Here is a 72,089-nt window from a genome sequence, read left to right as displayed (position 1 = left end):
AAGACTGCAGGGTCTCTTTTTGGTAGATTCAATCAGTTTGATGTTTTTCAGAGTCACTAATCAAATGGCCTCCTCAATGTCATTTAGCCTGTTTTCATGGTTTAATCTTTTAAAATGTATTACTATATTGTTGGTTTGTATAATAATTTGGTTATTATAGTGGGCACTGTAGGCATTCAGTCAAACGAACAGACTAGGGTACATTATTGCATATCAAGAGCCATGGTCTGAGCTAGCTTCTTGGATTGAAATGAAGTTTCATTGCTAGTCTATACCTGTGGGAAGATGTTTGGGAAGCCTAGGAATTTGCCCATTGAGGCTGATACGCATAATCTGACCAATACTTGATGCAGAGATTCAAAGGTTGTTTTGGTCTTGTGAATTTAAAGACAACCTTATGTTGTAGAAAATCATGTTTTTATCTTTTAATCATTTTAAATGAACTTATGATTCTATGGCTTTCTTTCCTTAACGTCAACAACAATCATATCTTAAATTGTTGATAGCTAAGTTAGATTATCAGCAGTGTACCTTGCTTTTCATTGTTTTTCTGTTGACATGTTTTGCTCAATCCCTTTTCCCCCTTACAAATGTTGAAACATTATCTGAAGTTGAGTGTGTTTATCTTGAAAAATTTTAACAGAAAATCATAACGAAGGACCTGTTATTAAAATTTCTTGAAAAAGGATATCCTCAATTGAGTTGTTTTGAAGTTTAGGTACCTTCTCTTAAGAAAGGTGAAAATTCGATACCCTTAAGTGAAGTTCTCCCTGTTGCTGAAGATGCTCCAAAATCCAGATGGAGAAAAAAAAAAAAAAAAAAAATCCTCTCAGACAACCCAAACAAATGTTTGATGATAGATTGATGAAGAGAACACATACCATATAAGTAATGTTTTGCTACACAATGTTTGTACACACTTTGGACAACAAAGTTGATGTAGAAATTGCTGCACAACATTACACACTTTGTAAAAAAATTGAAAATAATTTCTAAGTCGGCTTTGTTGTACAAAGCATGTACAAATGTTGTGCAGTAAACATTACTCCATACCATATACCCATCTCTCTCTGCATTCCATAGCCATTAAAGCACCGTTTGGTGTGAAAAGTGATTTTATTGATGAAGAAAATGAGATTTTGATAACATTTGTGAGTGGGTTCTGTTCACATGGGTCCTACATATGTGAATGTGTTGTGTAAATATCACATCTCATATATATGAGATCTTAATTTGAGGGGATCTTAATTCCATATATATATATATATTGGGATGTGTTTGTTGTACAACTTAAATGCACAACTCTTACACAACCCAAGGCACATTGGTGGGATCCATGCATGGGTCTCGCCCATGTGCCTTGGGTTATGTAAAAGCTGTGTATTTGGGTTGTGCAAAAATTATTTTCTAGAGAGATTAATGAGAAAAGAGCCTATAATTATGACAAGTGTCTTTTTAAAATGCAGCCAAGTGAAGTGAAGTGAAGTGAAGTGAACTGTGCGTTTAAGTGTCCTTTTAAAGTTGAACTGTGCGTTTAATTTTGTGAACCAAAAGGCACGTTTAAGTGAAGTGAAGTGAAATAATAGTTGCAAAAAAAACAAAAAAAAATCAAGTGAAACAATGCGTTTGTCAAGCAAACGACAGGTTCGTTTTTAATTAATGTTTGTAGTGAAAACCGTACGTCGATCACATCTCCAGAAACTAAAGGAAAACAGAAGTGCTGATTTCTTACAACAATTGATCTTAATTCAATCTTTTCTCCAGAGGTGAAGGACTAAAGATCACAGCAAATATGTGATTGGTCAGCATCTCACATGAACATGATGGGGGAAATGATACTTGGGGGACGTTTTACCGTCCCCCAGCAACTGTTTTTATTAAAAAAATTATTTTTTTATTATAAAAGTCTGCTTGGGGAACGGTAAAACGTCCACCAGAGTATCATTTCCATGATTATGTAGGTTTCTTTGTTATTTCTTATGGTTTCTTTTGTTTTTTCTCCCTTTTTCCAAGGACCTTTGGGCTTCTTCTTCTGCAAAGTTGATCAGCATCTCACATTTCCTATTTATGCCTCTCTAATTATGCATTCAAATTTTTTATTTTTGAATTTGATGTTGTAATTAGAAATACACATTGCTGTGATCCAAGCTTGATTTTAGGATAGATTTTGTTTTCATTATTATTATTTTTTTTTTTCAAATCGTTGATTTTCAATCTGATGTTAATTTCCTTTCAAGCTTTGATCACAATGCAATTTATGCATATCCAGATTAAAAGACTGTTTTCTTTTGTATTCATAAAAAAAATTATTTTTTTATTTTTTTCTTGAACGTTCATAAATATTTGGGTTTTAATTGTGTTAAAATATAATAGGTATAACACTAACAATATCATAGATTCATGTTAATTTTCTATCAATGTTTTAATAATCATAATCTAGGTTTTCTGCTTTCCATTTTTTTCTTTATACTTCTTTTCAATTTAAATACTCTTATGGGAACCAAGATTTTTTAATGTTTTAATTTATAGGACTAAACTAAAATCAGGGGTCTTATGTTTTAATTCATTTAAATTTTTTTTTTTTTTTTTCCTCGTTTGTGTGATTTTACTCGGATTTTCAAAATTGATGTGAGATGTTTTATTTGATTCCACTAAATGTTTAGTGACAGAGTTTGTTCTATTTTATAGTCATAAAAAAAAAAATTATATTGTTCTATATTTTTCCAGAGTGTTCACAATTATATGGATTTTATTTGTATTACAATATAATTTTTTTTATTATTGCTTTGAGAATCAGAATCCCTTTTTTTTTTTTTTTTTCTTTATACTTTTCATTTTAAACTACAACCATGAGAACAAAATTTTTAACATGTTTTAATTTATATGGATTAAATTAAGGGTCTTATGTTAAAATTCATTTGAATGTTTTGTGAGAATTTTCTTTTTCGTTTGGATGATTTACTTGGACTTTCAGACATTTTTTGGAAGTATTTTTTTAGCTTTTGAAAGCAAAAGGAGACAAAAATTTATTTGATTGTTGTGCAGAAAATAAACAAAAACTCTTTCAAAACAAGAAAGAGATAATTAAGAATTGAACCTCATGTGAGATGATTTATTTAATTGTGTTAAATGTTGAGTGAAAGATTTAATATTATTTCAAATATGTAAAAAATATTTTGCTTATTTTGCTTTGTATTTTTCCTGAATGTCCAAAATTATATGGTTTTATTTTTATTGAAATATAATAGATATCACATCAACAACATCAAATATTTCTACTAATTTTCTATTAATGATTTGATAAAATCAAGTTTTTCTTTTTTCCTTTAAACTTCTCTTCATGTTTTAAATTTTGTAGATTCAAGGTGAATAAGAGAGCTTACTACATTGTTTTTGGCACGGAATATTAACCATATTTTTATTATTATTATTAATTTTCGATAGAACAAAGTATTTTGTAGTGGAGAGGAAGTGATATTATGGTTGGGATATGATGGATTGTTTAGTGGACAAAAATTTCTTACTATTATAGGAAATTTCATGCAACCCACATATAAGATTGGTATGTGTCTCTTGGCATGTAAAAATCACATGTTGTTTTAATAGAATATGCTTCTCACATGCTATTTTAATAGCATTAATAGAAAAACATGTGATTCTCACATGTTTAAAGGACACATATCACTCTTATATGGGGTTGTACTAAATTTCCTACATTGTAAGAAATTTCTTTCCATAAATAAGAGACAGAAATTTCCTACAAACCGGTTTGTAGAAAATTTCATACAACCCACATATAAGAGTGGCATGTGTCTTTTAAACATGTGAGAAACACATGTTTTTTTATTAATGCTATTAAAATAGCATATACTTCTCACATGACAATGAACACATGTCAATCTTATATGTGGGTTGTATGCAATTTTCTATAAACCGGTTTGTAGAAAATTTCTGTCTGTTATTTATTAAATAGCTTTTTTTTCTTTTTCTTTTCTTCTTCTTCTTCTTCTTTTTTTTTTTTTCTTTTTTTTTTTTTTTTTGTGTGTGTGTGTGTGTGTGTGTGTGTGTGTGTGTGTGTAATGTATACTTAATTGATGGATAACATTGGTTTTTAAGGTTTTTTAAATGGATTATGATTTTTTTTTCCTTATAATTTTTCTTGAGATTTTGGTAGCTAACTAGTTAATTGAGTGAGAGGAAGGAAATTTGTTACTCATAATCTCTATGAGACCTTTTAAGTAAATTACAATGTCCCTTCACAAAAAAAAAAAAAAAAAAAAAAGGTAAATTACAACGAATAAAAATACCACGTATAGCGCAGGTTATAAGCTAGTGTAAATAACGTGAGATTATCATTTAGAGGTCGATAATAAGATTTGAATCTACAGTGTCGGTTTCATTATAATTATATTTATATATATATATTTAAAAAAAGAAAAAAGATAATGCGTGTGCAGAAGTGACGCATGTCATTGTGTGGGAAAAAAAATGACAAGTAAGAGAGAAATTGCGGTTTTTAAATAAAAAGTGAAAGTTTAAACCAACGTTTTGTTAAAAATAAAACGATGCGTTTTTATCAAAAGAAAAAATATGTCGTCTTCAACCTCATCTTCTTCAACCTGTGGTTGGTGACTAGTTTTAGGTTAAGAAACCAGTGAAATAATGGCAAAACGTGGTGTGACTCATGAAGCTCGATCCTCTTGAAAAATATTTGCTCATTAATGAGTTTTTTAGGGTGGGCAACTAGGACTTTCGAGAAAAAAAATTCCAAGAGTATGAAAAATTTTTGGCAGGTGAGGGGGGACCCCTCTTGACCCCCCCGCCCCCCTAATGGGTAAGAAACATTTTTGAAGGTTAAGGGGGAGCAAACTCTGGGCCCCTGGCTCCACTCCTGATTATAGAAGAGATTGACTAATGACATTTTTATGACAATTAAAAAAAAGAAAAAAATGAAAAAGGAATTAGTGTTGTTTTTTGCCCAAAAAACAACACTATTCAATTAATGTAGTTTGAATAGTGCCATTTTGTAAATGACACTAGACATAGAAACGGGACTCTAAAATTGCGTCGTTTACTGTTAAAACGAAATTAATTAACGTGTTTACTATTCAAATGACATTACCTAAGATGAATTAAATGACATCATTTATGGAAAACACCGCTAAGATGAATTAAAAAAGGGCCGGTATAAGAATAAACCTGCAAAGTTTAACTACAAACGCAGCTAATAAATAAAAACTAGCCATTTTTTTTTTTTTTTTTTTTTTTTTTAAAAAAAAAATAGCAATGGGTAAAAATGACATTTACCAATTATTTTTGTCGACCGCCGCTATTAAAAACGCTACCATTTCAATCATTGTTTGTAGCGTATCCTCGAAAGCTGTTGGACCAAAGAAATCATTATGGATTGAGGACGTTCCTGATCTCATGCTCATGTTAAAGTGACACACAAGAGACAAGATATTATCTTAAACTTTTTTTCAATTTAGAGAATAAAATTATTTTTTACTTCCTTATTTAAATGCACTTCACAATAACTTCTCGCATCATTTTTTTATATCATTTAAATATTATTTAAATTAAATGCTAAAAGAAATAGAGATAAAAGATAAATTATTTAAATATTGTTTCAAATAAATGCTAGAGATGAAATATAAAATTCTTTATATTAAAATAATGCTAATTAAGAGAGGAACCAATTTTGTTTTCTTACATGTAAGGTACAACTTTTAGTTCTTTTGATGTTTCCTAATTAGTTTATAGAACAACAATAAAATTTGATTTAAATGGTTTTTTAAAAGTTTTCCCCGCATGTGCTCTTAGCTAATTACCAAATCACTCATACTCAACCAAACGTAAACCAATATTTCTGAAACTTAATCAATTTACAAACCCATATTAAGAAAATGGCATTCTAGAAATTGAAGTACCGTTTCTAATAAAGAGAAAAAAAAAAATTAAAAAAAAATCACGAAACTCTTAAACTACTAGTAATTAATTAATCAACCTAATTGAAAATGCTGAGAAATTAATGACTGATTAAAGCTTGAGCGACAAGTCAAGAACTCCAGGCGTTTCGCACTGCAGATTCTGGGAAGAAGTAGTGCTACCCTGACGATAAATGCCATTGGTAATCGTATTAGGAAAAGGTCCCATAATTAGAGACACACCTCCAGACATGCCGCCGCCGTTTGAATTCGAATTCCTACTGGTGAAGCCAGTCACATCCAAAGGTCGACGGCGCTCACCGCTTGCCGCCAGGCATTGTGGTTGAAAAATATTAGCCTGCGTTTGCCACCCTTGATAGCCATGCCCGAGTCCACCACGCGCCCAACCGTCGTTATAGGTTGGCTTATGAATCATTGAATGCGGCTGAACCCCTAGGGTTTTTCCCATTACCGAATACGGGAAAGACATAGGATCCACGTGTTCAAAGCCAGGAGAAATATACATTACTTTCTCCTTCTTCTTGGCCGCTCGCTCGTGTTTGTGGGCGTTTTGATGGCCGCCGAGCGCTTGTGAATTGGAAAACTTTTTACTGCAATACTTGCAAGAGAAAGAACGCTTCTCCGGCTGCTTTTCGAGTGCCACGGTAGAAGATTCCGGCGGCTGCGTGGGAATGGTCACTGCGCCCTCCTCCTTCAAACAATCAAACAGATTGAGTGCGAGATTGGGTCCATGAACCGGCGCCTCAACGAAGTTCGAAATCGTCAGGCAAGATTTCGGCTCAGTAGGGGGAGTTTCTTGTACAACTCCTTTCATCTCTTCTGGAGTACTGGACGACGTAGTCATTGTACTTGCAGCCACGTACAAAAAAGTTCTAGGGTTTGAGAAAGAGAGAGGGGGGGGATACATGGGTTTTAATTAGGAGAGAAGCCAGCCGATCTCGATCATATGATATGATCTTCCATGCATGGAATGATATATCTTCTGAAGATACCGGCTGTTCTCAAGCAGGAAATATTATTATGGAACAAGCTAAGCACTACACGTCTATGACTTTAGAATACTACGTACGTACTATCATATCGTACGTTTAATGTAACAATTATATGTAGATCCGGATCCCGTGTTATTTCGTATTCCCAAGAGGAGAGAGCATGGATAATAATCTCAAATTAATTATTTGCTCGAATTTGAGATTATTTGAGCAGGTGATTGTGAGAGATCATTTATGGGACTCACTTGACCGGATGAATGGTTGACCAGTCTAATTTTTATTTGGTCAGGTGAGTTCTATAAGTGGTTTCTCACGATTACCTGCCCGAATTCTCTTAAATTCGGATAAATAATTTGAAAGGATCATAATCCAATAATAACGAGACTAATGCTATTGAGACATGTTGCATGTACATCTTTTGTACATCATTCGTATATCTTTTTTTTAAATCAACCATTGGATCTGTATGACCCATATGTGAGTCATTGTAGGTCCTATAGATTTAGTGGTTAATTTAGAAAAGAGATATATGGAAAATGTACAAGAGACGTAAAAAAATCATTTCTCAATGTTATTTAGATATTTGTTATAGAATTGTTATGTAATTAAAATGATGTGGCAGTAAAAATAAGCTAGAGTCCGTTTGGGATTGCGATTTCAAATGTGCGATTTGAAAAAAGTGATTTTTTTTTTTTTTTAAAAAAAAAACATAGTTAAACGTTTAGCAAAATCGCAGTTTGGCATTTAAAATGGCAGGTTAGCATTTAAAATTCTGCGTTTTCAAAAAAGCACTCACTTACCTGCGATTTGAAAAAGCAGATTTTCTACATTTTGAAATCATAATTTTTTAAAAACGCAATTGCAAACGATTCATTTTCTGCGATTTGATTTAAAATCACATTTTTTTGTTTACGGATCGGAATCGCAATCTCAAACGCACTATCAGTCTTTAGATCAACAAGTGCGTGTAAAAATGAAAAATGAAAGGTTGATATTCACTTTCATGTCATCTTAGTTGTATGACAGTCGAGCAGCAAAGCCCCTTCCGCGCAAATGTCCATAGGCAGCCCCTTGCTTAGGCAAAAGAGCACATTTCACATACCCTCACCCAAAAAAGAGTGGGTAGAGATCCTAAGAGAAAGAATCTGACCCAACAAATAAGATAAAATTAGAGTTAGAGAGTATGAGATCATAGGTTGATTCTTTCTGTTACGATGATGAAATTATTAATTGTATCGTACAATAAATCTAATTTTTCATATAAGAAAGTATCATTTAATATCCTACTATGCTTCTATGAAAATCAATTGGTAGCGACTCATTTACCCTTTTAATGGAAAGTATGTTCAATAATAAATGTCAGAAGATGCATGGCATTAATTGTTACATGTACATTTAAATTAATCAATTGCTTTAATGTTGGGCTTGTTTGGCAAAGAATAGAACATAATAGAGTAGTGGGTCTCTAAAATCTAAATTTTATTTTTTTCTATTGAAATTTGAATCGATAATATATATTATTACATTATATGACTTTAATTAGATTTGTTAAAGCCGTAGTTTCATGCTCTTTCACACACATTACACGTGATTTAACGCTGGTCATAATAGTTTTTTTAAATCATAATTAATCATATTTTCCACTTCCTGGCTGCCGGCGGTTTGACTAAGATTAGTATCTATTAGTCTTCGAGTCACTCAATGGGATGGCAAAAGAATGGAATAGGAACCTACAAAAAATTGGTATTTAGTGTAGCGTCGCTTTGAAAACGGCGCTAAATATAAGGACAAGATTTCAAATTAGCACCGTTTACTATTTAAATGCGCTAATTAATGTCATTTTTGTTCAAACGACGCTAAGCTATTAGTATCGTTTCACTATTCAAATGACATTAAACTGTTAGTGTCGTTTGAACAGTGAAATGACGCCAATAATTTAGAGTTGTTTACTGTTCAAACGGCGCTAAATTGTTAGTGTCGTTTAAACCTATGAACAAAGCTAATGTAAACAAATTTTTAAAACAAAAAAAAACTAGGATCCTCCACCTCCTTTTTCTTCTTCTTCTCTTCCTGCAAAAGCTCTTTGGAGCTTCCTTTTTCTTCTTCTTCTTCAAATCTCCTCCCTCCCTCCCTCCCTCTCTCGATTAAAATTCTCACCACTAACGAAGCTATGTGTCGTCTGAACAATAAACGTCGCAAAAAAAAAAAAAAATGAATTTAGTGTCGTTTGAACAATAAACGGCTCTAAAAAATTTGATTTTTTTTGTCGTTTACTATTCAAATGAGCATCGTTTCAAAAGTAAATGACACTAGTAATTTAGATCTGTTTACTGTTCAAACGACATTAATTTAAATTTAGTGTCGTTTGAGTAGTAAATGACACTAATAGTTTAGAGTTGTTTACTGTTCAAATTGTGCTAAATTAAAATTACTGCTGCTTGAAAAGTAAACGACGCTAAATTTAGTGTCATTTACTGTTCAAGTGGCGCTAAATTAATTGACTCTAAATAGTTTTTTTTTTTTGGGTAGTGAGGCATTGGGTTACAATTGGAGATGTACTATACATCATCTCCTGGTCCTTCTTCTATCTTCCAACTTTTCAAAATTATTATTAGATTTATGGGGTTCATGTGTGGGATCTACATGAACCCCATAGATCATTGATAATTTTAAAAAGTGAAAAGATGGGGGAAGAGATGAATCATTTCTCTTACAACTATAGGCAGACATAGAATCCCATGCATCGATATTTTGGATTACAAGTTGTTGCCTAAGCTCCTTAAGAAATAAAGGTCCTCCAAAATTAACAATTTTTAATTAATGATCACACACACACACACACGCATATAGTAAAAAATAATAAATTACTTTATGAAGAAGAAGATAAGGTTCTAATTTGACTTCGAGAATTTACTTTCTTTAGAATGATGATTTAACTTAATTGATATGGTACAATTATAAACACACACACATATATAGTAAAAAATAATAAATTACTTTATGAAGAAGAAGATAAGGTTCTAACTTGACTTCGAGAATTTACTTTATTTAGAATGATGATTTAACTTAATTGATATGGTACAATTATAAAAATGAGTAATTTCATTCAGTAGATTGTTGTACTATTGTTATACAATTTGATGATGTGGCAGTGAAAATCAGTCATTCGATCAACAATTCTAAAAAAAATGAGGGTTGATTTTCACTATTATATCATCATAGTTGTATAATAGTCGTATAAATATCATTATTCTATTCCCTTTTAAATTATTTTTCCTCCTTTTCTTTTGGTCATTACTTCTAGTCTCTAATTCTATCAACCCAATATCTTTTGGATAGACAAGAATGGGCTAGCAACGCGAGACCAGTTTCAAGGATGTGTCCAAGTTTTCTTTCGGCTAATCCATTCCGTTGAGAAGTGTGGGGACAAGTTTTTCTGTGAAGGATGCCATTCTGAGTGAGAAATGATTGAAATCTCAAGGAGTTGAATTCTCCACCCTCATTATAATGGAGTTGACGAATTTTGCAAGAGAATTGATTTTCTGTTACGATTATAAACTGGACAAAATTGTTATATGCCTAAGATTTATAATGCAATGGGTAAAACCAAGTGTATCGAGAGAAACCATCGATAAAAATGATGTAGTACTTGCAACCACTCATTGAGGGTATGGGAGACGTCCAGCGGTTAGTATGTATTATTTCCAAAGGTCCAGAAGACACATGAGAGGAAGGAGAGAAGGGAATTTGTTTGCTTTTTCCTAACTGGCAAGAATCACATAATTGATTTTTATTGAATTTATCAAATGAAATAGGAAACTTATGAGCCTTTATTACACTATCGACAACCATAAAGGAAGAATGGCCTAGCCTAGAGTGCCATATAGCAGCAATGGTTTTTAAACCTAGTAGGACAATAAAGGCAGGGAAGGCCTTATTGTTTTTTAATGGAAAGCTTCGAAACCGTAAATGATACAAGCCATTTTCACTTCTTCCTTCCAGTAGAATTGCATGTGTCCAGGATGTCCTTCACAAAATAATGAGAGGCAGTAAGTATAAAATAGCATAAATTATCTTGACAAAATTTTTGGATTGAAAGAAGGCCTAGCCTAGAGTGCCATACAGCAGTAGTGGTTTTTAAACCTAGTAGGGCAGTGAAGGCAAGGAAGGCCTTATTGTTTTTGAATAGAAAGCTTCAAAGCAGATGATACAAGCCATTTTCACTTCTTCCTTCCAGTAGAATTACATGTGTTCAGGATGTCCTTCACAAAATAATGAAAGGCGGTAAGTATAAAATAATAAGAATTATCTTGACAAAATTTTTGGATTGAAAGAAGGTTAGTAGGGCATGAGGATAATGTAAAATATCGTTAAGATGAAATCGATAGTTTGCAAAGTTTAGTATGGTGGAACCAATGTTCTTTGCAGGCTAGCTCTATTGCCAACAGCTACCGACTCCTTGCCTGGGAAGGGCTGCTAAACCAAGATATTTTCTCGTTCAAGCTGGGATGGAGGATACCTTCCTTGAAACTAGTAATCCATCCTATGAAAGCAATCAAGTGCTTGATGGTTGGTTTTGCCATAGATTTGGCAAGGTATTCGATTGGAGTTGTTGAAGGAGAAACCATTCTGATGATGGATTGCTACAGCTGAGTGGTTTGTTGTCCACCAGAATGATTGAAACTCTTGGGAGGATCAGATCGTGGTAAGAATCTACTGAAAGGGGCATTCTTCATCTTCTTATTGTAGGATGAAGTTCCTAGTTTGAAAGCTCTGCTTTGTTTCTGCAAAATTAGAGCAAAGTTAGTGGCATCTAAGGTGATGTCCTGCTGGTTGAGAAACATATCATGAGATAGTAACTCATCTTGAAAGTCTGAGAAGGATGAATCTTTGTCCTTAGAGGTCATTGAGAAGACAGTGACAAAGGCAATGAAGGAGGGATTAACCCCACTAATGATGTAGGAGATGAGATCCTCATCATCAATAGGTTTTCCAATGGCAGAAGTTGATTTGCCCAAGATTTGGCATTCTTCAAATATTCGGAACAAGACTTGGAGCCTTGTCAGAGAGTTTGAAGCTGGCGCTTCAAGTGGGAAACATGAGATCGAGTAGAAGAGGCAAACTTTGTTGCCAAATAAGTCCATACTAGTTGAGAAGTATGGAGCCCATAAATTGTAGAAAGGATCGATTCACTGAGATGAAAATTAATCCAACTTAGGACATATTGATCATTTTTCTACCAAATGGAGTAGGCATGATTAAGTACTTCATTGCCTTGATCATCAGGCAAGAACTAAGGATGGAAAGGTTCAGAACCATCCACAATGCCTATTAATTCATGAGTCTTCAAAATATGAGCCAACTGAGTAGTCCATGAAAGGTAGTTAGGACCCTCAAGTTTGATGAAAACAAACTGAGTAAGGTTTGGAAGAGTGAATACAGGGGTTGAGGAGGATGATGAAGAATCCATGAGAAGTTTGGGAAATTAAAAATATTGAAGCAAAGAGGCATTGGCCTATAGAGGCTCTGATACCATGAAAGACTTTGAAATATAGAAGAAGTTTAATGCTTTTTACTTTTTTTTTAATGGTAGCAGTGATACCTTAAGTTTATATATAGAGAGGAGACTACCTGGGCCTATGAATAATACAGCTAGTACAGCTAATCAATGTGATTACATGATTACAGGGTTTACAGAATTTATAAACAAGATATCTTCCTTCTATGTCGTATGTAGACTTGAGATCATAGCAACAATACCTTCCTTATGCTATTGTGATTCTTTCCTTTCTTGCTTGATGGTAGCAGCTGGACTTTCCTTGCGCTGCTATGATTCTTTCATTTCTTTTATAAGAATAGTAGTTGTGCTAAGATTACTTGAGAATGCTTTGCTAGAGCTATGATTTATGCTAGACAGCTTTGTTGTGTTGGAGTAATTCTCTACTTCATGGTTGGGACTTGCCTAATTATTAAGATATGATGTATTCACACTAACAAGACCAACCCACTATGAGTATACTAGGTCCAATTACTCCGTCTCCTACTTACACATGGTGAGCTTGGGCTAACCATACATCTATCATATCAATACATCTCTCTAATCAATCTCTGACATCATTCATATTAGCAAATAGGTTGTGCGACCATTGAGCACACTTGTAGAAAGAAGGAGAACACTACACTAAATCTTGTTAAAGACTAGCATAACAACATCACTAAAAACAAATAAGGTCTCGTTATTCCATAGACTTATCGGTCACATCGAATGAAACATCTCGGATCCCTCCATAACTTAATCTCTCATAACTATGTTAAACCCCCACTATGTATTCACGATTATGTCGCAGCATTCAAGAAGCAACATAACTTGTCGACTGTAAATTCAAAATTGGAATGTATTACCGAATGAGACCTGATATACATACATCATTTATACATCTCGTGTACATCTATTTTTTAAATTAAACATTTGATCTGTATGACGCACATGTAGGTTCTACAAATTTAATGGTTGATTTAAAAATGAGATGTACAAAAAATATATAAGAGATGTAAAAATTTCATTTCTCATTACCGAATAGTCTTTCCTCATGTTACTTAGCTTAGGTACAATCGCTTCCCAATCATTCACGGCCATAGACACCATGCTAAAGTACCAAACAATAAATCATTTATCTTGTAGCATAGTCAAAAGTCACATGGAAGCATAATTGGGGTCTCAATTATGAGTGAGCAAATTCCCGTAGAACCCGCACCGCCCCGCAATCCCCACCCCGCAAAGCCTAAAACCCGCACCCATGGTGCGGGCCACGGATCCTTATTTGGGCCCCCCGCACGGTGCGGTGCAGATTGCAGGGGGGGGGGGGGGGGGCTTAAAAATTCTCGGGTCCCCGCCCCGCAATTTTAAAAAAAAAAAAAAGAAAGAAAAAGAAGACAGAAAAAACGGTAAAAGTGTAAAACTTAGTTATTTTCATTTTTCTAGTTTTCTTACTTTCATTCTAACCTAACCCTAACTCCCTAACTTCTCTAACTCGGTAACTCCCTAAGCACTAAGCAGCACAGCACTGCAGTAGAGCGTCGCACGACCTACACGGCTGCACCCCACTCCGCCACTCGCCTCATCGACCCTCACGGCTGCACCCCACTCTGCCACTCGCCTCACCAGTGGTTCTTGATGGCCTTGAATTGTGTTTTGGCGAAAAACAGAGAGAAAGAGAGGAGACAGGGGATTTGTTTGGTTCTGTCTTTATTGGAGAGAACAGGAGAGGTAGATGGAAAATATCATGCTGTAAGAGAGTCTGGTCAGATTGTCGATGATGATGTCGATGCGTTGGACTTGGTTTTAATTCAATTGGAAGCTCTTGTACATGAGTTGGTCTGAAGCAACAGGTAGGCTTCTCTTTCATTATATTTGTGTGCATGTATCTATCATTTTGTTTTTGTTTTTCTGTATTCTTCTTCTCTAGTCAGATTTTGGAAGTTTAAAAGTTGTAATGAACTTTATAGAGAGATCTCAAGCTGTACGTTGTTAATGGCAGGGTCTTGGTTTTCTGATAATTTTGGTTTCTTTTAGTATTGACTATTGAGTGTACATATTTATATTTCTTTTAGTTACTATGTTTTTGGTTTCAATTACAGAGAGGTCAGACTGAGCTTCATTCGCTGTTTAATAGCTAAAGTTTTATTCTTGGGTCGTTTCAATTGAAAAAGCTGGTCCCTTTTGTTTGTGGGCAATATTGTGATCCTTTCCCTGGAAGGTGAACTGCGTTTCTTTGGAAGAATATATAGTTTAGCTAGTTTTCTAATAAAAAAAAACCGCAGGGATCCCCGCCCCGTTCATCCCCGCCCTGCACGGGTGCATGGGGTTTTTTACAGGGTGCGGGATTCCTTTGGGGAACCCGCACCCCTGCGGGTAGGGTAAAAAAATTCCCATCCTCGCCCCCCTCCCTGCCTCATGCTTAGCCCTAGTCTCAATAATGACTAATAGGACTCACACAAAGAGAAAACAAGAATCTATTCACTCACCTCTTGAAATGGTGGAAAAAGCACATGTAGTATGAATCACATGCTATGATACTAATTGTTGTACCTAAGTCGTGTAAGGTGGTCAATTTCCCAATAAAGTGGGATGTAATTATGGTCATTGCCTCACTCCGCCGTGGTAACTCGTAAGTTGAAAGATAGGTCTTCTTTCGGAATGTGTTAGCAAAATTGTGAATTTTCTAGCAGTGTGGTTCAGCGTTAATGCAACTTCTTTAGTGAATTTCGTTGGTTCAGCATCGGCTACATTTGTTATTAGCCTTGAGGTGGTCCCTGCCCCCTTGCTTTCCTTCTTCTCAAAGATCTAGGGACACCATAACAAGGTAATGGCATTACTTCAGTCTTGTTTGGTTTACGAAATGAGTATTCCATTAGAAAATAGAATAGTTATTACTTGGAATGGAAGAGAGTGAAATAGAATAGTTCAAGGTTGGTACGACCACCCCCGACTCCATCTGTGGTTGGCCGACTACCCCAGTCGGCCAGCCACAATTTTTCTTCTTCTTTAATTGTTTTTTTTTTATTTAAAAAAAAAAAATTGAGAGAAAATAAAATATAAAATTGGTGGTTTGTTTTTTGAAAAATGTAGTCTAATCCTTTAGGAATAGCTATTCTTCTCATTTTTTAAAGAAATATGTATTCCTTTTCGTAGTTATTCAAATGGGAATAAATATTTCAATTAATAGACCCATACCAAAAAAAAAAGAAAAAAAAAATAGTCATTCCATTCCTAGGATCTAATACACGAAAAAAGCGAGGCCTTCGAGTTCTAGCCTGCCCGTTTCTTTGCTTGGTGTGGGCCATGGTTCTTTGGCCCGAAAAAGTAACAAGAACAATTTTATTTTAATATTATTATGATATTGTTTTCATTATTAGTATAATATTATGTTCTTATTCTTATTGCTTTCGTAATATTTCCTCATCATAAAAACTGTACGTTATCTCATCCGAGCATATAGATGTCATATGACCAATTTGTAGAAAAGAAATATTTATCCAAGGCATTTGGAAGTTTCTCCCATCGACGAGAGCAATTTAGAGGCCGCAATTGGTTGCCATTATCTTTTGCTTTGTTTTTGTGTTTATTTTCTGATTTTTACACTCTAACATTCACCAAGACGTGCTGCTAAGGTGTTGCTTAATTAGATGGAAAAATAAGGTTGAGGTGTGAGATTTATTGATGGCGATGACTCACGCCAAATTTTCACGTCTTCAGATGCATTGCTTCCGTATACTTACGTTCTTAGTATTTATTTTAGAGTGCCTAGCCCTGTGTTGTAATTTCTTTTTCAAGTATCTATAATAAAAATAAATAAAAGAGAGAGAGAGAGAACCTTGATACGAGCAAAAATAGTAGTGTAGAAAATTCGGTGTATATGTCCGTTTGGTGAGCTCGGGTGGTGATTCTGTGTAGGTGAGCTTGGGTCTTTGGTCAGGGCTAAGCTTGCTTTGGGCCTGTGTGTCTTTGAGTTGGGCCTGTTAGGCCTAAGAATAATTTAAGTCCTTCCAAGATTGATATTTGATAATGGAAGAATCTTAGAAAAATGGGAAAGAACATGAATGATCACAAAATTAGCGGGACATCTTTTTGTGTGGTTTCCGTCTGAATGAGATAATCAAGGCCTAGAATGGAAGTTTGGGCACATGTATATTTGTTGCGTTTGTTTTATCCCTTGTCTGGCAAGTTATGTGGTCGGCCAGTGGTGGTGGAAGTGAAGCCGATGAAATATAAATATGGCAAGTCTAGGACTAAATTGTTCATACTCAAAATGCAAGGACCAAAGGTGATATTTGTGCTAAAAAAAACCTATTTATGATCAACTATTTCACAAAAAACGATTAAATAGGTTAATCATATAACTAACAAAAATTAAATATAAAATTCCAAAGTAATTTAGGGAAAATATTATTGAACTTCCTTGTCATTTACCTGATTTTCACTTTTCAGACCCCAATTTCTAATTTTGTAAATTTACGACTTAAGTTTACGATCACACAAAAATACAATTATTTCTCTCTTATAAAATAACAAAAAGGTTGCGTCATGCCCAACCATAGGTGGCTAGGTCACCGCCGTAGCTGGGCATGGCCCAAACAGTGGCTTGGGCAATGACAAGGTGGTGCCCACCGCAATGTGATTATATTTTCATATGGGTTTTGTTATTTATTTGAGAAAATAATATAGAAAAATCTCATATTTAAAAGGATTGTAAACTCAAATCTTAAATTTGCAAATTGAAAATTGGGATGTAAAATTTGAAATCAAGTAAAGCATAGGGGCTCCATAATATTTTCCCCAATAATTTTGCATCTTACAAAATGAGAATAAAGGTTTGTAGATAAATTTTTTATTTATTTTTTTATTATATTTAATGCTAAAATTTTATTAGATTACTACATTATAATTAAAAAGATCTCAATCACACATTTCGCCTTATATATATATATATATATATATATATTTTGTCACCCTTACACATGTCACATTATAATACGATGGCAGACCTACCTGTGCAGTCAACCGCGAAGGGCAAAGCGGCCACGTGTCAGCAGCCAAGTGATGAGAATGGATTGACTTTGGAATTGAAACTAGCTTCCTTCACACTAATAGATCCTCTCTGCAGTAGATACCGGACGCAGGAAGACAACAATTACTGTGATGTTATCTTTGCTGCCTCGCTCTGCAGCCTCTGTTGCCAGTCTTTTGGCGCACATTCCAGGCTCTTTTACGGTGTCCCTAATTATGTTTATAACATCTGCGTTGCTCACAACATCCCAGAGTCCATCGCTGCCCATTATCTGCTAAGCAATCACATATTACTTCCACTACTTCCAAGGACACTTGGTTCAATCTTTCACAACCATCTCTACTGAATAATAAACCATACTTCACTGCCCATCATACACTACTCTATATTTCTATCATACAAATTTTCTCAAGAAGTTTAGCATCTAAAAAGAAGTCACAAAATAGAATAAAAATAAATAAAAAAAGAGTTTTCCCAAGAATAGAAACTTCATGCAACCTTTTCATTTCTAATATGGTTCTGTTACTACCCTTCCCAAACTAGGAATAATATCTCTGATTTACTTCTGCCACATTAAGTATTATAAGTCAACTCTAGTTAGATTAGGTATTTATTTTCATAGTTGCTTGATTGGTGACTCAGCCCTAATTTTCCTTAGGGGCGTTGTAATAGCTCCCCTATTTAAAGGTTATGTTATGAATAAAGGCAGAAAAGAATTAATTTAAATCAACCTTGTGTTGTGAGGTGAAGGTTTCCTCTGAGAACCTAATTTATCCCGTTACGGACTTAGGTTCATAGCACGTTCTGTGCGTCTTTAGATTCTATTTACCAAAAGAATGCAGTCAGGCAAAAGATGGTAGTGTGATTGATATATAGTAAAACATACAGGGTCATACTCCAGTGTTTGTCCCACCTAAGAGGGTTGGCTTGGATACAACGCTAATCTTCAACAATTCTTGCATGGAGTGGCTAGTGTCAAGGCTCTAGCGCACTTACCAAAATATGGCCCCTAGAGTAAAACATGTTTCTCTCTCTAAGCAAAAATTAATGGTATTGATATATTGCTAAGCGTAAAACTACTTACAGTTTTAGCACGACTGCAAAATAGTACATAGCATCAATATTTTTTTCCAAATAAAATAATACTAAGATGTGCTCCCTTACCTTCAACCGCTTTTAAGAACTATAACAGATGTATAATACATAATATCCCTTTTCCGTCCAGATGCATGCCACATTTTCTCAAGGCCCATGAAGCTTAACAAAACCATTATAACCTGACAATTCTGGACCTTCCACGACAATAAAATCAAAAGTAGAAAACCCCATAGTTGACAATTCTGGACCTTCCGCTTTTTCACTGTTCTACATTTCACCTCCTTAAGGACCTCACTCTCCTCAAATTCTCTTTAACCAAGAGGCCACCTCCTCATTGAGGCCACCTCCTCATCAATGAAATCGAAAGCAAGGCCATCTTGGGCTGCCAATTAAATTGTCCAGTAAATAGTATATCATAAAATTGCACAATGTGATCCCTGATTACAGTTTGATCGGAAGAAACTGACCCATTAACCAATAGCGACTCAATGGAGTTGTTTCTCCTAGTTGATTTGGCCACTCAATAGAAAAACTGCGTGCATCTGTCACCCTTTTTTAACCATAAAGCCCTCAATTTATGCCTACCTTCTCAATAATACCATCCCAAATAGATTTCGCCTTAAAAGAGGCTCCCAACATAAAACCAAGATACTTTAAAGGCAAAGAAGAAACCCTGCAACCCAAAATACCAACGAAACCATCAACAATATTGACATTGGACAAGAACTAATTCCGACTTAGCTGGATTAATTTTCAAACCGGATACAGTTTCAAAGCATAAAAATAAGGTACACAGATAGTGAAGGTGGTTAGGAATAACCCCACAAAATATCAATGTGTCTTCCGCAAACAAAATGTGGGATATGTTAAGCACACCAAGAGTCCCTAAGCCCCACAGAAAAGCCTGGAATAAGCCCACCACTAACAGTTGCAGATCACATTTTACTAAAAGCCTCCATAATTATAAAAGAGCAAAGGTGACAAAGGATCTCCTTTTCTTTGACCACAGGAACACTGAAGAATCCGGATGGATTGCCATGCACCACAACAGAAACCGCACCAAAGAAATACAATGCGCGATCCAAGAGCACCAGCTCTGCCCGAATCTGCACCTCCTCAACAAATATAATAAGAACTCTCGATTGACATGATCATAAGCCTTCTTAACATCCAATTTGCAAAGCCTCCCTGGCTCACTAGATCTTATGCTATCCATAAATTCATTTGCAATAAGCATTGAGTCAAGGATTTGTCTACCTCTAACAAATGCATTTTGGGGCTTCGAGATAATCTTCTCCACAACCCTACTCAACCTAACGGCTAGGACTTATGCAATAATCTTGTAAACTTTTTTTTTTTTGATAAGTAATTGCAATAATATAAAAAAGCGCAAAGGGGCGCAACCCTTATATACGGGAAGTATACAAGAGAACCCCTAACAGGGACGAACAGAGAATAAATTTAAAAATTCAACATAAGTAAAAGAGCTCAAACTATGATGGAGCGCTATCCAAAAATATAAAGTATTGAGCAACCGCTTCCGTAGCTCCACCATGGATGTCTCTACATCTTCAAACAGCCTAGCATTCCGCTCCCTCCAAATACACCACAACAAGCATAAAGGAGCTAACCGCTAAGCCTCTATAGCATGACCACCCCCAAGCGCCGCCCCCCAACTATTCAGCAACTCCAACACCGTACGTGGCATAACCCACTCAACCCCAAATAAAGTAAGGACATAGCTCCAAAGAGTCTGGGCGACCTCGCAGTAAAGCAACAAGTGATCAATAGACTCCCCACTCTTCTTACATAAACAACACCACTCAATTACTATCACTTTCCTCTTACGTAAGTTATCATGCGTCAATATTTTACCCAAAGCAGCTGACCAAACGAAGAAGGCCACCCTAGTTGGAGCCTTAACACGCCAAATATTCTTCCAAGGGAAACACGGGACAAAAGGGCCATCTTTCCTAATAAACTCTTTGTAGAAGAATCTCACCTCAAATAAACCTTTTTTAGAGGATTCCACTGATATGGGCCTGGTTTAGGGACTGTGTTTGTGATCGAGTGAGGGGTTTGGAAAGGGGCAGAGCCGCCGGGTTGGTTTTCCTAGGGTTGCCTATGATGAAAATTGGGAATGGGATATGGGGTATTCGAGGTACCCCTGCCTCCTACAACTGAGAAGTTGTTTGTTGGTTAATTTCTGCATGTCTTATTCCTCCTCAATAATCCCTATAAATAGGATACAAATGATTATAGAAAGAATACAGAATTAGCCTATTCTAGGGAAAGTATAATTCCCTTATTTGCTCTCCTACAATTCTGCTGCCAATCGGCTACTAAATGGGAAATATAATCCCTTATTCTTAGGCTTACTCTTAGGCTGCTAATGGGCATCTCATCCCTTATTCCTAGTCACTTCCAAACTTGAAACCGTGCTCCCCAAGTACACGATCTCCTCCCTTACATTCCATACATATCTCAGCCGCCACCCTGATTTACTGCTAGGGTTTTGTTCCGTCTAGTATAGGTGCGTAACACTCCTCCGCGCTTAAAATGACCCTTGTCCTCAAGGGCAAAAGTGGGAAAGCGCAGCTTGAAGTCTGAGAGAAGTTCCCACGTGGCATCTGTGGGGGAAAGCTCCTTCCAATGTACCAATATCTCTGAATTTCCCTGCTGGAGTCGCTGATCCAGGATGGCTTGTGGAGTTAACTGTCGGTCTTCGGAAATAAGGGGAAGATCATCTTGGATTGGAACCGCAACACCTACCCACTTCTTGAGAACGGAAACATGGAAGACATCATGGATTTTGGCCTTGGGAGGAAGTGCAAGGCGATAGGCGACAGGGCTAATTTTCTTGACAATTCTGTAAGGCCCGTAGAACTTAGGAGCAAGCTTCGGGTGCTGGCGCTTTTGTACTGAGTTTTGCCGGTACCCATGGAGCTTCAAATAGACCCACTCCCCTTCGGAAAATTCCCGCTCCGTATGGTCCTTATCATACTACACCTGTTTCATCCGGTTTTGTGCTTCCAACAGCTGCTGCCGTACCTCCTTGAGAATGACATCTCGGGCCTTTAAGGTCTCTTCAACAGCGGCAGACCTGGTGGTACTAGGGGTGTAAGGCAGCAAGGGAGGAGGAAGACGTCCGTAAACAAGCTCAAACGGGGTTTTCTTGGTGGCCGAATGAAATCCCGTGTTGTAACAATACTCGACCCAGGGAAGCCACTTAGCCCACTGTTTTGGTGAAGAACTTGTGAAGCATCGTAAGTACATTTCAATGGTATGGTTTACGACCTCTGTTTGCCCATCTGTTTGGGGATGATAGGCGGAACTAAAATTGAACTTAGTTCCGTGGAGACGGAAGAGTTCACGCCAGAAAGTCCCCGTGAAGACTGGATCCCGATCACAAACAATGGAGGAAGGAATACCATGAAGACGGAAGATGGTCTCAAAAAAGACCTGCGCCACTTGTGCTGCTGTATAGGGGTGCTTCAGGGGAGTGAAGTGTCCATATTTGGACAGGCGATCGACAACCACAAAAATAGTGGTTCGGCCATAGGAAGCAGGGAGTCCATCGATGAAATCCATGGAGATATTTGACCAAACGAGTTCTGGAATGGGCAGGGGCTGCAGCAGCCCGGCTGGTCTGGTATTATCCGCCTTATGGCGCTGACAGACATCGCAATTCTTGATAAAGTGACGGAGTTGTGGCTTCATCTTTGACCAATAGAAAACCGACCTGATTCGCTTGAGCCCCTTTTGGTAACCTTCATGGGTTCTGTTGTGGAACTCACTGAGGATGGCTGCTGTGAGGGGCGAGGTGGAATTGAGGTAGATCCGGCCCTTGAAGTATATAAGCCCATTCTGCAAGTGCCACGGTCCTTCGAGCTCCTGCTGCTGGATCCTTTCTGCCAAGGCTTTCAGCTCAGAGTTTTGTTGGACTTCCTGCTGAATAGGTTCAATCCAGCGGGGCACCGGGACGGAAAGGGCTGAGAGGGTTCCTTCCGCTTGCCGAGAGAGGGCGTCCGCTGCTCGGTTGTCCTGTCCCTTCTTATACTCAATGAGGAAATCATACCCCATGAGCTTGAGAAGCCACTTCTGCTGTGCCTCCGTGGCTATGGCCTGGTCCCATAGGAATTTAAGGCTGCGGTGGTCCGTCCGAATCACAAAATGATGACCCAAAAGATAGGGTCGCCACTTTTTTACTGAAGTAACCAGGGCTAGCATTTCCTTCTCATATGCCGAGAGGGTGAGATTCCGGCCGTGTAGTGCTTGGCTGAAATAGGCGATGGGTCGCTTACCTTGCATCAATACCGCCCCAATGCCCAAGCCGAAAGCGTCGCACTCGATGATGAATTGCTGGGAGAAATCCGGTAGGGCCAAAACCGGTGCCTTGGTCATTGCTTCCTTAAGCCGAGAGAAGGATTCTTCGGCCTCGTCATTCCATCCCCAGGCGTCTTTTTTGAGGAGCCGGGTTAGCGGCCTGGCTATGGTGCCATAATTTTGGATAAACTTCCGGTAGTATCCGGTGAGGCCTAGGAAGCCCCGAAGTGCCTTCAACGTTTGTGGTTTCGGCCAAGCCAGCATTACCTGAATTTTGTCCAGGTCTACTGCCACTCCATCCCGATCAATAACATGACCCAGGTACTTCACCCGATGCTGCCCAAAACTGCACTTATCTTGTCTCACATAGAGTTTGTTAGCCCTCAGAACCTCAAAAACCGCTGTTAGATGCTGCAAGTGGTCCTCCCAAGAACGACTGTAGATAAGTATATCATAAAAAAAAACAAGGACAAACTTACGTAAGAAGTTTCCAAAGATGTCGTTCATTAGCGATTGAAAGGTCGAGGGTGCATTTGTGAGCCCAAACGGCATGACCAGGAACTCAAAGTGTCCATGATGCGTGCGAAACGCTGTTTTCTCTATGTCTTCCTCCCGCATTCGGATTTGGTGATAGCCTGAGCGGAGATCCAATTTGGAAAAGTATTGGGCTCCCCGCAGCTCATCCAGCAGCTCGTCGATCACTGGGATTGGGAACTTGTCCTCGATGGTCACTCGATTGAGGGCTCGGTAGTCCACACATAGTCTCCAAGAACCATCTTGTTTCTTTACCAACAGTACCGGAGAAGAATACGGGCTGGTGCTGGTTCGGATCATCCCTGTGTTCAACATTCCCACGACAAGTTTCTCTATTTCATTTTTCTGGTAATGGGGATACCGGTAGGGACGTACCTTTACTGGGGAAGAGCCCTGGATTAAGGGAATATGATGGTCATGGCTGCGAACCGGTGGGAGGTCGCGTGGCTCATCAAACACTTGCCGGAATTCATCCAAGACCCGCTGTAAGTCAGGGTTACCTACACCCGGGCACTGCTGTTCCACCCCCAACTCTACTGCCATAAGTTGGAGTAATATACCCTCCGGACATCGACGGAGCTCCCTTTGCATCTTGGGTCCCTCCAGCACCCTGTTCCTAGGCGAGTTGACTCCTACCAGTGTCACCTTCCGCCCTTGCCATATGAAACTCATGTGCAGAGAAGCAAAATTCCAGAGAATTGGACCGAGGGTCTTCAGCCATTGAGCCCCGAGAACTGCGTCATACCCCTGGAGGTCGATGAAGACAAATTCCAGAATGAATAAGGTGCCTTCCAGTAGCACTGGCACCGCCGAACACTTCCCCCTGCTGGACAGTCGCTCTCCGTTGGCCACCATTACCTCAAAAGCCGTGTGCTTGTCCGGTACCAAGCCCAATTTTTCGGCCAGCTTCGTGTTGAGGAAATTGTGCGTGCTCCCAGTGTCAGCCAACAGGACCACTCGAGCCTCTTTGATCATACCCGAGATGCGCATAGTTTGGGGGTTGGGCACCCCTAAAATGGCGTGGAGTGATATTTCTGGAATTTCGAAATCATTCTCTTCTCCTGCTTCTCGTTCCTCTTCCTGGCTTGACTCCTCAATCTCCCCTTCATAAACTCCTTCAATCAAGAAAAGTTTCTTACACCTGTGCCCAGGAGAAAACTTGTCATCGCAATTAAAGCAGAGACCCTTATCCCTTCGTTCCTTCAATTCGGCTAGGCTTAATTTCCGGATTGCTGGGCCTCGATTTCGCACCAAATTTGCGGATGGCAGGGGCGGCGCATTGGGTGGTCCTATGCCTTTTCTGGAGTCGAACAGATTTGGTCCTTTCCGCTGAGACAGTAGTCGTGCCTCATATAATCTTGCAAGGCCTACGGCAGCAGTGAGGGTGCTAGGCCTGGAGGCTTGAACTTCTGGCCTAATATTCTCCTTGAGGCCGCTGATGAACCCTCCGACTTGTTGGGCTACTGACAGTCTTCCAGCCCTGCTTAGCAAGCGCTCATATTGTCCCTGGTATTCTCGAACAGTCCCTGTTTGCCGTAATTTGGTGAGGTCCCCGAAGAAGTCATCAAACTGCGTAGGACCATATCTCACATGGAGCCCCTCCTTCAGTTGTTCCCACGACGCGCCCTCCTCAGTCTCTTTAAAGAGCTGGTACCACAGCTGCGCCTCACCCTCAAGATGGTAGGCCGCCAGGGCTACTTTGTCTTCCTCTGCCGTCTCTTGAAACTCGAAGAACTGCTCTACCCGACATACCCAACTGGTTGGGTCTTCCGTGCCGTCAAACTTTGGGAAGTTCAGTTTAGCCACCTTTGGGAAGGAGTTGCTTGATTCCGAACGGCCCGCTGTCTTGCTAGTCCCCGAGGAACTCGCGGATTTGTCATGATCTTCTGTTCTGTTTGCCTGGAGTCGATCGACCAGGACCGCCATCATCTCCTCCATTTGCTTTTTGAGTCTCTCCTCCATTGATCCCAGTTCCTTCTCCAGTCTTTCGATTCGGTTATCCGACATCTCGCAACTTGGCTCTGATACCAAGCTGATATGGGCCTGGTTTAGGGACTGTGTTTGTGATCGAGTGAGGGGTTTGGAAAGGGGCAGAGCCGTCGGGTTGGTTTTCCTAGGGTTGCCTATGATGAAAATTGGGAATGGGATATGGGGTATTCGAGGTACCCCTGCCTCCTACAACTGAGAAGTTGTTTGTTGGTTAATTTCTGCATGTCTTATTCCTCCTCAATAATCCCTATAAATAGGATACAAATGATTATAGAAAGAATACAGAATTAGCCTATTCTATGGAAAGTATAATTCCCTTATTTGCTCTCCTACAATTCTGCTGCCAATCGGCTACTAAATGGGAAATATAATCCCTTATTCTTAGGCTTACTCTTAGGCTGCTAATGGGCATCTCATCCCTTATTCCTAGTCACTTCCAAACTTGAAACCGTGCTCCCCAAGTACACGATCTCCTCCCTTACATTCCATACATATCTCAGCCGCCACCCTGATTTACTGCTAGGGTTTTGTTCCGTCTAGTATAGGTGCGTAACATCCACACTAACCTGTCACCCTCCCCATGTCGAGCCGAACTGGAGTATAGACGATCGAAGAAAGAAAGGACCATATCCAACTCCCAATCCTGGATTTGTCGCGTGAATAGAACATTCCACTGAATAGCACCATTATGAACCACCAAATTATCTTCTACCGTCGCGTCTTTATACCTTGCTATACTAAAAAGAGCTAGAAAGCATTGCTTCAAGGATCTATCCCCACACCACCAATCTTGCCAAAAACTAATATTTGATCCATTCCCCAGTTCAAAACGAACAAAAATACGAAATTCCTCCCACCCCCTCCTAATATGCTTCCATACACCTACTCCAAATGAACCCGAAGCGTCTTTCGAACACCACCCCCCCTTTAAACTCTCAAACTTGGCACCAATCACCAAACGCCATAAAGCCTCTCTCTCCCTACCATATATCTCCACAACCACTTACCCAAGAGAGCTCGATTGAACTGGATAAAATTGTGAACTCCCAACCCACCTGTATGCAAAAGTGTGCAAATCTTGTTCCAATTAACTAGATGAAATTTGGTCTCGTCACCAATGCCACCCAAAAAAAAATCCTTCCGAATTTTATCAAGACGATTAGCCACCCTCACAGGAATAGGAAACAATGATAAATAATATATGGGGATGTTGGAGAGCGTACTATTAATAAGAGTCAACCGAGCACCCTTCGACAAGTACATCCACTTCCAACCCGCCAACCTCCTTTCCATTTTTTCAATAACACCATTCCAAATAGAGGTGGACTTGTAAGAAGCACCCAACGGCAAACCCAAATAAGTCATAGGCAGAGAAGCAACCCAACATCCAAGAAGATTAGCCATCCTTTCGACAATACTAATAGGACGATATCAATAGCCCCGGGTTTCTTCCAAATGAGAGCAATGAAAGTGGCATTAAAGTTTTTTTTCAAACTTGCTTCTAGCAAGAAAGTCATGGAACACCTCGATAATTATTGGATTAGAATCCTATTCAGCTAGTGATACTACTCAAGATTCTTCTACAGCATTAGAGTTAGACAAAGACTGTTCTCTTTAGATAAACTTTAGACTATTTTTTTTTTTTTTTTTTTGATAAGTAAGAGAAATATCATTAAAAAGCACAAAGCACAATCAAGTACACAAGAAGTATTAAAAAAAGGCATCTACGAAGAAGAAGAAGAAAACAAAACAAGAAAATCATTCAAACTAATCACTAAAGGTGCGAGGAACACAGTCGTCCAAGAGAACAAAGAATGAAAAAAAATGAAATGAGTTCCTCAATGGTTCTTTCTTTGTCCTCGAAGTGTCTATCATTGCGTTCCCTTCACAAGCACCACAAAAGGCAACAAGGAACCATCTTCCACACGACCACACTCCAAGATCGACCACCCGTCCACCAGCAAGCGAATAAAATCTACCATCCGAAGAGGCATAACCCAAGATTAGATAGTTTATTTCATTTAAAACACTTCTAGTTATTATCTAGATGTTTCAAATTTTCTATAAATACAACTATTACCATACGTGTTAGTAAGGCAGACTTGCAAATCATTCTAAATTCTATATGGAATTGGAGCCATTTGAGACTAACGTCCATGGCATCTACAACCTCTGATGCTGATTCCTCCTCCAGTTCCGACTCACCTCCTATCACCACCCCTACTTCTACCTTGACACCCATTCACAATGTCCACCATCATATTTCGGAAAAACTTACTCAAGAAAATTATATTCTCTGGCAATTTCTCATGGTTCCCTTCTTGGAGGGCCAAAATCTGTTCGGTTATGTTGACGGCACCATCCCACCACCACCCAAAATGATTCTCGACCAAACCTCTGCTGCTCTTGTTCCTAATCCTCCCTTTCAAACCTGGTACCATCAAGATCGCATGATTTTTAGTGCGATAATATCAACCCTGTCCGTGGAAACCTTACCACATGTAATTGGCCTCTCCACATCTCGATCCGTCTGGATTACCTTAGAAACCCTCTTCTCAGCTCAATCTCAATCTCAATCCTGGATTCTTCAACTCAAGTAGCAGCTCTCCAACTTAAAGAAAGGTGCTCAATCTATTTTCAGCAACTTTCAGAAAGCTCAAGGCTTTGCCCATCTCCTCACCGCCATTGGTATGCCCACCAATAATTCTGAGTTAATCTCCCATATCCTTGCTAGTCTGGGAGCGGAATACAACCCACTTGTTACCTCAATCACTACACGACAAGACTCCATCTCTCTCAACGATCTCTACAACCACATGCTGTCCTATGAGCTGCATCTTGAAAGCCATAAACCCGCACTCGAGCTCAACATCTCTACTGCCAACACTGCTCAGCGTCAAAGTCCCTCCTATCAGAGAAACAACCGTGGCTACAACTTCGGATATCGCAACACAAACTTCTCTCGAGGTAGGGGGTGCTGACGTGGCAAAGGACCTCCATCACAATATTCCTTTTTTGGCCCTAGTCCATCCCAACGACCCATCTGTCAAGTTTGTCACAAACAGGGACACACGGCTGCCACCTGCTGGTTCCAGTTCGAACAAGGCTACCAAGCCAATCCTTCTCCGATGCATGCTAACTTAGCTTTTGCTCCATCTGCCACAAACTCCCAATGGTACCATGATACCGGCTCCAATGTTCATCACACTAATGAGCTCTCCAATCTCAACCTACATGCTTAGGACTATACTAGCAATGATCAAATCCGAGTAGGCAATGGGCAATGTTTGCATATTTCACATACTGATCGTGAACTCTTACCTACCCCCTCACGTAATTTTCATTTGTTTTCTTTATTTCATGTTCCTCAAATTCAGAAAAACCTTATCTCTGTAAATCAATTCACTCGTGACAATAATGTTTTCATTGAATTTCATCCAAATTGTTTCTATGTTAAGGACCTTTGAACATGCCAGCTGCTCCTCCAAGGCCCAAGTAAAACTGGCCTCTATCCATGGCCATCTTCTCCTGCTTCCTCATCCAGTTCCTTCGATGTATTCATTGGTGAGAAAGTTTCCTTGGATCAATGGCATCTTCGGCTTGGCCATCCCCCTTCTCCTATCGTCACTCAAGTCATTCAGTCCAATAAGCTGCCCATGTCTTCATCAAAGTTCTCTTCAGTTTGTTCCTCATGTCAACGGGGCAAGAGTCATTGTTTTCATTTTAGTTATTCTCCTTCTATTTCCAGTAGCCCTCTTCAACTGTTGTTTCTTGATGTATGGGGCCCTGCCTCAATAACTTCTGTAAACAACACACGTTTTTATTTCAGTATAGTGATACTACTCAGGATTCTTCTACAGCGTTAGAGTTAGACAAAGACTTCTCTTTAGATAAACTTTAGACTAGTTGTGTTGTAACAAACTAGGACTCTAAAGTTATGTGATCAGTAGGGGTGAGCAAAACCCGCCCGTACACGCAAATCCACCCTGCCTCGCCCCGCCCCACCCCGACCCAACCCGAAATTTACGGATATTGTATTGAAATTGTACTGTTCGGGTCTTCAACAAATATATCTGTGACTAACGGAACGGGTTGCGGAAATGAATTTTTCTCAATCCGCACACCCGCCCTGCCCCAATATATGCAGCATATTCTAATAAAGGTAAAATACTGTAAATCTTCATCCCTTCCCGCATAGGCGCATACCCAAAGTCCCAGACTTTTCCCCAAAAAGTGGAACCCTAGCACAACTCCTCTTCCTCAATCCTCATACTTTCGTGACTCAGCCTTCTTGCTCTTGCTTTCCTGTCCCTGGTTCACCTCTCTCAATGCCTTCAGTTCTTACCTCTCAGAAAAAGGAAATTGTCCAGCTCTTCAGTAGCGAATCGAACAATTTTTTCTCGAACGAAATTTGTTTTACGAGCAATAGGAACTGCGGAGCGATAGGGAAGTACAACAGAGTTTTCAGTTTGGCTCTGCCGTACATGGTGGTTGGGGGGGGGGGGGGGTGTTCCGGGCTCTCGCTGCGCTACGCGAACGTGATAATATGCGTGGAGTGGTGTTTGTATGCGTCGGCCACTATAGGTGAGGACGCGCATGAGGCGTTGTACGAGATGTTGCCGACGAGCCTCAAGGCGACGGTTAGGGTGAAGCTGAAGAGCCATTGGCATAAGATTGAAGGAGGATTCAAATGGGTGCAGTAGGCACTCGCTCGCATAGGGGTTTAGGGACACATTGGAGGAGATAATGGGGTGGCTGGGGACATTGGCTCACGACATGATGAAGTGGCAGACAGAGAAGAACTATGATGAGACACTAGTTCACGACACGATGAAAGGCAGAAGTTAAAAAATAAATAAATTAATTAATTAAAAAAAAATGAAAGAAACCCGGTCCGATCTGCATCTGGCCCGATCCGTGGCACCCAAAGAGCAACGGATTGACATTTTCCTGTGCGGATCGCGGGGTGCCAGGTTTCAAACCCGTGCACTGCAGGTCAGATTTCAAAAAACGCTAAAATCCGTCTCAATCCGATCCGTGCCCTCCCCTAGTGATCAAATTAGATAGTTTATTTCATGTAAAACACTTCTAGTTATTATCTAGATGTTTCAGATTTTCTATAAATACAACTACTGCCATGCGTGTTAGTAAGGTAGAAATGCAAATCATTCTAAATTCTATAATAATATCTATTTGATCACATCCCAGCAAATTTGGAAGAATGTCATAGTAAAACCATCACGGCCTAGCGCCTTTTCATTGTTCATACCTTTCACCACCTCAAGGATCTCACACTCCTCAAATGGTGTCTCTAACCAAGAGGCTTCCTCCTTATCAATGGAATAAAAAACAAGGCCATCTAACTTGGACCGCCAATTAAATTGTTCAGTAAATAGTCTATCAAAGAAATGCACAATGTGATCTCTAATTACAGTTTGATCGGAAGAAAATCTGCCATTAACCAATAGCGACTCAATGGAGTTGTCTCCCCTGTTCGAGTTAGCCACTCGATGAAAAAACTTGGTGCATTTGACCCTCTTTTAACCACAGAGCCTCTCAACTTCTACCTCCAATTCATCTCCTCCAATAAGGTAGCCCTCTCCAATTCACTATGTTAGGTCTTCAAAATTGATCTCATTCGGTGTTCAAAACGTTGCTTGTAAATTTCCTTCATCACCTAAGTGGTTGGTGTGAAAAAGATGAGATTTTGAGGTTACTATGCTAGACGCCAAATGGACGTTCTGAGGCCCCCTGTCTAAAGCTTTTGAAGATCTACCAATTCTAGATGTCAAATGCCCGCCAAATTAAAGTCATGACATTGGAACTCCAAAGAGCTATTGTTTGCCGTCAGATAAACGTCATGACGTTGGAGCTCCAAAGAGCGACTATTTGACAACGTCAGATAGCCGTCATAACGTTGGAGCTCCAGAGAACTATTGTTTGACAACGTCAGATTCAAGTGCTGACGTTATGGAAACCCCAAAGCACCTTTTCAACAACGTCAGATAGCCGTTAGATAGAAGTCATGACGTTGACTGCCAATATAAGAAAAGTTAGCGATGAAATCCTAACTGCCGTGATGACACCACGTCACGAATTGCACAATGCTGAAGGCATTTTTGTGTTCTTTTTTACCTCAATATAAATAGTTAAGGATGCCCACTCCATGGGTTTAAGCAAGAACTTTTAGGAAATCCTAAACAACCCTTCTAGAGGTAATGTTGTGCCATCTACATTTGTGCCAATAGAGGATTTGTAAAAAGCTTATAGTTTTCAAACCATACCATACACATCCTTCAACTGTAAAGAAGTCTATCGATGGGTCGGTAAGGATGCACTCATAGAAGATTGGCCAGCGAGGAGCTGGAGAAGAGACACGTGGGGAGCGGGTTGTCCTACAATTGGTTAGAGTATTTTACAAGGGGTTGTAGAATTACTTTTCCTGTAATTTCGCCTTCTACATTATAGTGATTTCCTAGGATTGGCTACCCTGGAGTGGTTATACCAAATGGTTTCCACTTTGTAACCAAAATCTGTGTGTTGATTAGTTGTGATGTTTATGTGCTTTATGTTTCAATAATTTTATCTTATGATAATTATTGCTATTATATGGTTGATTTGGGATTGGAACCCGTTCCTTAGTCTTTTCACACTATTAACTTTTCTTTCCTCAAATTCTCTTCATCATATAAAGCTCTCTTCCTCCAAACCATCAAGAACACATAATTCATCCAAAAGAATCTTTTTATGGGTCTCCACATTACCAAGCACCTGCTCATTCTAGATTCTTAGATCAACTTTCAAGGCCTTAAGTTTATGAGCCAAAATGAAGCTCGGGGAGCCTTGAAAGTGATAAGAGGTCCACCATTGTCTCACTCTGTCCACAAAGCCTTCGGCCTTTAAATTAGGAAACTTGGCTTCCATTCCGAAGAGACAAGAAACCTATTAATTCTTGACCAAGAAGGGGAATCCTAATTGTTTGACCACATAAAAGTCCCTCCAACAAGGGGAAGGTCCATGAGGCCCTTATCAAAAATAAAATTAGAGAACTCCACCATAGCGGTACAAAAGCCAGCTTCACCTAATTTTTCACTGGGAAATCGAGTGATGTTGAAGTCTCCTCTAATCCACCATGGCAAATTCCACCAACTAAGCAAGCCAACCAATTCCTCCCATAAATACCTTCTGTAACAATCGGAATTGGGCCTATAAAACCCGCAAAAGCCCAAGAGAAGCTATCTTCAATGTTTCTAAACGAGCAGGCAACAATAAACTCCCCCACACACTCTTTGATCTTCTCCACAACCCTCCTATCCCACATAAGCAAGATTCCACCTAAGGGCCCTCTGAAAGCTGAGTAGCACTAATCTACGTGTTGACATCCCCAAAAACTACGCACAATACTACTGGAAATGAGCTCCAGTTTAGTTTCCTGCAAACAAATAATATTTGGCCTTCCACCGTCTAAACAGATTTATGACTCTCAAGCGTTTGTCTCCCTAATTTAACCCTCCCACATTCCATTATAACAACTTAGGTTTCATAACTAGCCACACATAAACATCCCTTTGACTCTACCATGGCTAGTACTGCCGCAAGTCGAGTCATAGTTAATGGAATAAGATAACCTTCTTAATTCTCTACTACCTTTTTTACCCAAATTGGAGCTAGCGGCCGACTCCTTAGGAGAGTGGTTTGCTTTAATGAACGTATACAAGGCAAAGAGCTCCTCTTCAAAACCCTCGCACGACAGCCTCACAAAATGACGGATTTCCTTCACTGTCTACAAAACGCAGGTTGACGGCTTTGTCCCTGCACTTTTCCTTTTAGCAAACGCAAGACAGGATCTCAACAGAATGCGCTCCTCCTCAAATAACATTTCCACATCCAAGCAAGGTTGTGTTGCATTAACAAGAGCATCACTCCTAACCACACCACCTGCATCACACTCATCCATCTCAACAGAAAAAATCCCTTTCCCCTTATTTACACTAGCTCTACCTCCCCACCCAGGCACAACTCTTCTAAGGAAGAAGGCAACTCTTCCAAGGAAAAGGGAGAAGAGGAAAGAAAGAAATTCGGCAATGGAATCCGCTTTCCCCTTTTAGCAACAAAAGCCCACTTTGGTGTTGCCGATAAAGAGCCCAAACCAAGGACAAACTTCGTCTTTGATCTTACAGGAACTAACTTGGCCCTCAAATCCACATTTCTCAAGCAAATAGAGTCGGTCAGTACCTTCGTTAGGGTCTACTTGCCAGACCAAATGAGGCATTCCTTCAGACCTACAAACGTTGCCACCAGAGTTCAAATCGGAGAACTCAGGAAGCAAGGTGACCAACTCAGCCTCATCACCGACAAAATCTAAAGCAGGAGGGAGAGCTAGGTGCTGCAACCAGCTCATCAAAGGCTCTACCGTGAACAGAAGGTTACCAGCTAGCATAGACGCAACGCCTGCAATCCTCAAAACAGTCTGCACATCATCAACCTTGGTATCGAAAGCTGCTAGCGAGACTACCAGTGGAACACTAGGTTGGGCAAAGCTTAAAACTATACGAGCCACATCTGATCTCTCTAAACCCACTACCACAACTGGGTCTTGACCCAAAGAAGAGGTCTCCCCAACCCTTGTCTTCATAGGCCACTTAAAATTGGGCTTGAGATTAAATGCATGTTTCACTTGCGGGGTAAGGAGGTCTTATTTTTTATTTTATCCGTGATACGGCCTTTCTCCTTAGAAAATGGGCTTTGCTTAGGGGAAATTAACATGGGTTGGGCCTTTCTACAACGTCTTTGTCCCTTATGATGGCACTCCTTTCCCTTGGAAAAGTATTTGGCAAACTAAGGTCCCCTTGAGAGGGGCTTTCTTTGTTTGGTCGGCCGCCGCCCTAAGGAAGATCCTCACCACGGATAACCTAAGAAAGTGGCATGTTGTTGTGGTCGATTGATGTTGTACATGTAAGAGGAATGGAGAGTCTATTGATCATCTTCTTCTTGTAAGGTTGCTAGTGCCTTATGGAGTGCCATTTTCAGTAGTGTTAGGCTAACTTGGGTTTTGCCTAGACGAGTAATGGACTTGTTTACTTGTTGGAGAGGGTTATTTGAAAGTCCTCACAGTGTAACAATGTGGAAGATGTTGTCGTCATGCCTTTTATGGAGTCTTTGACGGAAAATGAATAATAGAAGTTTTGAAAACTGTGAGGACAATGGTAGAACTAAAGTTTTTCTTATTCAAAACTAGTTATCTTTCACCAGCTGCACTAGACTATCAATTGCTTGATTTTCATGATTTTCTTGATCTTTTTTCTTTCTAACTAGTTGTTTCTCTTATATACTTCATGTGTACTTGGATTGCGCCTTTTGCGCTTTTTCATGATATTTCGATGATTTATGAAAAAGAAAATTTATCTAGACAGTATCAGGATATTGAAGATGTGTAGCATCCTTGAGTAAGGACAACTAGAAAAGGGAACTCTTATCCAACCTACTGTTATTTTTCTCAATGCATTTTTGCTTGACGCTGTACAAGCCCAGTAAGAGTTTCTTTCCCTTTCCTTTTTCCATTTCTTCCATTTTTCCACTTAAAAGCTATCGATGTATTCAACAATCAACCCATAAAGTTAAAATTCCATGCATGATTAAACAAGTACCAAGTAATCACCATTCATTAAAATAAAGGTCTTTACCAGGAATTCATCCTCTCCAGACAGATTAGTTTCAGTTATCTCAGGCTCCGCGGTTACAGCAGGCTTCAGATCATCATCACCAATGGAGCGAGTGACCTGTTAAGAGGGACAGAATTTGCAATTCAACCACTGACAATTAACAGAGAACATTATAGTAAAAGATTGGAAAAGGAAAGAGTTTATTAATTGAATATGTTAGGCACAGCCATAAAGAATTCTTCAATAGGACTTGGCTTTCTGAGATTTAATCATTAACACTTTGTAGAGTCTTTATGTAAAGGCTTTTTACAACACGTTTGGGACACCACCTTATTCCACTTACACCAATAGTTATAGATCCAATAATAATATATTACTACTCACTCTAGTTACTATCACCCAATATGAGAGTTGACCAGTTAACCAACTTCAAAACTCATAACACAAATATTTCAACAAATCTCCCCCTTCCCCTGTGAGTCTTCTAAACCACATCAAGCAATTTGTCTCTACTTCCCCTTGGACGAAAGCCGTTTTCTAAACAATCTAAGTACCATGCATCATCATCAGGTCCAATAATCACCACTTAGAGCGCCTGCCCTCAACTGTGGGTGGAGTTAACACGAGTCACCTTGCATAACTATGGGAGCCACCAACAGACAAGCATAATTGCCTTGAATACCACCATTAGAGCCTTTACTCAAACAACAGGTGAATCTAGTATGGAAAAAACCATTGCTCTACCGTGAGAGCCACTAACAACACACATAATCGCATCAAACGCTTGTTCTCTCGAAACATACCACTTGTTGGGATCTTGAATTTGTGAGAGTTGAACATTAACACCTTGAGGAATTTTCATTTGAGGCTTTGACAAACTTGTTGGGACCACTTTAATCTGTAAGTTTCGGCCAATAGATTTGGAATCAACATTGTTATATTAACCACTTACTTTTTTCATTACTACCAGAAACGGGACTCAACCACTTAACCAATCACACCACTCACATGAATATTCCAACAACAATCTATAATTGTCTCTCTTTGAGTGTCTTCTTCTTTCCTAAATGACAAAATGATTGACAACTAATACCATAAAATAGTTATAGGAACCTCTCCATTCGAACGAGAAAACAAAAGTATGTTTTTGATATATACAAGAAACTTCTCCCATATGGATTTGCTAGAAATATTTTAGTTACATTCAAAAACTGGACAGTAAATCCCTTACAAGGTAAATAATATTGGATAAGCCAATAAATTAATGAATATCAAAGCACTAGAGTACCAGTCGGCAAACAGTTGCAATGCCCAAATTTGTAACATTGTGCTACAGAATTATAGGCATAAGGTTGGAATTTAATAATCTTTCTCCTTAGTAGTGATGTAGGCTTTTATTGAGAAGAAACAAGAAGAGGAAAGGGGCAAAAAGTGAGACAACAGAAGGGAAAGTGGCAATTTTGTCTTTCAGACCCTAACCTTGTTCTTACTATTTAGGGAAAAATAACATTTAACCCCTAAGTTTTCATCTAATTTGAATTTAGTCATTGGGTTTTCAATTTTAAAAATAAGATCCTTAAGTTTTACTCAAGTTTTAAATTGGTCCATTTATCACTTTACCGTTAAAGTTAACAATTTTCTATGTGTCATGTGTGTCTCATTTGACATGCTAGGATCTATCTCAGCGTCAAAGTTAATGGTTTTTCCTCCAACGCTACAAATCTAGAAGATTAAGATGACAAAGAAGATGGTTTTTGTTTTTGGAGCTGGAGTCTTTCTTTCTTCTTCTTTTTTTTTTTTTTTCTTTTTTTTTATGAATGATTTGGCAATTAATGATATGGCATTGATATTAGATGTTGATATGAATGCTAGCGTGTCAATTGAGATACAAATGACATACAACAAACCATTCATTTTGACGGAAAAGTGATAGAGGGACCTATTTAAAATCTGGGCAAAACCTAAGGACCATAATCTTGAAATTAGAAACCCAAAAACTGAATTCAAATAAAATAAAAACCTAGGGGGCTAAATATGATTTTTTTTATTTTTTTTTTTCCTATTATTTATATAAGAACCCAAATGAAAATCACAAAAATGGCTTACTCCATTGTATGTATTATTTTTACTCTTATGATCATTCCCCAAACAAAATGACCAGAACTAATGTTAAAGCAGGAAGGTTATACACTGCAAAGCATATTACCACAACAAACTTCTTCGAAGAGAATCAAGCTTTTACACCATTCATATCAAGTACTGCATACTAAATCAAAACAAGGGTCCTTAAAGAACACTCCATAAACTGAAAATATAACAGATGTTTATAAGGTCATGGAAGACAAAGAAATTGCCAATGCAATTATGGAAGATACAAGCATACTCCATATATTTTTGGAAAACAACATTACCCTATAATCATAAAGGTAAAAGAGATCAAACCTGGAGAGCAGCAGGACCAACCCTCCACGTATCAACTTGCCATTTGACTTGTCCGCCTGCACTAACAACACGCTCTCTCTCCTCAAGACAGCTAGCAACATGATCCTATTATGTCAAAGTTTATATCTTTGAGAACAATAGCACCTTATGCTGAACAAGAAAAGCCAAACAGTAATACACTGTACAAGTCCCAGCTCACATTAGTTAGAACAAAGGGATGACCAGCCCGACATAATAGTGCCCTGCAATCACCAGCATTAGCAACAGAAAGCTTGTTTCCAACTATAAGAGCAGCAACCGCAGTGCAACCAGGATGCCAGTCTTTTTGAATGACTCTCTTGGATTTACGATAAGAATCCAGTTCCTTTCTAAATGCAACATCAGTCTGAACAAATGCTCCCAATAATGCGTTTGAGGGACTACATTCATATATAAAAAATAATTATTTAAGAAATAATAAAGCAAGGTAGAAGATCGAGTCAATCTAGAGCAGAAGAAACCTGCTGGTGGAACCTAAACTTTGCAAGAGTCCTGGAAATGCTCGAGCAGAAAACTCAGCAGCTGCTGCACCTGCATGTGTTACAGCAACATCCGTAAGTTATGATGAAGCCAAAGCATTAGCATCAGTGTATACTAGGAAACAAACCAAGGAAGAATAACTTCTGAAAACCCAGCAGTCTTCATGAAGTAATAGTTGAAATAAGGAGGGAGGGGTGGAGTGTTCATCAAATCTCTTTCAACTTCCAAGATGGTAAACTTCCCCTTAAATAGTTCCAAGCCATTAAACTGGAAATTGAAAGCAAAAGGTTGAAAGAAGCTTTTGGTTTCCAGAGTATTTGAAACATATCTCCTTGATGGTTCCAACTTGGCACTAGTATGCTTTTTACGAACCCAAATGCGACAGACATATCAATAACTCTATATTGTTTCTTTTCTTAATTTTTTTTTTCCTTCTTTGCAATTGTTGCAATAACAAACCATTAACTATGCATTGCTTAGGGTCTACGAGACACAAACATAATTCTGTCTACAGAAACAATATTTGAACTCATTATAAGACCTACAACACAGTTTTTTTTAGAGAGTTTTCTTTTTCTTTTTCTTTTTTCGTTTTTTAATAATATGTTACTTTGAAGGAAATCCATCCATCCATCAGACATTCACATAGAAAGACAGATAAAATGATGAGAAGTTATTTCTAGGGGAAGCTTTCTCGGAACCTTTTAATAATGCTTTAGCTTTTCCCCGAACATTAGAGATGCCTGAGCTCTTTAGGAATAACATCAGAATAGGGATTTTCGAGCAAAAGGCACCCATGATCACCAAACTAATTCCAGTACTGATCTCTAATAATCATTAGAGTCCACTCTTCCTGAAAAGTGGTTCTAAATTCAACATTAAGTAGAGAAAGTAAATCATCATTAAGCACCTCGATGACCATCAAAGATACCAAACACATGGATATCCTTTTCATTGCACATATGGGGCATAAGGAAATGGGTATCCTCCATTGTCTCTCTTCTGCCACATGTAGCAAAGGATCCCCAAGAAAGTGTAGGATGGTATGCCAAAGGATCATATGAGTAATCACGCCACATTCTGAAAGTAGAATCAGCTGCACAAGAAGCCCTCCTCGAGAAATGTTCTCCCTGAGTGGACCAGTTAATACTCTCTAGGTAAGGTCGAAGGTTTTTGGTGTCTTCCATTAGCTGATCATCATGAGAACTAGGAGGTTCACCAAGTGCCATATCCTCCCCTTTTGCTGTCTCTCTGTGTTCTAAAACTGAATCAAGTTCCACAACTATTTCATCAAAATAGGGTCTATTATGTGGACTTGCATCCCAACAACTCTGTATCAGTGACAACAGACTTGATGGAGCACCCAACTCCAGACCAGCAAGGACCGGTCTCAATCCACCAGAAACCACAGCTGCCGTAAGTTGCTGCTCAGTATAGTTCATCTCTAGCACTGTGTGGGCCTGCCAGCAGTATGTACACATCATGCACTAGTTCACAATAATACTTTTACAAGATGAAACGAAAGAGTCTAAACAGTCGCTTCTAATTTTTTTTTATGTTAGATTAAGAATAAAAGTATGTACACAACAAACTAATTTACTACAGAACATTTTACTTTATTCTGAAATTTAAGAAGCCCAGCAGGAGCTTCATATCACATGTAAAAGCAATACTGATGATAATAATGATTGCCTCTCCACATACACACATAAATGCCTATACATATATACATACCAAAAGAAGCTCCTTAATGTTCGGATTTTCTACTCTCTCTATCTCTTTCTCTCCATACACTACAAAGCTATGCTCCTTAACATTGAAATATATATTTATACACACACACATACACAAACTGATGAAGCGTCGTGTAGTGGGTCACAGAATTAACAAGCACACAACTCACAATTCAAGGATTTGTAGGAAAATAGAAGAAAATTCACCCTTAGGGAGTTTCTTATTGAAAAATTGAGAATAACATCATAAACTAGCGGCCAAGCCATCCTTATTATGATTAAATAGTAATAGGACCGCGGCCCTGAAAGAAACCAATTACAAAATTATCCTGTCGCAGCTTGGTAGATCGAGATATGAGATCACGCGATAAAAACCCTACTAAAACAACCTTGGTCAAATCTCTCGAGAATTAGTACTAAAGGGACCTGATCATCTCGGTCGATCAAGATTCCATCAAGACATCGATCGAGCATCCCGAACCAGATTGTTGAGCTTTTATTGATGGACCGTTTTCACCTAGTAAACGTTGGCTTCATGAAATACAAATTTGTAGCTCTTTGAATAATCTTTCCAACGCCAATAAGATTTCATTCATTCGATATTAGAATCACAAGATATGATCTTTTTACTAGGACTGATCTGCTTGTAAACTGGCCTGCATCATTCTCTCTAGGTTGGAGAGAATTCGTCCTCGAATTTGAATTGTCTTTCCCTCGATGTTTAGGATGTCTAGTCAATCCCTTCCATCCTGTCCTTTTCAATAGCAAAACAACTTGATACCGAAAGAGAAACAATTTGCAACCAACCACAACATAACTCTGAATAGTAAATCTAAAATTCTTCACACCAACTTGAGATAAATAAATTTTCACATGTCCTTTATTTATTTTCTCATACTCACTCTCCATAAAATTTTCCCAAAAAGGATCACTTGCCCACTAAAACACAAATTTTCCTCCAACATCAAGATTTTAATCAGGAAAACTTGAAAGGAAATTTTCAATCCAAAGAAAATCAAAGTAATTAATTTCCTCAAGACCCAACTGAGATACTCCACTCTTTGGACTTTCATCAAGAACATATGCTGGACATCATTATATTCAACAATTTTACGATATCAACCAAAAAGCTTACCTCCTCCAATAGATTCTCTTCGTCAAGATAGATGTAGAACGGTGGGGAGTCTCAATCTACTGAATAATCTCTTAACAAATTAATCTTTCTCCCCCACATGAGATAGATTTGGTAGATGGATTTAAGGCTTGCTAGCAAAAGTCATGGCGACAAGCCGGTGGTCTAGCGCATCAAGCTTTACCCCCATCCGTTGAAATTCCACCTCCTCAACGCTAAACTAGTATTCCTCCTCCACAAAACACAGATTTGATTGATCGGGGGGGGGGGGGGGGGGAGTGGTTGCACATGAAAGGTTGAAAATCCTTGCTTTCAACTACTCAAAAAAGAACGATTTGGTTGAAAATGACCGTTTCCTTAGAGCAAGCCACATGGAAGTTCATGGTAAATGTTCTGTCCAGTAAGTTGTGTAACACTCCCTTCTCATAGGAAGATGATATTATGCATTTCTCAATTAGAAACATGAGGATATTAAGAATTCCATAAACTCAATTTTTTTTTAATAAAAAAAAAACGTCTCATAATAATTTGAACTTAAACAATCACATACTGATATTACAACCCATCTCTTAAAACTTAAACTAACCCTTTAGTCTTAGAAGTATATTGAAACCAAACAACAAATGTGCTAGGTGTACTAATTCCATTCATCTTCTATGTGAGGGCTTATTTCCCTAGTTTCCCTGACCTGTAAAACCATTAATGACATCATTTGGGTTGGTTTAAAACATAAAAACAAATGGTGAGTCGAATACTCACTAAGTAGATACATGCAGTAAATAACATTGGAAACAATTTTAAGTTTCAAAACATCAAAAATGTGCAAATAAAGCATTCATGATCATAAATCTTTTCTTTCCTTTAAACTCTTGAGTGGCCAACACACAATTACGCCTTGTGTGTAAGGGTTGGCAATCAATAGGATCCTGTTTCCATTCCCGTGGCCATAGGTAGAACCGCGTTTAGGATACGGAGATCGTTCGATAAACTATGGTGCACTCAAGTGAGCCTTTACCGGAGGACCATACAAGATGGTTGGCCCCACCCATTAGCTCCGGTACCATTGCACATCAGTCATATGGCCAAGACAATAGTTTAAAACATTTCATGCATTCATACAATCTTTTCATTTTCTTTCCTTTCTTTCTTTTCATTCACTTTCATCAAGTATCATAAAATATTTATAAAATGTTCATAACGTAGCACCTAAATTCATTTGCATTTAAACTCTTTTTCAACATATAGTTTAGGATACATAAAATGGGCTACCAAATAACGGCTAACATTTTTTTTTTTTGATAAATAATAAAAATTTATTAAAAAAAAGCGTAAGACACTCCTAAGTACACACGTAGTATACACAAGAACAACCAAACCAACCCAAAAAAAGAAAGAAAACCGACAAACCCGCTAGACCCTAAAACCCAAGACCCACAAGAGGCACTCAACACTAGATCATGTGAGCCTTCCCTTTCCAACACCGAGAGGGTCCACTTGCATCGCCGTAGTTAATGGAGCTTTTCAAGTTCAACATATCCCTCACACCTTTGGTCTTTTGGCGCACAACCATAGTTTTCCAATGAAACTCCTCATCAATGGCATCCTGAATTGCCAAGGACAGATCCTCGCCCTCATCACAATCCAACACCCAATCCAAGGGCATGTCGGGATGTACAACACCAAAAGTGTAAGGGGATTCTCCATCCTCCCCATACCAAATCTTGTCGCCCTAATCCCACACTATGCTCTCTCCATCTAGGCCAAAGCCTACTGGCCACTTTTGAGACTAGATCAGACCATTAAACCCGAAATCCTCATCCATTTCAACGTTAGGAGAGCTGCAACCACCCTAAAGGGAAGGAGTCCCTTCCACCCCAACTTCTTTAGCAACAAGAGTTGATGACGATGCAACCGACACTTTAGGCGAGAGAGTGGGTTGCACTCACCGATTGAGAAACCCCCTCTGAAGGAATCCCCTCGCCAGAGAAGATTGCTTAACAACCTTCATGGAAACTGCCTTACTGGGATCCTCCACCTTAGAGCGCTGCAAAGATTGGGTCTCACCGACAATACCTGTCCTCATTGCCGCCACCGTCTCTGCAAATAAGCTCTCATCCAAATGCACTACTCTACCTTCTCTGGCCCTCCTATAGTAACTCTGAAACAGCTTAGATACCAAACAACACTTCTCCCAACTCAGCCGCCCCAGAGAAAGAGTCACCGAAAGAAAAAGATTTATGCCTGGTGATGTGATCTCATTAGGAACCATTGCTGACGGGACAGCTGACAATCTTTTCATGGGCTCCTTTAAAATTGAGCTCATTAGGACAGCTTGCTGACGAGCCTTTCTGACGAGGCTGTCAGGTAGCCCTTATGTCTTCTTCAAGTAACCTCGTCAAGACACCAAGCTAACAAGCTTGCTGACGAGGCTCTTGAATCTCCTTCCCGAAGCCTTCTTAGCAAGCTCGTCCAGACTTGCTTTGGACCTCGTCTGGACACATACATCTTCACCAGATTTCTTCATAAAATTGAATGGAGTCCAGTCTACATTATCCTCTCCAGGTTGGAGAAAATTTGCCCTCAAATTTCCATGATCATCAAATGAATCTCCCAAGTATGGAGCATGATGTTTGACATTGAAATTGAATGCATACCGGTATGTGTGAGTCTACGACTAGAAATCATTGAGAAGATCAATTTAAATGCATACCGGTTGATGTGTGAGTCTACAACTCAACAAGTACAAACATTCTGACCATTAATGTGTGCGATGTGAGCCCCTTTTATTCTTTAAAAAATCCCTCTAACTTGTGTTTACTAAACAGCTACCACAATGCTTGGTTTTCACAACATATTTGTTTATAAAAGTGCCATTTTCGTTTTGCAAATCACAAAAACTAGAGAGGTTTTATACATTATAATAATATAAAACTTATTTTCTTCTACATTTTCTTTACTACATATTTCACGTAATGCCCCCTAATATGGAGTGAGTAAAATAGTTTATAACATGTTTGTAATGCAAAACGTCAGTACAAATAGTAACAAATACATATCATATAGCTCATGCATATTTTCCATAGATACATATATTAACACATTCAACAAACTACCATATTTGAACTAAGGCTTCAACCCTGCTCGAACTAGGGCAACAAGGCTTCAACCTTGCTATAACAAAGGCATCAAGGCTTCAACACTACTAGAACTAAGGCATTAGGGCTTCAACCTTGCTATAACTAAGGCAACAAACATACAACGCCGCTCGAACTAAGCCTTCAAGTGAACAACCCCACTCAAACAAGACTTCAAATGTACGACCCCATTCGAACTAAGGCTTCAAGCGTACAACCCCAATCGAACTAAGGCACCAATCATACAACCCTGCTCGATCTAAGGCAACTCATATAATCATCACAAAACATTTTCATTTCTCAGAAACTCCAACCAAAAGTTTCAAAAATCCTTTAAATCCTCCGGTATTTCCTTTCTTTCATAAACAAACTTTCTTTTAAAACTTTTTTCTATGAAATTCCTTTCTTTCAAATCTTTTTCCTTTAAAACTTATTTAAAGCATGTAAAACATATGGTAACATTCTTTCATATATAACATACGTTTGTAAAATATTTAAGTGCAAGGTCACTAAGTTTATACTTATAGTTTAGGCTTAAACTCCCAAAATAAACCTTTATTATTTTGTACTTCCTCTACATTTACATCGTACCCATCAATCAAGTTCTAATTCTCATTAAAACTCTACGTGCTCTAACGAACCCTAAGATCCTTGAACGTTACGATAGTCCTCTGTAAAAACCCTTACTTTTATGTTCTGACTGAGCTCGGTTGACTGAGGGTCACTGGAACACATTGCCTCAGGCTCGATCGATCGAGCATCAACCGAGTGTCACTGGACCGATTGCCTCGAGCTCAGTCAACTAGGCTTATGTGTCACTTGACCGAAGGGGTACTAGTAGCAACATGAATTTCCAAAAACTGTCTCAAAAACCCATCTTTTGACCTATTTTCACTTCAACGGGTCCGTAGACCCCGTACACAATTATACAATGAAATCTACCGATTGAAAACGTTGAAAAGCACCTAACTTTCAAATCTATGAACAAAACCCTAATTTTGTAAAAATATCATTTTAATACGTTGCTCTCTTTCTAGTCCTAACGATATGATCTCGTCTGGACCTATTGCTAACGGGATAGTTGACGAGCTTCTTGAAGGCTCCTTTAAAATTGAGCTCGTCAGGACGGCTTGCTAACGAGGCTCTCGGGTAGCCCTTATATGTCATCTTCAAGTGACATCGTAGGACGCCAACCTGCCGAGGCTCTTGGATCTCAAGATTGAACAACACGCCCAGACGCCTTCCTGACGCAGTAGCTGACGAGGCTCTCGAATCTCCTTCCAAAAGTCTTCTTAACAAGCTCGCCCAAAAGTGTTTTAGACCTCGTTGAGATGACCACGTCTTCTCTAGATTTCTTCATAAAATCAAACGCAGTCCAGTTTACATCAATGTATTTAGCAACAAGACTGCTATGAACGAAACAATTTAACCATAAAATGAACATCTACAGGTGTCTAATTATAAAGCCTACCTCCTCTAAAAAAAAGAAAAAAAAACAATTAAGAAAGCTAACCTGAGCTTCTGCACGAAGATCAGTATATGGGACAACACCAGTAAGAATCTCACTGCAATAGAGTAGAAAAGACGAATAAAAAATTTCAACTGTACATGTTTCTAGATTATAATAATCCAAATGACTCCTAGTTCTATGACAACTTGACATCTTTTATTTTAATCATTCAAGATAAATGCACTGCAAATTGTTTTTGTCCCACTAACAGCAAGACAGTAATGACAAACAATCAACTGATAAATAGCTTACTATATGCCAAAACAGGAAGTTCTGAAGCATGCATAATTCCCAAAAGGAGACATGATCATAATACGTATTGGACACAGAGACATTAAAAACACTCAATCAAATTTGTAGTTCCCTATATATATCCAAAATTTGGAAACAATTTCTGAAGCATTAGAGACATTGGAATGGACCCACAACATGCATCAATTGAGTATTTACAATTAAACAGAGTTCAATGCAACATAGTTAAGGAAACCATGAACTTATTATAGATTAATGAAAATTACTATGGGATTCTTACAAACTAATAGAGATGGCTGGGCATACAATAAATGGGATTGATTGCTCCAAACCCCTTAATTTTACATTTTGCAGTCAAATGGAGAGAGAGAGAGAGATAGAACTTCAAGATTTCAACTTATTAAAGTATAACTAGTAATTGTTGATGAAACACCAAAACAAATTTGTCAAATACTCTATATATATAAAAAAAAAAAAAAAAAAAAAAAAAAAAAAAAATGCGTCATATATATTAATAATTATGTTGCTACTTATGTACTTCCATGTTTCCTGACAATATCCATGTCGACATTTCTTTATTTTTTCGTGCCTTCATTCCATTCATGTTTTTGCTACAAAGTTAGAGAAGATATGTGTAATGCATAACCACGGAAAACTAACTTTTTTACTCTGGCTCTATTATTAGTAAGCACTCCCTTATCTGGCAAAAACAATTAATGTTTTCATACATCATTTATGCTTTGCCAAAGATGTTATTCATGAATTGACGGTGAGCAACTCAATTTAGCATCCAGTTCAACATTTAAGTTCTATGCCAAATGAGGCATAAATTCGTATCGGTAATGTTTAATCTCTTGTTACATGATAGCCATAATGATAGCTGGCAAACGTCTTAAAAGACATAATTATGCATGTGATCAAAAATCTAGAAGTGCAAATTTAGCATGTTTGATAATGGTTTTAAGCAGTGATTTTTTATTTTGGTATGAAAAGTGTTTTGATGTGATGTAAAGGTTAGAAGTGTTTTTTTTTTTTTTTTTTTTTTTTGGGGTCCACATTTAAAAAGTGTTTTGTGTTTTGAATTGTTTTTTTAATAATTTTGAGAGAAAAAGTGTGTTTTTTGTTTTCAAAACAGAAAAGTGTTTTCAAGACCATTACCCAACGAGGCCAAATCAATATCCAACAGTGTTTAACCATGACTTTTTAGCAGCCATAAACTGCAACCACAGCCACAAGAACATTGATGGCTCGAGTGTTATAACCATTTATGTGAACACTGGTTCCGCCTTGCTATTTTTTATTTCCTATATGCAGTATTGGAAACTTAATGGACCCCCAAATATCCTATAACAAATTCCAATCTTAACAGCAATGGATACAAGTTTAAAACTGCATTCCTATATTCCTTTTTCCATGATTCACAAAAGAAAGAAACCATGCAATTTTGTATAGTGTAATTTAAAAAATTGTCTCAGACTCTTACTTGATTGATACCCCAAAACTGTAGACATCTGATTTTTCAGTATGGATCTCCTTCTTTAAGATTTCAGGTGCCATATATATGAGTGTCCCAACCATTATTTTTTTGTGAAAACCACCGGTTGGCTTGCCAGTTGATCTCCAGTTCGCGACAGAAACTCCTTTCAGATTTTTTTTGTATTCTGCCAAACCAAAATCTGCTAGGTGTGGGTAGAGGTTTTTGTCAAGCTGCATGGTAGAAACATACACATTAGTTTCCTACCTACAAGTCAAAATCACATTACTTACCAAAAACAAGTCAAAATCAAGATTCCAATACTAACTTTTGGAAATAAAAAATAAAAAAGAAAAAATACTAACTGAAAAGAAGAGAAAGAAAGAAAGAAGATATTTACAAGAATATTTGCTGGTTTCACATCCCTATGTACGATCCCGAGTTTATGCAGATACTGCAAAGCCTTTGCTGCAGAAAAATAAATAATGGAAAAGGTAAACAGAGAAAAGTCATGCAAATGGAACTTTTAGAAATCTTTAATTGAAAATAAAACAAACATAAATTTTATAGGACAATGAATCATTAGCACTATTATAATGACTAAAGTTGAAGTAGTAAAAGTAGGATAACCTTGACTTTGTATAACTTAAGAAAGAGGAACGCTATTGTGGTGGATTGCTGTTGTATGTGCAAGAAAAGTGGGAAATCTATTGATCACCTCCTTCTTCATCGTTGCAAGAGAATTATGGAATTCGCTTTTCCATTTGTTTGGTATTGTTTGGATTATGCCTAGACGGGTGAGAGAGATGCTGGTGAGTTGGGGAGGACAAATGGGAAACTGTAATGCTCTGAAAATGTGGAGGTTGGCTCCTTTATGTTTAATGTGGTGTATTTGAAGAGGGCAGAATGCAATGAACTTTAAAAATCGAGAGACCATGATGTTGAGCTGAAAAAGATGTTACAATCCCTCTATACATGGATAGCCGCATTCAATAGCTTGCCGGTTTCTAATTTTTCTGAGTTTTTTTATTCTTGTTCTCTCTTTTTCTCCATATTTGGAGGTTTCTCTTGTATACTTCTTGTGTACTAGGGTTGCGTCCCTTTACGCTTTTAACGAAATAGAATCACTCATAAAATAAATATATATACACACACACACACAAATATCCTGGTTGACATTTTTCAGTCATTTCAGATTCTTAGTCATTCTCATTTTCCATGCATAAAGTTTCTATAATCTTGTAACTATTCATGAAATTGGTACGGGGCCCTGTATGAGTAACTGGTAGCATTTCAAGGCAAGTTAGTTTTGTGATCTCCAATACTGTAACTTTAAATACAAAACAAACAGTAGTCCATGAAAATACTGCAACATTACCTTTCCGGTATCATGACATTAGTAATTTGTAAATGTGAAATGACAAAAAAAATATTTATTTTTGCAACCACTTTATATTAAAAAAAAAAAAAAAAGATTGGAATATCATGATCAACACTTTCCGCCGAGGATATTTATGTTCCAAACTAAAATTATAACTGCTAAACTTCTTCTAGCAAGCAATCGAAAGCTACAATCCATATCTTCTGGGTAAATTTCAGTCATAGGATTCATCATGTGACAATACAATTTTGAGAGATATGTCAACTAAAAAGCATAGAGGCTAATGTAAAATTCAGGGATCAATACCTGAAAATACCACAAGGGAAACATTCTAACAATATCAGGTTGCTAGTAGTAACTCAAATTAAACAATAAAATTCGTAAAGATGAGGTTAAAAGATAATAAGGAATATATAAAACTTTGGGATTTTAACATGCTATTGAGAAGTTACTTGCAATATATAAAAATTGTTCTTAACAAGTTTCACGTTCATAAGTTGTGACAGAACACATTGTACTTCAGCTGGCTTCCTGCACCTACCTTTATCAAGGCATAGGCCCAGATGCACACATAGCAGATATTAAATGTAGCATGGCCAAAAATATGTAAAGGATGTATGTGCACTACAATACCAGTGCCTCCTGTTACCAGACTAAGCAGTGAACAGAATTCTCTTGGTACACTAATAAGTAGATCTCCATATCTACACATCTTCTATCATTTCTGCAAATGTGACATGGTCACTGGTACCTTCAATTTTAAATTCCTTTTCATTTAGTATTTGCTGCAATTTCTTCTTTACTTTCTTCTGATGTCCAATAAATTATTCAGTTATGATTTAAAGATTAAAAAAAAACACCAACAAGATTACAATTAATGCATCCCAAAGTTCACAAAAACCATTGAACCATTTTAAGGGAAAATGCAAAGCATATGATAATGGTTTAATATTTTTATTTTCATAAATAAACAATTTAAAGAAAGCAACAAATTAGATGCAAGTCATGTACACATAGAACGCATGAAAGAGACAAAACCATAAAGAGCCCTTGAGTATTATTTTTACTAAAAAAAATTATTAGTACATTTGGAGTCACGTCTGGTCAAATTTATCATAGACTAACAAAATATTATTTTTTAAATCACAAACAAACGATTCACAAATCTCAAATGTATTACCTCTTTCACAAAATATCAAAAGATTAACTCCTATCTTGCCAACTTCTATATTCAGTAATTCAAATCAAAATAACATTTGAATATTGGAAATTTAAAAATATGATTAGTATATAGAGAAATTACCATAAAAATAGCATCTTACATGGTTGAATACATAAAAGATATATGAATTCATCAAATACCTCAAAGTTCCAATTATTAGTCTCAAAGTGAAACATTTGCTGATTTCATGAATCCATATGATAATATACATGTTCCATGCCTTGGTTTGTTTGGGTCAGGAAAATGAGATCTGACAAATAAATCCGAAAAATGTGAAGTGTCAACACCATTTAGCAATGCTTTTTTTGCGACCACGGTCATAAGGGAGAGCTATTTTATTGATACATTTTGTAGAGTGTGAGATGCACATCCAGTCGGAAATACATTGGCAAGACTTTGATTATTATTAAACCAACTACTTTATTGTTCAAATGTAATAAACGTTATTCATATATACTTGTGATTTTTTCTGTTAAGTGAATTACAAATTAATCTTATGATACAAAGTTATATAATAAGCGTGTAAGTGAAAGATGATCAAACCAATACGCCAATGGTTTGTATGATGAAATCAATATTACATACATGTATAATATTGCGAAACTAATAAAACATTAAATTTGAAAGAAAGAAAGAAAGAACCAATGGTGAAAAAGGAACCTGAGATAAAGAAAGTTATACCTAACCGGACTGCGATCGTGAGAACTTGATAAATATCCGGACTCCATTCTTCCCTGTGTATTTTGTCCGCGAGATTCGGAGATTCATAGAATTCAAAGAAGAACATATAGTTGGGTGGCCTCGCATGGGCTGCAACCAGTTTTACTATTCCCGGATGGTCTACCGTACTTTATTTGCATAAAGAGAAAAAAGAAATAAAAAAAAATTAAAAAAAAAAAAGAAAAAAAAAAAATATATATATATATATATATATAGAGAGAGAGAGAGAGAGAGAGAGAGAGAGAGAGAGAGAGACCATAACAATTGGAGCTCTGTATGGAACCTGTCAATGTCTTCAGAAGTAGACAAGATGGGTTTCTTTACAGCAACCTTCTTACCATACAAAGTTGCTTCATACACAACACTCTCTGCGCCTATAATCAGGCATTTATTTACATTAGAAGTGCTCAAATTATGAAGTCGAGAAAAGGTTAACAGAGATAAAATTTTGTTCACAGAAGGAAGTTACAAGCAAAATTAAGTGCTTTTGGGAATGAAAACCAAACAGAGCCTTGGCTTAAAGCGTGAGCTGCCGAGAGAATAGATGGTTACCGCGGGCCATTGGCGAGAGGAGAGTATAAGAGGAAGGTGGGAGATGCAGGGGGATCGATTTGCTTCCACAGCAACCTCTTACGCACGTGTTTGGCTCCACAATCTCTAGCCCCATTTCTCTCTCTCGCTTTCTCTCTGTGGCTCTCTGAGGATTTTGAGAGAGAAGAAAAAAAAAATAGCGAAGAGGAAAGAGAATTTAAAGCGGGAGCGCTGTGGGGATGAAGAAGCGGGCCTGTCTCAGAGCGTTGGAAATTTCGTCGACTGTCTGGGTAGGAACTATGTCTCGTACAGAGAGAATGCGACAAATCTAACGCTTGCGGCTGCTACGGGTGCGTTTGGGATTGCGATTTCGTAGACAATTAGTGTGATTTTAAACCAAATCGCAGAACATAGATCGTTTAGGAACTGCGTTTTTAAAAATTGCGATTTGAAAACACAGAAAATCTACTTTTTCAAATCGCAGATAAGATGATGCTTTTTTGAAAACGCAGAATTTTAAAAGGTAAATTCACGATTTTAAAGGCTAAACTGTGATTTTGCCAAACGCTTAACTGCGTTTTTAAAAATCACTTTTTTCAAATCGCACATTTTAAAATCGTTATTTTAAATCGCACTTTTTGAAATCACAAACTCAAACGGACCCTAAGCTATTTTTCAGATGACTCGCGATTTCGTCGATAAAAAATGTGTAATTTTAAATTAAATTTTAAAAAATAATTGTTTAAAATTGTGTTTTTAAAAACTTGATATTTGAAAATGTAAAAAATTATTTTTTTAAATCGCAGGTAAGAAAGTGTTTTTTGAAAAACGCAGAATTTTATGATTTTGCTAAACGCTTAACTGTGTTTTTAAAAATCACTTTTTTAAATCGCACATTTTAAAATCACTATTTTTAAATCGCTCTTTTTAAAATTGCAAACGAAACAGACCTTTAGGCTAAAATAGTTAACCAATTCACTAAAAAATCATTTCATCCGATTATACAAATCAAATGTAAAATACATTTGTGATGAATGTATGAATAGTTTATTTGTTTCTCTTTCTTTCACTCTCTCTTTCCCTCATTTCTCATTTCAAAATTCATATTTCCGAATTTAAAAAATTGTATTTCAGAGTACGTTTATATGACAAAATCTATATTTGTCATTTTAAGGTCACACTCAGACGAACTACCTCAAATGTGAACAAAAATTTTGCTAACTTTATAGTAAATAATAATAAAAAAATAAAAATAACTTATAGTTAAAAAATATCTAAAAATTAAGATAAAGAAAAAATAAAAAAATAATATTTAAATGATATAATGAAATAATAGATAATCGGATATTTTGTACCTTTTGAAACCCATTAGTCAAAATAGATAAACTAGATTTTGGTTAATTAGTTTGCATATAAAAAATACATAAACCATTGAGAGTGCTTAGCATTCCCTTTCCCCTTCCCCATGAATTATGCATCTCTCATTTTTAAATAGAATAGCTAAGCAAAATCATTAAAAAAAAAAAAAAAAACAACAACAACAACAACAACATTTTCTCCCATTGTCTACTTAAAATACAAAATAGATTTGTATTGGATTTGTGAATAGTATAACTCCACATGTGTGGAGTTACTACACTATTCACAAATGCATCTTTTTTTTAATATTTCTCTTGACCTCTATTCTTCTCTCTCTTTCCCTTCTTTCTTTCTTTTTTTTTTTTTTTTTTTCTCTCTTTCTTTATTTTTTTTATTTCTTTTTTAATTATCATATTTTTTGATATTTTTTTTTTTCAAACGGTCATTTTTCTAACCGTCATAATTTTTCAACTATCGTTTTGTTAAAACTATTATTTTTCTAACGCAATAATTTTTTAAATGTCAATTTTTTCCCAAGGTCATTTTTGTAGCGTTCATATTTTTCGACAATGGCTCTGTTAAAAATATCCTTTTTCTAACGCAATACATGCAAAATGATGTTAACAATGTGAAACAAGCAGAAAATAAATGGCTATGTTCATCTCATGAACCCAAAACATAAATAAGTAAATAAATAAATATAACTCACATCCAATAATTCAACCCATTTATATGATATTTAAGTAAAAAAGCATGTCTCTTAAGGAGTAAAAGATAAAGCCTAGCTATATGCAGCTGGCTGAGAATGTTGACCTAACAGAAAAATTTGTCAAGATAATTTTTTGGTACAATTTTCGGGATGGTGACACGTTAGCTCCTGATTGGGCCTAATCTGTATCAATTTTGTTAGTTTGTAATTGGCCGCATTCTGTTGGACAAAATCACTTATATGTAAATATGCTTTTAACAGGGATTCCACTATTCAAAAGTGTCTCAAGAAATTATGCACTGTTTACAAGTCAGAAGAATCAGTTCCCTGCCAGCCGTCCGGACGATGTGTACTCCCGTCCAGACGCTCATCTGTCCATAGTTCCTAGACCGTTCGAATGACGTGCCATACCGTCCGGACACCCGACAGACCAAGCATCATCCGTCCGGACGACCTGGATTTCCATCCGGACCCTTCACTATATCGAGAAGCTTCTGTTCCAGCTTGCATCGGTCCGGACGACTCAGCAGCCCGTCCGAACGACTTCTAGTGATCGATCAACTTCAGATTTTCTTTCCAAGTTCAAATAAGGGAAGATTGATTCAACCGTCCGGACGACGTGGATTCCTGTCCGGACGCGCTCATTCATAAGGCAAGAATCTCAATTCAAATACAACCGTCCGGACGTCAGTCAGCATGGTCCGGACGCGCGTTCAACAGATATGGAAATTACTTATTCAACTTCAACCATTCGGACGCCTACTTATCATGGTCCGGACGGGCGCTCAACAGATATGGAAATTGCGTGTTGAAGATTAACTGTCCAGACGGTCTTCCCCCCTGGTCCGGACGCGCGAAACCTTATATGGAAATTACTTGCAGCGGACGTGCGACCGTCCGGACGACAGTGCCTCACCGTCCAGACGCGGCTCTCAAACAAGGAAGATTTTCAGCGAAAATCTCGAAATCTTTGGTCGCACAGTTGTCTGTCCGGACGGCCCATGTCCACCGTCCGAACGGCGCCCGTAGTTATCAAGGCAGTCGCCCATTTGAACCCTCAGCCTATAAATAGAGGCCCCTGGGCATTGAGAACTGCAATAATTCGGTATTGAATTCCACTAGAGCTTAGAGAGTTATTTTGTGAGATTATTGGAGCTGATTTGTTCTCTCTCAAGCCATCGCAAGTGTGTTGTTGCTGTGCTATAACTGAAGTCTATCTTAGGGATCGGCCCTAAGGTAAAGGATTCCATTGAAGACCCCTTCAGGTAGGAGACCTGGTTAGGAGGCGTTCATGTTGGGTTACACGTTAGAGAGCAAGGTACGACCACTGCATCAGGGGTATGTGAGTATTACTATCTTGTATCTAGTCTTGTCTTCTAAATAGTGGATATCCTGGGTTTGACTGTGTTGTGCAAATTTTAATATACTCGCAAGTGCACGAATCGTTTGCAATATAGCGTTTTGCAAGTGCGAGGTCGATCCCACAGGAAATTGAGTCGCGAAAATTAATCTCTATTCAAACTAATCCTATTTTAACCCAGTTCCAAATTTAGTGATTTTTAACAAAAGAAAACATAAACAAAAATAATGAAAATAAAGGGGTCTAGGGTTTTGGAATCCACACTCACCAAATCACAACAACCTAATCTCATGCTCATCACACATATTTTGAAGTTTTCAAATGCAAATCTTAGGTATGTTCTACTTTTGCTTCAAAAATTGTTTAAATCATTCAATGAATCCATTCTTCCACAAATCACAAAAGATATCTAGTTTCAACTAAATCATCAAATGTATTCATAGAATGAAACACAATGAATATCCAACATACATTAAAACCCAAGCCATCAATTTAATGAAACTATATCAAATCATCACTTGTATCCGGAAATCACAAGAGATATCCAAAAATAATCTCAAAAACCGAAATAGAACAATGAGAAATCAAGCCTATAAACTCAAATAGCATAAACAAGCATGAAACTCAGTTTCTATTCACTGGTGAGGTTTCATCCTCAACCCTAGATGAAAGTATTAGCTAGACATGAACAAAGAAAGCATAAATAAACTACAAGAATGCATTAAAAACGAATAAACTTACAAAAGATTGAAGTTCTAGGTCAAAATCGACCCAAAAACCCTAAGATACAGTGAAATCGGCCCTAGGGCACTCCTAAGCGGCCTCCTCCGCGACTCTCTCTCTAAAAATGAGAAAAGAATGGTATTTATAGAGTTAGCTAGGGTTTCTGAAATTTCAGCTCCGCATAAATTCGATCGATTGACTTTTTGATCGATCTACTTAATATTCGATCGATCTACTTTTAGATTGATCGAATTAATATTCGATCGATCTACTTTTTCAGCACTTCCGAAAATCCAGCTTTTCTATGTATTTTTGCCTTGAAAATTGTCATTTTTCTCTTATTGCCCTGCAAAACGCAAAAACATTAAAACTAACCAAAATATCAGAAAGTAACAAAGCTAAAGGTTTAACTAATGTAAATTAAGGGGTCCAAATATACACTTTTTGGCACTCATCAGGCTGCCCTGGAGTGGTTTTTCTCATCTTGAGTTTCCACTTTGTTAACAAAAATCCTTGTGTCATTTATTTTCCGCATTGTTAATTTTTGTTAACACTTTGAGCACACACTTGCTTTTCATTAGATGTCAATTCTATTTTTCAATTGGTATCAGAGCTTGATACACTCTGTTTAGATTCAGTTCTTGAGTGTTATTTATTTTGACTTCTATCTGTTATAATGTCTCAAACTCTTAATATTGTTCCTACCTTTGACGGTATGAACTATGGCTATTGGAAGGTACGTATGCGGTTCTTTTTAAAATCTATTGACTGTTGGAGTATTGTTGAAACTGGTTGGACTAAACCAGAGGATACAACACTCGAACTAGTCCCTCAGAAAACCGCTCGTCTTTCAAATGATAAAGCCCTCCATGCTCTGTGCCAAGCACTTTCACCATCTGAATTCGCAAAAATTTCAAATTGCTAATCAGCCAAAGAAGCATAGCAAATTTTGGAAACAGCAAATGAAGGCACTAAACTTGTAAAATCTGTCAAACTTCAAATGTTGATTTCAAAATTTGAAGAGATTAAGATGTTGGACGATGAGACATTTGGAGAGTTTTACTCTAAGATGAGTGACCTGAGAAACTCCATGGTGAGTCTTGGGAAGCCTATCTCGGATGTAAAACTCATCCGAAATATTTTAAGATCTTTTCCTGAGCGTTTTAGGATCAAGGTGACCACCATTGAAGAAAGCAAAGATCTAGAAGAGATGAAGATTGAAGAGTTGGTGAGATCTCTTCAAACCTATGAGCTGTCCCTACCCCCGGTCAAGAAGCTGAAGACCATTGCCCTAAAGGCTTCCAAGAAGAAGGTAGAAGCTTCATTTGAAGATGACTCTGAGGAGGAAGAAAAAGTTGTGGCTATGTTAGCCAAGAATTTCAGAAGACTTATGAGAGACGACCGATTCAAAAAGAAGTTCTCTGAAAAAGTGAAGAGAGCTCCTAGAGAAGCTGAACCTGAGGAAGAAGAAAAAAAGGATCCCAGAGGGCCCAGATGTTTTGAATGCTCAGGTTTTGGGCATATTCGAGCCGATTGCAGGAATCTTAAGAAGGGCAAGGGGAAGGTGTACAATGTGACTCTCAGTGATGAGTCAGAAGAAGAAGCTCCAGAGTCTGAGAAATTGCTGGCCTTTGTAGCCCCACACGCTAAGGAGGAAGACTCTTATTATTAGGAGCATAGTGATAATGGGGAAGAACTCAAGAAGGCTTACAAGACACTCTACATAGAGTATGAGAAACTGAGGGAAGGTCGTAAGCAGCATCTTTATGATTTAAACAGTTTGCAGACTGAGAAGAGTTCATTGCTGCTCAGAATACAAGAGCTAGAGGAGAAGCTGCTAGAGACTCAGCTCCAGCTAGAAAGAGTCACTGATGAGAAGCTGACTCGTATGCTGTCTATTCAGAAGAGCCCAACTGACAAGACTGGTCTCGGGTATGTAGCTCCCTCTTCTGACGCTCCCTCTACTTCAAAGACTGTATTTGTAAAACTTGCAGTCCCAGAGCCTCCTCCCACTACTGAAGATAAAGGGAAGGACAAGGTCGAAGATGATGTTCCAGGCACTCAGAAGCCTCATTCCATCAGAAGACCTCCCATATGCCATCACTGCGGTCTAAGTGGGCATGTTCGTCCTCAGTGCTCCCTCCTGAAAGCTCAGAAAGCCAAGGCCAAGAAAGAAGTGCCCTGACAGGCTAATCATGGCACTAGACTTGCGGCCCAATTTCAGACTCCATGGTATCAGGCTCCTTATCATCAAGCACCAAGATATCAAGCTCCTTGGTCTCATGCACCACGATACCAAGTATCTCAGCATCAGCGGCCTCAGCAGCGATTTGTACCAGCCAATCACAGTGGCAAATCTAAGAACAAATCCAAGTAGTTTAGAAGGCCTCAGAAGGTGGAAGAAGATCAATACTACAGTGGGCCACCTATCTGGATGCAGAGCGTGATGGAGTGGATGATGAAGTCCTGCCAGCAACCACCCACAGGAAGGCAGGCTTGGGTCAATAAGGACAGTCACCCCACGAGAGAGAACAGACACACCTAGCAGGTTCAAGTGTTCATGCCTAGGATTTGGTTCCTAATCCTACGGCATCAAGTTTGATTGCTTATCTTCATGCCATATTTTGTATGCAATCTAGGAGCCAGTTGTGTTTTTGCCCCTATGTCTCTTGAGAGAATTTTGCAGATACTTATTGGGGAAGACAGAAAAAGCAGGTCAAGCGACTGTTTTTCTGTATTGGCATCATCAGGTTTGATCTTGCCATGCATATGATGTCATTTCCATATTGCATTTTTTTTTTAATTTAAAAAAAATAAAAATTGGGGAGAATTTTTAGGATTTTTTTCTTGGCATATCAGATATTGCATGTGTTTTCACCTGATCTCTCAATTATTTGTGTATTAATTTACTGTGCTTAGATATAATTGAGAGTTTATGACTATAATTTGCCAAGTGTTTTTCTGTATAAGCAAAAGAAGGATAGCTTCTTTCCTCATGTGATGAAAATGTGCACTATCCAAGATTCCCCTAAAGGTACATCTTTCCTTCTCTGACTTTTTGGTTCTAGAAATTATGGATAAGAGAATAAGTTTTTCATAAGATGGCCAAATTGACCACATGCTAGTTGAACCTAGAACCTAAAAACTCTGGCGTTCTCTCTAGGTTGCAGCATCGTAAGAGTCAAGCAGTAAAACTTATAAATTCTGCTCATTAATATTCACTGCTTATGTGTTGAATGCCTTGCCCTCTACGTGCAAGTAAAAATTTACCTTGTCCTTCATGGTACAAGTAAAACAATTGTGTGCTGCATCTTAGAGGGAGTGTATCAGATGAGGGTGGCTTGGCCCTAGTAAGATTTGACTTTTGACTAATCTTTCACTGATTTTCTATCTTGTCTAGAAAATCTGGTTGCTATTTGTCATATCATTGAAAGTCATACCTTGTGGGTTAAGTCTTCACGCACACACACACACGCATTGCATGAGTTGAGTTGTCTATTTGAATTTTCTATGTCCAGGAAAATATTTGTGCGAATTAAAATCTCAACTCTCTTTTATATCTCTGCTTAGTTTTGAGATGCTCTCTGATTGTGTTATCAGTGGATTATACATGCGTGTTCTGAAATTGACTTTAAAAAAATTAAATTCTGCAAATTTCTCTTCAGTTTTCTGTTTTTCAGTGTGAAGCGTCCGGACGGTCTCTCTTGGCATCCGGACGGGTGAAGATTAGACGTCCGAATGGTTCAGATTTTTTCCGAACTCGGGGGGCACCAACGGCCGGACGGTGAGGCCACCTGTCCGGATGCGCGCGACCTGTTCGCTTGTTTCCAATGCAGCATGTGTCCGGATGGCATTAATACACCGTCCGGACGGGGACCCCACAGGCCCTATATATAACTAGTCGTCGCATTTCTACTCTACCCCACCAAAATCTCTCTTTTTGGCGTCTTGTGCATAATTTCTTGCGAGCTTTTGGATTTATCTTGCTCCTTTTTGTCTTTTTGCACATTATTCTCACATTCCAAGTATTTTTCTTGTCTTTTTCTCTTCAGTTTTGTTTTAAAAACTGTTAGAATATTCATGTCTTTTAGGAATGTTTTTTTGAGATCATGAGGTGCATATATCTGTTGTGATGATTTTTTTTTTTTTTGGGACTACAATGTGATAATTTATGTCTATATTTTTGGAAAAAGTCCTTTTATTGCCGTTATAATTTTTGTAACCTAACAAGAATATTTTTGGATTATTTCTTTTGGCAAATATTGTTGGTTTCTTTTGCAGAATCATGTCTGCAGGTAGTCCACAACGTAGAGTTCGCCAGAGGACTGAAGGAGACAAAGCAGCCATTAGAGCCAAGATCATGGGCCGTCCAGTCATTGCCGAGTGGAATGTGGTCCGCTCTAACATTATGGTGGCACCTCTGGATAGTATTCATGACACTATCCAAACTTATCATTGGGGGTATCTGCACTCATGTGCCTGTGTTGTCTACAACAGGCTTGTCAGACTTTTCTATGCCAACCTGGAGGCGTTGCAAGACGATGACCACAGGTTGGTACTTCAGTCCACTGTTGGAAGCCATATCATCACTGTTGATCCCCAGATCATCAGTCATTTCATCGGAGTACCTGTCCTCGAGCTGCCTGGCAGTCCTTATAATGAGGTAGTCATTCCTCCCTCTATGGACGATCTCAGAGAGTTCTTCCACACTGTTCCCCAAGGAGAGGAGCGCGCCACCACCATAAGGATCGGCACCCTATTTGCCTCTCATCGCATGTTGGCGAAGATTGTTCAGCACAATCTCTGGCCGACCGTCAGGCGTAGTGACTTGATTTTGAAGAGGGCCCAGTTCGTCTATGCCATTCATCTCCGTTTGCCCTTCTGCCTGTGCAAGCATATTTTGGGCGTTATTCTGGAGGCCCGTGATGAGAGCAAAACCGGTCTTCCTTTCGGCTGCCTACTCACCCAGATCATCCTACAGTCAGGCATCAGTATTGCTGGGGAGCCAAAGATGAAGATTCGGAATCCTATCGACAAGCAGACTTTGATGAAGTCCAATGCACAACTACGGAGAGATGATTCTGATGATGATGCACCTGTTGTCATGCCTGTTGGCTCTCCAGACATGGCCTCCTCCTCTCAGACCGTCCCACCTTCTGAGCCGAAAGTCAATTCTTCTCAGATCATGGAGGCCCTGGCTGCCATTCAGGGAGGGATGAGTACCATGCAGCTCTCCATGTCATCCATGCAGCAGTCTATCTCCACCATGCAGCAAGAGGTGTACTCCATCAACCTGCGTGTCGAGCAGAACCAGCTGGATCTTTGAAAGTGTCTCAAGTTCCATCATTCTGCCAGCAGTGACGATGAGGATGATGCGCCTATGGCAGAGGATGCTTGAGTTTCCTTTTTGTTTAGTTGTCTTTTTGTTGTGTTTGAGACAATTGGTTTATTTTCTGCTATGTTTATTAAACTCTTGGACTAATATTACTCTGTTTACCCTAGTCCTTCTGAGACCGTTAGGGGGAGTAATTTTTTGTTATGGTTGGTTTTTATTACTCTGTTTTACCCTTTGTGACAAAAAGGGGGAGTAATTTTTATTTTTGGACCGGGAATGTATTTCCAAACCGATCAAGTGATTTTTGTCCCAGAATGGCCAAAGGGTGAGTTTGTTAGTTTGTAATTGGCCGCATTCTGTTGGACAAAATAACTTATATGTAAATATGCTTTTTAACAGGGATTCCACTATTTAGAAGTGTCTCAAGAAATTCTGCACTGTTTACAAGTCAGGAGAATCGGTTCCTTGCCAGCCATTCGGACAACGTGTACTCTTGTCCGGACGCTCATCTGTCCATAGTTCCCAGACCGTCTGGACGACGTGCCATACCATCCAGATGCCCAACAGACCAAGCACCATCCGTCCAGACCCTCCACTGTATCGAGAAGCTTCTGTTCTAGCTTGCATCCGTCCGGACGACTCAGCAACCTGTCCGAACGACTTCCAATGATCGATCAGCTTTAGATTTTCTTTCCAAGTTCAAATAAGGGAAGATTGATTCAACCGTCCGGACAACGTGGATTCCCGTCCGGACGCGCTCATTCATAAGGCAAGAATCTCAATTCAAATACAACTGTCCGGACGTCAGTCAGCATGGTCCGGACGCGCGTTCAACAGATATGGAAATTATGTATTCAACTTCAACCGTCCGGGCGCCTGCTTATCATGGTCCGGACGTGCGAAACCTTATATGGAAATTACTTGCAGCGGACGTGCGACCGTCCGGACGTGGCTCTCAAACAGGGAAGATTTTCAGCGAAAATCTTGGAATCTTTGGTCGCACAGTTGTCCGTCCGGACGACCCATGTCCACCGTCCGGACAGCGCCCGTAGTTATCAAGGCAGTCACCCATTTGAACCTTCAGCCTATAAATAGAGGCCCCTGGGCATTGAGAACTGCAAGAATTCGGTATTGAATTCCACTAGAGCTTAGAGAGTTATTTTGTGAGATTATTGGAGCTGATTTGTTTTCTCTCAAGCCATCGCAAGTGTGCTGTTGTTGTGCTATAACTGAAGTCTATCTTAGGGATCGGCCCTAAGGTAAAAGATTCCATTGAAGACCCTTTCAGGTAGGAGACCTGGTTGGGAGTCATTCATGTTGGGTTACACGTTAGAGAGCAAGGTATGACCACTACATCAGGGGTATGTGAGTGTTACTATCTTGTATCTAGTCTTGTCTTCTGAATAGTGGATGTCCTGGGTTTGGCTGCCTCAGAGTGGTTTTTCTCATCTTGAGTTTCCACTTCGTTAACAAAAATCCTTGTGTCATTTATTTTCCGCATTGTTAATTTTTGTTAACACTTTGAGCACACACTTGCTTTTCATTATAAGTCAATTCTATTTTTCAAATCTAATTTCTTGCAAAACAGCAATGACACGCCGGGGGTTTTCCGGCGTAGCCTCCTCCGTAGATTTAGTTTTAAAGTCTTTTCTAAGAGTATTCCCCTTCTTTTTCATACCTGATTATGAACCGTATTTATAGACTCATTTGCTCAGGTATGTTCCTTCATCCCTAAGGAACGCTTCTCTCTTCGTCATCATTGTATTGTACCCGTGTGAGCCTTTTTGCTACCACTTCTCTATGTATGCCAGGAGTCCCATATGTGACAGGGCTACCTATTAATGAGGCCATATAGGGGCGGCATTCCGGCACCCCTATAGTATTAGACTAACTGGACTGTGACTTGTTAGGGGCGGCACCTTTCCTGTGCTGCTACTGTCCTTTCATTCTTTGTAGGCGCCGATATTTTCTCTAACAAGAGGCCATCACATCATTCTCCCCTTTAAGTGCCCCTATGCTCGTGCCCTTTCTAGAAAGTTTGGATGGCCCTTTAATCATACTATGGGTTGGGCCTTTTGTTTTCTATCCGGGTCTGGGCCTTCTAATTCGAAGCCCGTGGACTTGTACTTCCCTAAGATGGGCTGGGCCCAATGCTTTCTTGAAATGGGCTTGTACTATCGGGAATGTTCCCAACAGTTACCCTTCTAATTCCCTTACTCGAGTTTGTGGTTCGAGAGAATGGAATTATTTAATCTTCGGTTCTAACTTGGGTCTTGAGTTCGTCCGGTAATCCCTTAATCTCAGAATTTTTGGGTGATTGATTCGAGATTTGAGTTTGTCCGATAATTCCTTAATCCCGGAATCTCAGGTGGTTTGCCTTTCTTCTGTTCCGGGTGACGTGTTGTCACTTCATTTGCGTGCTAATGCCCTGTGCTGATGCCAGTTGTGACCCTTGTGCTCGTGTCGTAATCCGAGACGCGTGTCCCTTTCTCTTTGGTTCTTCGATAGGCCATTATGAATAGTTCTCGTACTCCACACGCTGTCTAACATTTCGACCGTTGCTCTTCTCGACAAACGACGCTCCAGCTTTCACTCGGCTAGGACAATGATTACATATCTCCCTTTCATCGTGTAACTGCCACGTGCCCGGGCAGCTGAAAAGTCATGTCACATTAAGACACCCTGCCAGCGCCTTAGCTACCTAATTTACTGCTGGTTGGACTGCTCGAGGTGAAACGGTCAAGTTTTGATACTGTGCATTTAATGATCGCCTCTCCGGTTGCGCCACGTGCCCCCGAGCTTTTAGTATAAATACCCCATCCATTCTTCAAAAACTTTATTCACTCTAATTTTTCAAACACTCCGTCTTCTTCTTCCTTAAGCTTTGCAACTTTTTCCTTCTTCCTCGTCCAAAAATGTCTTCCTCACATGGATCAACAGCTTCTCTCTTCGACGAAGTAGTACCTAATCCCGCCTTTCTCAGAGTGGATCAGTCGGAGGCCATCAATTACACGGGTGACATTCCTTCTTCGGCAGGCAAAGTTCCACTGATTGGAGACGTCCCTCCGAACATAGACTTTGCCCTTGGGCTGCGCTCCAAATACTCATCGAACGATGAGACTTTCCTCCGCTATAATTAGGACGTTTCGTCGTCGGTGACACTTCATTTTCCTGATCCTGATGGGACAGTTTTTCCTGAATCTAGACATGGAGATATTTGCCTCAACAGGCAGATGTTCATTGCAGGCATTCGTCTTCCTTTTCATCCCATCGTCCGGGAATTGCTAGCCTTTCTCCAACTATCACCATTCCAGGTGATGCCGAACGGTTGGAGGTTTTTTCTTGGGTTGTACATTGTCTGGCCCTCAGTCAATCCCGGGTGTACGATGTCCATCCTAGAGTTTTTTGCTCTCTGTCGTCCGCTCTTCAAAGATTCTAAGAGTGGGACAATGTCCTTCATTTCTCGGAGAAAACTAGGGCTTATATGGATAGACAGTAAGGGCCACCACTTGAACAACAAAGGCAGGGTCTATGAGTTCTTCTACGTGTCCGGGGAATGGGAATGCCCTAGCGGACAAGTCCTCTCAGAGGAAGAGAAAGTGCCCCAAGAATGGGGTACTCTAAAGAAAGAGTGTGACGATTTTCCCACACTGACCTAGGAGTAGAAGAAGCGGGTCAAGGCAGCCCTGAGGTATGCCGGAGCTACGGAGGACACCGACAGGGACTATGATGTCGTCGTTACTGATGCCTCCCTCCTAAAGGGAAGGTCCCAATATCTCTTCGTTTGGCGAAAAGTAAAGCTTCAACTGCTAGCCCATCCAACCGATCGAAGAAGAAGGACAAATTCTCCAAGTCTTTGCAGTCAACTCCCTCTACGCTAGTCACAGCGAAGAAGCCTTCAAAAAAGAAGACTCGTGATGATAGGAGGATTCCCAACTTGGACGACCTTTCCTCCAAGTCTCCTGAAACTGTGGCCGCAAACCTAGCCACGACCAACCCCAGTGGAGATATTCTGCCTCCGCCTTCAAGGCCCATTTTTTTTCGCCTAGGAGCTCCCGGGATACCAACGCCCTTGTGGTACATGCAAGCAATGCCGCTGTTGATCCTGTTTTTCTATCAGGCGATGTGTCGGCCCCCGTCTCTGATCCGGCTGTGACGAGGCTGGGTAATGAAGATCCGGACGTTTGCGTGGTCAGTCTTTCTGACCTAGAGGCGGAGACAGTCTAGGAGGAAACTCCATCCTCTTCTCGAAAAAGGAGAGTGATCAAAGGACAAGAAACCGGTGATGAGTCTTCCAAGAGACCTCATCCGGACTCTCAAATTCAAGAGCTCGGGAGTTTGATCTCTGGGACAAGGTAGTCTTTTCCTCCGCCAAGTTTTCTTGTCCCTGCAAACACCAAAGTTCAGGCCTATGCTGCACAAGACGCGCCCAAAATCTCCTTTGCCAGTTCGGAGTGGGGTTTTGGAAGCATCCCTCCTGCCAGAGGAATTTCTATCTGGGAGGCTCCGGTGAATCCTTCACCGGACCCTCAGTTGGTTAAAGCTTCCGTTCCTTCCAGGGGGCCTCCAATGTCCGACCCTTTCACTCGAAGGGCTCCACTACTACGATCTCTCGATGAGGGATTACTGGGAAATCCTTTGGAGATCCTTATTGGGCTCTTTCCTCCGATCATTCTATAGAAGCTGGCAGGGTGACGGCCGAATGAATGGTCGACATTCTTCTTTATGATAATATCAAGGTTGGTGCTCGGAATTCCTTTCCTCCTGTTTTGTAATTACAACTATTCTTAATTTTTGGTTTGCACTTTTGCCAGTCAACCCTTCCCCAGGTGGAGCTCCACAATGCTTTTGATGATACGAGAAAGGGGCATCCCTCTGAGAGCACGAGGATCGGGAGGATGATGAGAGAGCTCTCCGACCGGATGGAAGAGTTCAAAGGCTAGCTGGGGCTCAAAGATTAGGAACTGTTGGAGGCCAATTCCCAGGCTTCCATTTTACTTGAAGAAAACCAGTCTCTCAAGGAGAAGTTTTCTTAGGCCGAAGGATTGAAGGCGCGGAACCGAGAGGCTATCTGGGAGAGTGAGCAGGCTGTGAAGGAGGTGGACTCTTTAAGGAACCAACTAATTGAGTCTGAGCTGTCTGCAAATCTGCTGAGAACCCGGTTGGACGAGTTGGAAAAAACCAAGGATGACTTAGGAACACAATTGGCCGAGTCGAGGGAAGCCGCCAAAGCTTTGGAAGCTCGTTTAGCGGGAGCTGAGGCTTCTCGGGCAAGTCTTGAGAAGGCACGGGCGGATGCCAAATCCCAGAAGAAGGCTTCTGAAATTTTGTTGCAATCATCCGAGAAGGCCTGCCAAAGGCTGAAATTGAAGTACGAGCACAGGAAGGCGAAGGCCCTTCGGGCAATGTGTTAGCTTAATTGTGTTTCCTGTTGATGTGATTTTAAAAGAGTACTCGCAAGTGCACGAATCGTTTGCAATATAGTGTGTGCAAGTGCGAAGTCGAATCCACAGGGAAATCGTCAAAAGTTAGTGTTTTGCTTAATCATCCTTATTCTAACCTAGTTCCAAGAGTTTGAAGGTTAAACATGCACCAAAAATGCTAAGTTAAAGAGGAAGAAATGAAATATGTAAAAAGGGACTAAGGCTAAGGAATTCACCAAACCAAATCCAACAACTCACACTCTTGGTTTCCACTTGAACACCCAAAGAACATTAAGCTTAGGGTGTCATTCAAGTTTCTCAACCATAAACCTTAAAACCATTAAATGAATCCAACTTAAAGATAAATCACAAAGAGTACCCATTTGAAATCAAATCATCCATTGTATCCATTCAAAGAATAAATCACAATGGATATCATCTTTCAAACTGATAAAACAATGTATCCATCGGTTGAAACACATCAAATGTCCTATTTCTACCACCAACCACATTCATTGCAAAAGATAAAGCATTAAATGAATGGAACTTGAACAACATAATAATATAACATTAAATGTGCAAGTAGTACTACAAGTGTGTGAGTGTCATCAATTGAGAGGTTTCATCCTCAACCTTAGTTGAGAGTTCTAGCCTCCCATGACTAAGAACACCACAAAAACTTGAAGAATAAACATGAAAATAGAAGAAAAGCTTTACAAAGACAAATGTCTAAAGAAAAGAGCTACTAAAATAAACTACAAAATGCACGAAATTAAACCTAGCTACTGTTCTCTGAAATTCCTCCCCAACAAAGAGGCATGGCTATGGCTTTATAGAAGGAAATTAGGATTAGAAACCCATGTAAAATGACTCCTCTACCCTCTCTAGGGTTCCTCTCTTGCTAGAGACAACCAAGGTCACGAAACCAGCGTGTTCTCCTGCGAAAATCAGAGGGAGAAATGCTTTTTGTCATGGAGAAGCCCCTGATTGGGTGTTCTGGTGCGCGTCTGCAAAAGTCAGTTCTGGAAAATTTCGATCGATCAACTTCGGGCAAAATTTCGATCGATCGACTTTTCAGGACTTCCGAATTTTCAAGCATTTCCTCATGAAATTTGCCATTCCTCTCTTATTAACCTACAAAACACAAAAACACAAAAACTAACCAAAACATTAGAAAACAACAAGGCCAAAGGTCTAACTAATGTAAATCAAGGGGTCCAAATACACAATATTTGGCACTCATCAAATACCCCCAAACTTACATTTTGCTAGTCCCTTAGCAAAACAAAATGAAAAACAAAATTAAAGCATGAAACATAAATTCTCTTTCGTGGGAGAAACGATTACATTTAACATATGCAACAAGCCTTTTAAACCCCTAGGACTCCCTAGTGGACGAGTGAAGTCTCGTGAGAGTTCGCCAGAAATGATACCCACAAACATTGAAATGCTGTATTATCAATTGAGCAAAAATCCACATTCAAACACATGGTTCACACATCATGAGTATGTTTAACAAAATGAATATCACATCATCATGTTATCAAAAATCGATTGACTCATAGTTGGAAAATTGAGACAGCACATGTTCAAAAGTGTAAGGTGATAATAACATAGAATCATGAGGTTTCAATTTTTCTCAAAGCATGTGTATCCAAAAACTCACAGGAGTTCCCTCAGATGAATATAACCAAGGCTTAAATGGGCAATTACTTTTATTCATTATTTTTGTGTCGGCTGTGCAATGCTTGACTCCCTTAAGTTTTCTAATTGACCCATGTAACGAGTGTTGGGCTAGTAACTCCAAAACCAGATGGTTTTAGGGCACTAGATGTAAAAACATCCCTAGGGGCTTAATTACTCAAGTAAAAAAGGTTACGAAAGTCAAACTAGCCAAACAAACAACCAACCTGAAATTCTCATCTTTTTACGCGAACACCCAATGCTTAGTGAGGCAAGGGGCCCAGTTACTCAATGAGAACTCAATGGTGATATTATTCTAAGCCAAATTCTTTTTTTTTTTTGAATAATAAGCCAAGGTTTCATCAACAAGTCATCCTACAAGTCTCAAGACACCCATTCTCAAATCAAATTTCATGCCTCACAGATCCTATGCTAAAGTGCTTGTGATAAATGATTTAAACATGTCAAGTCTCTCTAATCCAACAGATGAGTCAAAATATTTCAGATTTTAATGAAATGCAAAATTCAACATGTTAGACAAACCAATGATATGCAAACCATAGTAAAATGCAACCATGCTCAACTAACAATAAGGTTTTTTGTTTTTTTTTTTGAGCAAACAAAACAAAATATCAAACAAAAACAATCAATGATAATAGACAGAAATGTCTACCCACCCCCAAACTAAAAGAATACATTGTCCCCAATGTGACTAGAGATACAATACCGAAATGGTGATGCAAGTTGGGCACACTGCAAGAGAATGCTCCCCCAAACTTGAATGGAAGACTCTGTCCTGAAAATCAAAACTAAAAACAAAAGAAACAAGATCAAATGATAAGGAAAAATAATGAGGGTTGCCTCCCACAAGCGCTAAGTTTTCAGTCTTCAGCCAGACTCTCTATCCTGACGACAATCACTCCGAGTAACTCGGATCCTCCAAAAGGGTCGTCTCAACCTCTGGGCTCTGCAACTCCAAGAATGGCTTCAGTCTTTGTCCATTCACCTTGAAAGTACTGCCATTCTTTGGATCCTCAATCTCAATGGCCCCATGAGAAAATACTGAACGAACAATGAATGGGCCTGTCTATCGAGATTGGAGCTTCCCTGGAAACAGATGCAGACGTGAATTGTAAAGAATGACATTTTGACCAGGTTCAAAAGATCGTCTCAATATGTTCTGGTCATGAACCTTTTTCATCCGTGCTTTGTACAACCTAGCACAATCATAAGCATCGCTCCTCAGCTCTTCCAATCGTTGAGTTGAAGCTTCCTCAGTGAGCCAGCCTTTGTGAGATCGAAATTCAGCTGCTTAATGGCCCAGTAGGCTCTGTGCTCCAACTCCACTGGCAGCTGACATTCTTTTTCGTATACAATACGGTAGGGTGACATGCCAATCGGGGTCTTGAAGGATGTCCGGTACGCCCATAATGCATCGTTCAAACGAAAGAGACCAATCTTTCCTTGACGGGTTCACCGTCTTCTCCACAATCCTCTTGATCTCTCTGTTTGAAACCTCCACTTGACCGCTCGTCTGAGGGTGATAGGGAGTGGCAACCTTGTGCGTGATGCAATACTTCTTCATCAGCTGCTCGAAGACCCGGTTGCATAAATGCTTTCCACCATCACTAATAATTGCTCGAGGAGTACCAAAGCGAGCAAATATAGTGTCTTTTAAAAACTGAACCACAACTCTGTGGTCATTGGTCTTGCAGGCAACCGCCTCCACCCATTTGGACTCGTAGTCCACTGTAACCAGAATGTACAGATGGCCGAAAGAGAGTGGGAAAGGTCCCATGAAATCGATGCCCTATACATCAAAGATCTCGACAATAAGAATGGGGTTAAGAGGCATCATATTTCGGCGTGAAATACTCCCTAGCTTCTGACAGCGCTCGCATGAAACACAATAAGCGTGAGCATCTTGAAAGATGGTCGGCCAATAAAATCCGCACTGCAAAATCTTTGCAGTGGTCTTCTTCGCGTTGAAGTGGCCCCTACAAGCATGATCGTGACAAAAGAATATGACACTAGATTGGTCAGGCTCGGGGACACATCTCCTAATGATCTGATCGGGACAATACTTGAATAGATAAGGATCGTCCCAGAAAAAATTATTCACCATGGCCATGAATTTGGACTTATCTTGCCGCCCCCAATGCAAAGGCATTTGATCGGTGACAAGATAGTTTACTATGTCAGCAAACCACGGTGAGTGAGTATGAGCAATATGCATCAATTGCTCATCAGGGAAGGTCTCAGAGATGGGGGTGGCCTCCTCATTAAAATCTACAGTAATCCTCGAGAGATGGTCGGCCACCACATTTTCGGAACCTTTCTTGTCCCGAATCTCAATGTCGAACTCTTGTAAAAGCAAAATCCACCGAATGAGGCGAGATTTAGCATCCTTTTTGGAGAAAAGATACGTCAATGCTGTGTAATCCGAGTAGATGATGACTTTTGATCCCAACAAGTAGGATCGAAACTTATCCAAAGCAAAAACGACTGCCAGCAGCTCCTTCTCAGTGGTCGAATAATTTAGCTGGGCATCGTTCAGAGTCCGACTCGTGATCTCGTATTTGCCTGCTATACTATTGTTTTGATCTTGTGCACTTGCGAGTAAAACGTACAAGTATTTGCCTATTTATTTAGGTAGATATTTGCACAACAAGTTTTTGGGGCCGTTGCCGGGGATTGTGTTAATTGTGTTTTAAAAGTCTTTCCTTTTATTTTCGTATTTTTGTTTCTGTTCGTTAAAAAAAATTTAAAAAAAAAAATTAAAAAAAATTAAAATTAAAAATTAAAAAAATTCTCATCCGTTTCTGAGTTCTTTTCTGCAGAATTTCAAATTTGGTATTGTGGACGAGCACACAAGCCATATACGCTCGAGCACAGTTCTTCCAAACAGCAGTACTGAAGCTGCTATCCACGGTTACAGAATTTTCTGTCTATGCAAGGTCGTTGATCTCAGAATTCAGACGTTATTCCATACGATCCAGAGATCGAACGCACTATTCGACAGCCAAGAGACACCTCAAAATCAGAAAATATATTCAAAGTTGAGGAAGAGATGGCAGAAGAACTTGTAGAGAATCCACCGGAGCGGAAGCCCATGAAGAGTTCTTTCATACCACATAATCTAGATCAGCCCTCTTGCATTGCTTTCCAGCCGAATGTCCAAAGCAATTTCAATTTATCCCCCCACCTGCTCAGCATGGTTCCACATTACAGAGGCACACCTACAGAGGATCCTTATCTTCATATTCGAGACTTCTTTGATCTTTGCAAGACACAAAACATCCATGGCTTAAACGCGGAAGGAATCAGGTTAATTCTTTTTCCGTTTTCCTTGAAAGATAATGCTAAGTTATGGTTAAACTCTTTGGCTGCAGGGTCTATTCATAATTGGGAGGAGTTGGCCACAAAGTTCTTGAAAAAGTTCTTTCCAGCCCAAAGGACTAGGCAATTGAGGAGGGAGATCCAAACCTTCCAACAAAAAGATGGAGACCTATTCTTTGAGGCGTGGGAGCACTTCAATGAGCTACTTCTAAAATGCCCACATCATAATCTATCTCAAGACGATCAGGTACAAGCTTTTTATGAAGGTTTAAATAATTCTAACAAAAGTCTTGTAGATTCAGCTTGTGGAGGCGTGCTAATGGAGAAAAATAGCGAAGAGGCCATCAAACTCTTTGAGACTCTAAGCGAAAACTCCCAACAGTTTTTATCCCGAGAAAGACAAGGACTCAAAGGAAAGGGCGTCTATGAAGTAAATGTCAATAATGGCGTTCAAACTCAGATGGCTACCATGGAGAGGAAACTGGACATGCTAGTAAAAGCCATGACTACTCATCACATCTCTCCCATTCAACAGATTGCTCAAATTGAGGTATGTGCCATATGTTCTCACTCTGACCACACCACTGAGACTTGCCCCATGTCTTCTTTTACAGATCAAGAGCAAGCAAACTATGTGGGACAGAATAACTATCCTCCAAAGAACAATCCATACTCCAATACTTACAATGCAGGGTGGCGAAACCACCCCAATTTTTCATGGAGTTACAATCAGAATGTGCAGAATCCACAAGGGCAGCAAAGAAATTTCCAGCAAGGAAATAACTATCAAGCTCCACCACAAGTAGTCCAACCGAATCCAGAACCAAAGAAGAATGACCTCAACAGTGTTCTATGCCAATTTATAACTTCACAACAGCAAACCAATACTCAGACCAATCAAGCTATTCAAAGGTTGGAAACACAAGTGGGGCAATTGGCCAAAGAGCTGAGCGAGAGAAAGAGGGGTGAATTTCCATCCCAAACACTACCC

At 39.1% G+C, this 72,089-nt stretch overlaps 2 protein-coding genes and 1 non-coding gene across 3 annotated transcripts; all 3 read right to left on the bottom strand.

Annotated features, from left to right (window-relative positions):
* Nucleotides 1-6,039: 6,039 nt before the first annotated feature.
* LOC133873257 (zinc finger protein 1-like) lies at nt 6,040-6,792 on the bottom strand. The gene has a single exon (XM_062310982.1). It carries the CDS (start codon nt 6,790-6,792, stop codon nt 6,040-6,042), a length of 753 nt encoding a protein of 250 aa, XP_062166966.1.
* Nucleotides 6,793-17,312: 10,520 nt separating this feature from the next.
* On the bottom strand, nt 17,313-51,460 carry LOC133872684 (protein kinase and PP2C-like domain-containing protein). Its single transcript, XM_062310259.1, has 12 exons — nt 51,189-51,460; nt 50,893-51,010; nt 50,598-50,764; nt 47,714-47,781; nt 47,323-47,546; nt 45,591-45,642; nt 38,989-39,538; nt 38,060-38,129; nt 37,759-37,978; nt 37,560-37,664; nt 35,139-35,234; nt 17,313-17,779 (listed from the first exon to the last, which is right to left on the bottom strand). The coding sequence occupies exons 1-12, from the start codon at nt 51,301-51,303 to the stop codon at nt 17,585-17,587; spliced, it is 1,980 nt and encodes a 659-aa protein (XP_062166243.1). The 5' UTR covers nt 51,304-51,460; the 3' UTR covers nt 17,313-17,584.
* Nucleotides 51,461-71,222: 19,762 nt separating this feature from the next.
* On the bottom strand, nt 71,223-71,329 carry LOC133874406 (small nucleolar RNA R71). Its single transcript, XR_009901269.1, has one exon. It is a non-coding gene; the product is annotated as a small nucleolar RNA R71 (small nucleolar RNA).
* Nucleotides 71,330-72,089: the final 760 nt, after the last annotated feature.

Source organism: Alnus glutinosa, chromosome 7 (genome assembly GCF_958979055.1).
Source record: "Alnus glutinosa chromosome 7, dhAlnGlut1.1, whole genome shotgun sequence".
NCBI classification, from domain to species: domain Eukaryota; kingdom Viridiplantae; phylum Streptophyta; class Magnoliopsida; order Fagales; family Betulaceae; genus Alnus; species Alnus glutinosa.
The sequence above is the reverse complement of the archived record's forward strand: the minus strand, read 5'-3'. Positions and strand labels throughout refer to the sequence as shown.

Bases quoted from the DNA above. Each gene is read 5' to 3' on its own strand.
- LOC133873257 (XM_062310982.1), bottom strand. From the start codon at position 6,792: ATGACTACGTCGTCCAGTACTCCAGAAGAGATGAAAGGAGTTGTACAA.
- LOC133872684 (XM_062310259.1), bottom strand. From the start codon at position 51,303: ATGGGGCTAGAGATTGTGGAGCCAAACACGTGCGTAAGAGGTTGCTGT. The intron at 51,011-51,188 runs GTAACCATCTAT...GCCTGATTATAG, and splicing joins CCTCTCGCCAATGGCCCGCG to GCGCAGAGAGTGTTGTGTAT. The intron at 47,547-47,713 runs GTAAATATCTTC...TCTACCATGCAG, and splicing joins TGAAACCAGCAAATATTCTT to CTTGACAAAAACCTCTACCC.